Raw genomic sequence first — 60948 nt, forward strand, 5'->3', positions numbered from 1 at the left:
TCTTATCTTTTAGTTCTGGAGCTCAGAAGCCTGACATGGGTCTCACCAGGCTAACTCAAGGTGTCAGCAGGGCTTCATTCCTTACTCTAGGCTCCAGGGGAGATAGCATTTCCTTTCTCATTCAGATGATTGGCAGAATTCAGTCCCTTGTGGTTGAAGGACTGAGGTCCCCCTTTCCTTGCTGACCATCAGCTCAGATCCTACAATCATGGTTCATTGGCATCTTTAAAGCCAGCAAGGGAGGTCAAGTCCCTCCCAACTGTGAATCTCTCTTGCCTTCTTTTCCATAGTCCTATCTCTGTGACTGACTCTTCTTTTCCATAGTCCCATCTCTGTGACTGATGCTTCTGACTTCCTCTTCCACTTTTATGGACCCATGTGATTACATTATGCCCACCTGGATAATCCCAGGGTCATCTCCCTATTTTAAGAGTTAGAAATTTAATTCCATCTGCAAAGTTCTTTATGTCATGTCGGTTAACATATTCACAGAGTCTAAGGATTAAGATGTTGACATGTTTCTTGTTTAGTACTATGTCCTGTGCTTTTTTTCCTACCCTACTTTTCACATTTAAAGTACTATGCACTCTTTAAGGGGGTAAAATGAAAAAAAAAAACATTTATAATCTCATAACTTAGAGAAACCAGTTAACGTGTTCAAGTATCTTCTTCCAGATTTTGTTTATGATTGCATTTATATAAATATACTTACATATTTTTCTTTTAAAGATCTCAACTTACACGGTTTTGAATCACGCTTTTCTTTTCCCCATCACATTATATTATTGACAGTTCCCACAACATAATATTTTTCAAATATACTTTAGATGATACTTAGTATTCTATTTGAGACTTTGAAGAATCCTTTATTTAACTGTTATTCTACGTGGGGGCATTTAGTTTGTTTCCAATTAGTTAAACATCATTGTGATGATAATTTTTGCACATAAATATGGGACTTATTTTTTAACTGTTTTATTTAGGATATATTGTTAAAAGCGAAATTTCTGTCTCAAAGAAGTTCTAAGTGAAATCGTGAAATGTATCTAATTCTGTAGTTTTTTATAGTTCTATGTTTTACAAAAGTAAAATAAATGACAAATTAGTAACTTGGAAACTATTTACAGTAATTTTGACAGGTGAAAAGTTAAGAAATTTAATATTTAAAGAGCTTTTAAAGTCAATATGAAAGAAAAAAAACCTATACTGTTTATCCAAAAGAAAAATAGGTAAAGCACATAAACAGATTGCCTACAGGAGAAATACAAATAGCCAATAAACGTGAAATAATGCTTAAACTGATAATGAAATCAAAAATTATTTTACTACTTTATTCTCATCATGATACGAAAGATGAATGTGAGATAATACAAAGTGATGAAAAGAATGTGGTGGAATCCACAGGCTCATAAATTATTAGTAGTGATTTAAGTTGGCACAGCCTTTTTGGAAAAGAATTGAATAATATTCTTAGAAATGCCCTAAATTCACAGGGAAACACCTCTAACAATAATATAACAAGAATTTAAAACAAAATACAAAAGAATATTACAAAGAATATCTCAGTAGTGTTGTAACAGTGCTGTGAAGTTGAGAGCCTCCTAGTTACTTAAATCACCCTTACTTAGAGCCAACTATGGTATATTCCTCATAGAAGTCAGGGCAGGGAAAAGTCCTGACCCTTCCTTAGGTTAATAATGAGAATTATGTAACGCCCTCTACCTGGAATTGGCCTGAGAGGTTGACAGCACAGACTTGCAGATTGCCAAGTTTGCACAAGACTTCTGACCCCAACTTCAAGGATTCAGGGTCCAACTAAAAAGTAAGAAGAAGAATCTACACAAGACCGCCTTCACTTGTGCCAACAACTACAAGTTCAGGAGTTTCCCAAAGCCACCCTCGGTTTTAATAATTCACTAGAAAGACCCGAAGAACTCACTGAAAGCTATTATGCTGCAGATAGAGTTTGTTACAGGAAAAAATACATTAAAATAGCCCAAGAAAAGAGAGACACAGGGTAGGGTTTAGGAGTGTCCCAAATGTAAAACTTCTATTGTCCTCAGAACGTGTTACTCTCCTGTCACATAATGTGACATATATGCATGCATTGTCAACCTGGGAAGCTCACCTGAGATTCAGTGTCCAGAGGTTTTACTAGGACTTCATTGAGTAGGTATGATTGATTGATTGATATACTACATGGTCTGAGGAGTTTACCATGAAAAATTAACTCCAGGAATATTACAAATATTTAGAGATTACCTCTCAGGGTCCAAGTGCAAAGGCCAGGCCTCTCTTTGGGCAAGGCCAACTTCTCTACTACATACCATGTTATATTTTATTGTCATTTGTTGGTAGGTTAGTGTTTCCTTTTATCTTGTGTAAGATACTAATAGAGCTTCAAAATACATGAAGCAAAACCTGATAGTTCTGAATGGAGAAATAGGAAAATATGAACTTATTTTTAGAGACTTCAACAATCCTATCCAGTAATCAATAGAACAAGGAGACAAAATGAGTGAATGTATAGAGTATTTTAAAAATATTTAACAATTGTAAAACTCCACATAACGACAGCAGAATATACCTTCTTTTCAATACACTTGGAACATTAACCAGAAAGGTCATATTCTGGGCCATTAAACAACTCTCAACAAATTTAAAAGAATCAATATCATACAAAGTTTGTTCTTTGACTACAGTAACTAAACTAGAAACCAATAACACAAAGACATCCAGAAAATCCCCAAATATTTGGAATTTGAACAACACACTTCCTGACTTACCCATGGCTCAATAAGGAAGTCAAAATGGAAATTAGAATTTTTTTTATTAGAAAGATTGGCCCTGAGCTAATGTATCTTGCCAATCTTCTTCTTTTCTCTTGAGGAAGATTGTCGCTGAGCTAAAGTCTGTGCCAATCTTCCTCTATTTTGTATGTGGGGTGCAGCCACAGTACAGCACAATGAGCAATCTGTATGTCCACACCCAGGATCCGAACCTGTGAACCCTGGCTTGCCTAAGTAGAGCATGTAAACCTAACTGCTACACCACCAGGCTGGCCCCTAGAAAACACTTTTTAATTGAAGAAACATGAAACATCAACATATCAAAATTTGTATGACATAGCTATAGCAATGCTTTGAGGGAAGTATACAAGATTATATACTTATAACACAAAAAAATAAAAGTCTCCAATCAATAATATAAGTTTTCTTCTTAGTAGTGTTAGTGGTGAAGGATAAACACGTAGATCAATGGAACAGAATAGAGAATAGAAGTTCAAAAAATAGACTCATGCATATGTCATGTTGTATACTCAATTTATTTTTGACAAAAGTGACAAGAAAATTCAGTGAAAATAAGGAGAGACATTTTAACAAACAGAGCTGGAAAATTTAAACATTCGTATATAAAACAATGAGTCTCAACCTCTATCTTACCCCATAAACAAATATTAACTCTAAATGGATCAGAGTCAAACCATATATCTGATAAGGGTTAATATGCAAAATATATAAGGAACTCATACAACTCCATAGCAAGACAAAAAAAATATGATTAAAAATGGGCAAAGGATCTGAATAGACATTTTTTTTTCCAAAGAAGACATACAGATGACGAACAGGTACATGCAAAGGTTCTCAACATTACTACTCTTCAGGGAAATGCAAATCAAAACCACGTGAGCTATCCCCCTCACACCTGTTAGAATGGCTATTATCAAAACGAAAAGAGATAACAAGTGATGGTGAGGATGTGGAAAAAAGGGAACCCTGGTGCACTGTTGGTGGGAATATAAATTGGTGAGGCCACTATGGAAAAAAGTATGAAGATTCCTCACAAAGTTAAAAATAGAACTACCTTGTGATCCAGCAGATCCACTTCTGAGTATATATCTGAAGGAGATAAAATCACTATTTTGAAGTCATATTTCCATCTCCGTGTTCACATTATCACGTTTTCCACTTTAAACTTACACAATGTTGTTTATCAATTATATCTCAGTGAAGCTAGGAGAAAAATGGATTACAGACTTAACTGTAAAACCAAAAATTATGAAAGTTCCATAAGTAAACATAGGTGATAATCTTTGTGACTTTGGGTCAGGCAAAGCATTATTAGCTAGAACACAAAACTCACAAACCAAACAAGAAATTATTGATAAATTGTATTTCTTAAAAATTAAAAACTTCTGCTTTATTGAAGACATTGTTAATAAAATGAAAAGATAAGCAATACTCTAAGATAAAGTATTTATAAATCACATATTTGACAAATAACTGGTATCCAAAATTTATTAAGAACTCTCACAACTTAATAAGAAAATGATCTGATACAAAAATGGGTCAAAGATTTGAGCAAACATTTTATGAAAGAAGAGATAAAGATGGCAATAAGCACATGAAAAGCTGTTCAACATCATTAGTCATTAGGAAAAGTGCAAATTAAAACCAAAGAGATGTACTGCTACACATCTATTATAATGGTTAAAAAAATGTCAATACCAAGTCCTGGCAAGAATATGTGGCAACCGATCTCTCATATACTATTGGTGCCTATATGTAATGGATCAACCACTTTGGAAAATGCTTCATCAATTTCTTACTGTAAGACCCAGCAATCCCCTGGCCTAGCTTTTTACCCCTGAGAAACTAAAATATATATCCATACAAATGGCTGTACATGTATGTTTATAACAATTTAAATCATAATTGCGCCAAATGGAAACAATCCATCTACTGGGGAATGGATCAATAAATTCTGGTACATTCACAGAATGGAATACTAGTCAATAATATTAGTCAGGAATGAACTACTGATACATTCAACAGTATGAATGAATCTCAAAAGCATTACACTCAGGGAAAGAATTTGTCTACCAAAAGACACTCTAGTCAAATTAATTCAAAATGGCAAAATCCAAAACAAAGCAAAGCAAAAAGAGTTTAAATGTCCGTCAATAGAGAAAGGTTAACAAATTTTGCTATAGTCACATGATGGAATATTACATGGGAATAGAACTGCTGATGTGCACAATAATATAGATGAATGTTGAAAACAGCATGTTCAGTGAAAGCCAGAAACGAAAAAGTATGTATTGTATGATTCCATTTAACTGAAATTCAAGAACCAGCAAAACTAAGTAGGGTGACAGAAGTCAGATACAGGGCGAGTTTGTGCTTGAGAAATGGTTTGAGAAAACTTTCCGGAGTGATGAAATTGGTCTATATCTTGAACTAGGAAGTAGTTATAAGTGTATACATAGGCAAAAATTTATTGAGCTGTACGATTAAGATTTATTCTCTTTACTCAATAAAAATCATATCTTAATTAAAAATATAGAGCACCTTGGTGAAAGTGATGTTTCTAGGGATGGGAAAAACACAGGTGAGCCTGAAGCATCTTGTAGTGCCAGAAAATAAGAAAATGTGTAATAAACAAAAGGATCGGAAAGGGACATGGAAGCCAATCTGAGAGAGTTCCCAACTGCTGAAGCTGGAGCAGTTGGAACAACAAAACTAGTAATGTTGTACTGGGTTATAACCAATATAAAATAAATATACATAAGTCTATGCTGATGTAAATGAATGATTGAATAAAGAAATAAGTGAGGAAGAAAGGACAAATTCTCCTTACAGAAAAATTCCAAATAATATATATAGATATCCCCCACTCTAGAAAGTGCAGTGTAATTAACCCTGTACCCATTAAGTGTGGGTTGGACATAGTGATTCTTCTCCAAAGAACAGAGTACTCAAAGGGAAAAGCAGTAATTTTACAGTAGAGAAGCCTAGAAGACACTACCTTACCCAAGTGGTCAAGGTTAACATGGTAGTTAGAAGTCACATGGATATCACATGCCCCTGATACAATGTAATGAGAAAAATTCATTTACATAATATTCTTTCCCAAAACTCATAAACTTAGTATAACCATGAGAAAAATCCAAGCTGAGAGACATTTTCCAAAAATACTGAACCCATACTCCAAAATTGTTAAAGTCATGAAAAATAAGGAAAGACTGAAAAACAGTTACAACTGGAGGGAACTAAAGAAGCATAACAATGAAATGCAATATGAGTACCTGGATGGGGAAAACAACATTAGTGGAAAATAATTTTTCTCTAGTTATTGAGATGATCATAAGATTTTTCTCATTTGTCCCATTAATTGGTGGATTGTATTGATCGATTTCCTAATGTCAAACCAACTGTATCTTCTTGAAATAAACCCAACTTTGTCATGATATATTATCATTTTCACTTGTGGATTCAATTTGATGCTATTTTGTTTAGTTTTTTTGCATCCATATTACTGTGGGTTATTGGCTTGTGATTTTGCTTTGTTACTAGGTTTGTGTATCAAGTTTATGCTAGTCTCATGAAATAAGTTGTAGAGTGTTTCTGCTATTTCTGTTCTCTGAAAGAGTCTTTATTCCTTAAATGTTTTCTAGAACTAGCTAGTAAAACTATTTGAATCTGGACTCTTTTAATTAAAGATTCTAATTACTGATTCAACTACATGAATAGCCATAGAACTAACCAGATTTTCTGTATCTTTTTGGCCCAATTTTGGTAAGTTGTATTTTCTAGAAATTACTCTATATTATCTAGTTTTAAAATTTGTTGTTATAGTTTATCACAAATTTTTATTATTTAATTATCTATAAGGTCAGCACTTTGTCCACTTTTTTTTTTTTTTTTGAGGAAGATTAGCCCTGAGCTAACAACTGTGCCCATCTTCCTCTGCTTTCTATGTGGCATGCCTACCACAGCATGGCATGCCAAGCAGTGCTATGTCCACACCCGGGATCCGAACCAGTGAACCCGGAGCCACCCAAAAGTGGAACGTGCGCACTTAACTGCTGTGCCACTGGGCGGGCCCCCTTTATCCACTTTTTAAAATTCTTTACATTAGTAATTTGTAGCTTCTGACTCTTTTAGTGTTGTTGTTTTGATCATGCTCTCCAGAAATCGATCAACTTTGTTAGTCTTTTCAGGGAACTAATTTTGGGTTTTATTGATTCTTTTACTGTTTTATTAAATTCTCCTTATCATTATTATTTCCCTCTGTTGACTTTCTTTGTTTAGTTTGCTCATTGCTTTTCAGTCTTTCCATTATTTGATACATTCATTGAAAGCTAATTGTCTTTGTAAATGCCATTCTAGCTGCATACTACAAGATTTGTTATATATAGAATTTTAATTATTACTCAGTTCATAATATGTTCTAATTGACATTGTGGTTTTTGTCTTTACCCTTGGCTTACTTAGAATTATATTTCTTGGTTTCCAAACATGGAAGATTTCAATGTTTTTCTTGTCATTGACTTCTAGCTTAATAACATTGTGTTTGGAGATTATATTCCATTATTTCAACTTTTAAAATTTTGTTGAGGTTTGCTTTATGATGCACTATCATTGACAAATTTTGTCAATATTTTGTCAAATTTTTCAGTAATGTAACTCAAACTTTCTATATTCTTACTGATTTTTTTGTTGTTGCCTACTTCTGTTGTCATTTACTGAGAGAGATTTATTAAACTTATTTGCTATAATTCTGGATTCCTCTATTTCTCATTGTGTTTCTGACAGTTTTTCTTTAGATTGTTATATCATCCCATTTAATTGACACTTTTATTATTACAGATAATCCTTCTTTATCTCTATTTATACTTTCCTGTAAAGTCTACTTTGATATTAATATAGCATGACAATTTTCTTGTAGTGTTTACATGGTACATCTTTTTTTCCATCTTTTTGTTTTAAATATTTCTGTACCTTATTCTTTAGATGTCTCTTATACACAGCACAGAATTTTGTTTTGAGCTTTTCTGTGGTCCAACAATATTTGTATTTTAATTGAATTTAGTCAATTCATATTTAATACAATTTCTGATAAATTTGAGGTTAAACATATTGTCTTAATCCATGTTCATTTTTCTCTACTCTTGAGTCAAGTAATTTTCTTATTGATCATTTATTTATTGATCCAGTTTTTCTCTTTATTAGCTTGGAAACTATACCTTTTATCATGTTTTTTGGTAGTTGCCATAGAAATCATGCCATGACTGCTTGAATTTTAAAAATAAAATATTAGTTCAGTTACCCTCTTACAGGGCAATGCAAGGAACTTAGAACATTTTATCACCATTTTCCTCATCTCTTAACTTTTGTATCACAGTTTTCATGTATTTTACGAAACTATATTTTAAAACCCATGATACTATTATTATTGTGGTTTAACATACTATAATCATTTATATTTTTCCATATCCTTACCATTTTGTTGTTGCTTTTTGTTTATTTCTGCAATTCTGAGATTCTATCTGTCATCTTTGTTTCTTTGCATGAAGAATATTCTATACAATTTACCCTATGCACATTATCCTGTTATACCAATATAGTAAATATTACCAATATCCTATACTATATTATCTCTCCTGAGTATTGAAAATTCTCATCCATTATCTCTTTTACTGTGTTTCTGACCCATTTTTCTCTCTTCGCTTTTGGAGATTTTGACTCACACATCTTACAACTTTTTTACTGTATCCTCTCAATATCTTATTCTCTCTTATTTTACAACTTTGTATTTCTCTGTTCTTAATTCTGTATATATCCTTCTAAACTAACATCCAGTGCACTAATTCTCTCTCCAGCTGTTTTAAATCTCCTGTTAAACCAATAAATTGTGTTATTAATCTAATTCGATTTTTCCATTTGTTTTTTAAATAATTTTCATCTCTTTGCCTAAATTTTCCATTATGTCTTTTATCTCCTTGAACATGGTAAATATAGTTATTTTAAACTGTATGCATCATAATGCCAATACCTGCAACACTTTGAACATTGTTTTTACTGCCAGTTGTTTCTGCTATTTTTTTCTTATATTGCATTGTTCCATTATGGGCATGTTCATTTTTTATTGCATCCTGGACATTTGATAGAGTTCTGTGCTCTTAACCCAGATTTAGCTCTTTGAAGGCTTTCTTGCCCCTAGACATAGCACTGAATTATTCAAGGATGAAACATAACCCAAGCAGAGCTAACCATAATCTTTCCTGTGTTTTTTTTCCGCCTAAGTTTATTAAGGAAGACCTTATTTTTCCAACAGAGTAGTTTATTAGAGTGGAATTTTGTGCCAGGGTTCTTGAAGCTGTCTTGTCACCACATCCAGAGATTCTATCTGAGGAATAAGGCAAGAATAATTAATCAAGGTCAAGAAGTGAAGAGACTAATATAGTCCTGATGTTATCCTGTTAAATGATAGCTTGAGAGCCATATCTGTATCCACCATTCACATTCCCCATTTGCATGGCTCAATAAATTCCCTTCATTAGTTTAGATACTTTTAAATTGGTTTTTTGTCACTTTTAATTAAAAAATTCTCACTAACTTGTTGAATTAATTCAGGCTCAGGAGGAAGTTTGGTGTTTCTAAAAAGAGCTGGAGGAGTCTTACTGAAGGTAAAAGGAGAGAGAAGCCTACTAATATAAAAAATGGTGAAATTCTAAAGCAATGCCAAGCAAAATAGGGTATGAATTAGAGAGATAGATGTACATATATAAACAGTAGTAGAATAGAGAGGTGGCATGTTGGATGTGAAAACTTCCTACTGACATTTTGTCTATTATAATAGCAACTCTGTAAGTGAAAGATAGCACATTCTTATGACTTTTATGTGCTTGCTTGAAATCAGACTGTGTACAAATACTAGTATCTTAATTCAAAATATTTAACCTCTGGATAGGTTCCTTGCTTTAGCAATTTTAGTTTTACTTTTTGCACGTTACTTTATCTAGGTGATGAAATATGTGCATTGCCCACTAAACAAAGAAACTTTCAATCCCAATCCCAGTGGATGTGACAATTCCATTTATCTTCATCTTTGCAAGCAATGGTATAAATATAATTTGCATTGTTCCACAGAAACTGTTTCAGTTTAAAAAAATATGCAATCAGCTGCCTTCCTCTCCAGCTTAAGGTACGTGTGACCAGGGAGACCTTTCCAAAATAAGGTTGTAAAAGTACTTAGATAATAGATAAGGGCTATTCTGTCCAAACTGGAATATATGCAAGGAGGAGATGATAGACATCTTGCCAGAGCCTAATGTTTCTAGATAAACATTTCTGGTCGTGGATGGTTTGAAAACACATATCTGCTTTCCTGTGTTTCTTCTATTCACTATTATTGTTGAATCCAACTCTAAAATTGGAATTTGTGGCAGAGTTGCGACTTGTTCTCCATGAAGGGTTATCAAGGCCATAATATGCAATTTTCCTCTTTCCAGAGCCTTAATTGTGCTAGTATCTCACAATTTACTTTGAATTGTGAGAAATAGTTGGGGGGAAAGAGCAACAAGAAGAGCAAGTTGGGTTGTGAAACATGCAATTGTAATGTCATAACTGCAAAGTTTCTCATCGGAAAATCTCTTTCTCAGCTATGGGAAAAAAATAAAGATTGCTTAGAAAAATCAGAAGGAATGAGACACTTCTCCCCTCATTCTCTCACATTTTTGCAGAGTAGAAGCAGCAAAGAACTCCCATGTCAGGATGAATCACCCGACTGGAATTCACACATAACATAAGATGAGAGGGCTACAAGCTACAAAATGCCAGATGCAAATGTTGCAGTTAGAGCACATTGCCTAAAAGGCAACTTAAAGTCAGTCTCGTCCCACTCACTCTTTCCAAATCCTGGTTTGTGTCTTGTCACCTATATTATAAACAAAGCAGTAGCGTTCATAGAGATAAGTAGAGAGATGTGTGGGGACAAAGCCAGGGAACTGGTTGGGAAAAGAAAAGACAGCATGTGTGCTTGAAGCCAAGAATGAAAAACTTATAATTATGCACACTGAGATGTGGGAAGATTCCTCAGATCTTGTTAAAGAGAGTTAAGTTTAAACATAATTCTACCAACGCCGATACTGAGAGAGTTCCAAAGTCAAATGGCTGATTCAACTACGTGTTTCATCAATGGTTGTATTATCTAGGCTGGAGAGAAAATCTGAAAGTTACATCTGGCAAGAATGTAGCAAATCCCCAGGAGGTCTGTATTAAGGTACCCACTTAACTAGCAGGTGTCTCCATATTTGCATTCAGTAACACTTAACTTTAAGGGTTTTATGCTAAGAGAACATGTAGACAGATTCCATTACATATTATAACTTGCTGGCTGCTTGGTAATTGCTTCATTTTTAGACATATTTTTCTTATTACCAATGTGATCAATGTATAGATTTGAAAATTTAGAAAATGCAAATGCACCCACACAGGAAGATATGAAGGTTACCCCAATAGTATTATTCATTGTTTTCTTTTTAATCAATCTATTTGGGATTTTTTTTAAAAAAACTAACTGGATTCTTTATTGCAATATCCAAACTCAAATTGTTTTAACATAGCTTTAGGAGAGGGATTGCCAAATGGAGTAATGAATGTGAACCAAGCTCTAAAAAGAGAGGGGAAAGAAAGATGAATTTTCAAAAGAAGTTGTCTGTTAAATGGGGAAAATTGGTGAAAAAGATTACAAGAAGTTTGAAAGATTTTTGGCTTTATATAATTATATTATTTAACTCATGAGAGTTGTAACAAATCTAGGTTATCTGAATTTATGTTTGTTTTAACATGTTTAGAACTTTAATTTGAACTCTGTACTTAAAAGCCTCCAATTAGAGCCTACACAGCAAGTGAAAAAAAGGGATTTGAAAGATAACACGAATAGCCAAATGCGAGTAGTTAAATTTGACTGAGTTGTGGCGCACATTGGGTGAATTGGTAGGAGTTTAAGTTGGAAAGGTAGCGAACAGTGTTTAAACCAAGGGGGACCTTGTAAACTATGCTGAAAGTGTGGACATTACATTGAAGCTGATGAAGAGCTGCTGAAGGGATTCAAGCAGAGGAGTGACATGAATGTGTTATTTAAAATCATGCCCTGAGTGTTGAGTAAATAATGCACTAGAAGAATGGACCTAGTCAAGGCAGATTAATTGTAATAGTCCAGATCCCCACTACTCCAGTATACACAGCACACACACCAAAGATGTTGACCTGCATTACAACAGTGGGGCATGCAAGGTAGGATACAGGCTGGAGGGAAATTTCCTAGTAGAAATCACAGGACTTGGTAACTGTTGGAAGATGGAGAGGAAAGAGAGGGAAAAGTCTGAGCAAATGGCCAGGCTCTGGCTTCATATCTGGAAACAAAGATATGAATCTTTCAGAGAAAGCAGCCAAAGGGAAAGACTTTGTGGTAAAAAGATAATGAGTTCAGTTTTGGATAAGATTTTGAGATACCCATGGGACATCTGGGGACAGTAAGTGGTTTTAAATATAGAATTGGATTTCTGGACAGTTATTTAATAATAGCTAAAACTTACTTGATGTTTATTATGTTCCAAGAATTTCTAAGTGCTTTACATATTTTAACTCATTTAATCCTCAAAACAACCAAATTAAACCCATTTTAAGAAGATTAGAAAGTTAAATAGAAAAGTTAAGTGACTTTCCCATAGTTGCATGGCTAGGAAGTAGTTGCGCCATAAGGTAAATCCAATAATTTGGCTCCTGAGTCTGCATTCTTAACCCTAAAGTTGCTGAAGAAAAAGAAAACATTAGAGCCATCAGCATGAGGGCTCCAAGGAGATGAAATTCTAGTAGAGTGTAAAATAGACATTAGTAGAAGAAAAGAAAAAAAAAGAAGAGGAAGAAAGAATTCCCAGGAACATCAACAATTAAGAAAAAAATGAGAATAAGGAAAGATGAGACATGAGGAATCTAAGAAGTGAGGGAGAAAGAACAGTCAGGAAGTTGGGAGGGAAAACAGAGATGCCATATTATAGAAACCAAAGAGGATAATAAGTGGATGATAGTTTGAGAACCAGAGAGCAGTCAAAGAAGACAAGAATTGAAAAGTATTGTGTGTATTTGTATTTGGAAGTGTAGGGTGACGTGGTCAGAGCAGTTTTAGTGTAGCAATATGATGCTTGGCTAGATGTAGTGGGCTGTGGACTGAAGGACAGAGGAAATGTTGACCTATTTTCAAGAAGTTTGATTATGAAGGGAAAGAGAATGCGTAATTATTTCTTTAGCGTATCATGGGATGGAATAAGATGTTATTTACATCATTTTTTAAAGTCTAGTCATAGTGTTAGTATATCTCTATGTTGGAAAGAAAAGACCCAGCAAAGAGGAGAATGTTTAGGATAAAGGAGAGAAAAGATCATTTGTGGAATGAGTTTTCAAAAAGATCAGATGACACAGGCTCCAAAGTGAAATGGAAGATCAGCTCAGGGCCGAGGTAGGAGCCCGTCTTTCTTTGAGATGAAAAGTGAGGGGAATGGATTTGGGGTATAACAGCAGGCAGATAAAGAGTTCCAGCCTGAAATCTCCTCTTTTCCCCAAAAAAGCAGGAGATGAGATTACTTGCTACAAGAAATGCAAGAAGAAAAGGAAGATTTGAAGAGGCTGATTGTGTACCTTTTCTAGGGCTGGCCTAACAAAGTAACACAAACTGGGTGGCTTAAACACCAGAAATTTATCTTCTTCCAGTTCTAGATGCTAGAAGTCAAGGTCAAAGTGGCAGTAGGGTTGTTTTCTTCTGAGGCCTTTCTCATGGCCTTGTAGATGGATACATTCTCCTTCTCCCTGTGTCTCCATGCAGTCTTCCCTCTATGGAGTCCATTTCCAAATTTCCTCTTCTTATAAAGACACCACTTACATTTAATTAGGGCCTATCCTCATGAACTCATTTTAACTTAGTTACCTCTTTAAAGACCTTATCTTAAAATACAGTTGCATTCTGAGGTACTTAGACGGTAAAGACTTCAAGACGTGAATTTTGAGGGGATGGAGTTCAGCCCATGACAGATAAAACTTTGGAATAACTGCTGTCAAGAAGGGAGCGATGACTCAGTAGGTATCTACAGATGATTGAGAGATACAGAATCTAGTTGGGTTTAAGAGTCACAAACTTGTAGTGGGACACGGCAGTCCACAAGTGATCCACTGACTTGGTATGTAGAGCAGGTGTCGTGGGCAGACTAGGTGTTGAAAGGGCTAAGGAATTAAAGAAATTCACCTTATAATCAGGCTAAAAATGAAAGCAACTAAGAAAGATGAGATAGACTAGAATAAGCTCAAGAAATTAAGCTGCTGAGGAATCTGGTATTGTGTATAGTTTTAATGGGAATAGGAGATCTAGAAACCTGTGATGTCTAGAGTTGGTAGAATTTGTGTAATGGCTAGAGAATGGAATAGTTAAGTTTTAGTGGGTACACAGTTCCTGAGAGTAAGAAAGTCAGAGTTCAGGTCATCACACTGTGTTGATGAAATAGAAGTAAAGGCTATCAGAGTTGATGTCAGGAGCTATGAGTCAGGATATTGGCTGTGTCATTCATATGGACATTAAAGGTTTCTAGGATAAAAGTGAAACGAAGAGTGGAAAGTGAGTCAGAATTCCTTGTGAATAGGAAGGAGTGTCAAGATTCGTTGACACCATTTAGTGTGAGTCTCAAAAGGACAGGGCTTTGAGCCCCTATAATTATCAACACCAGTGTGAATCAAGCCATAGTAGCCAAAGCCCTTTGGTGTTGAGTTTGGCCAGCTAGCTGTATCTACATGGGACCACCCCAAAAGCCTGGCTATTTACTGCAGCCCTCTGCATTTAAGATTTGGCTCACATATGACCTGATCTCCAGCTGTGGTATACTGGAATCAGTCTGTACAAGTTCAAATACAGCCACTGTCATTACAGGATACCTGACCTGGGACAAGTAATTTAACCTCCATGGACCTTCATTTCCTTGTCTGTAAAACGGAAATAGTATTAGTTGTTTCTATTTCATTTCAGAGGGTTTTGAAGATTAAATGAAACAACTCATATCAAGCACATAAATCAGGACTGGGTTTGCAATAAGCACACAATGCATTTTAGCTCTTATTATTTAAAAGCCTTCCTCACATTCTCCACCATGCACACGTCCATTTCAGCCTCTTATCACATTATACACCAATTGTGTCTTTGAACCTCTGTCTCTCTTTTAAACTGTGTGTGAACTTTGAAACCTGTATTGCTCACTTGAAAAACCCACTACCTGTTGCACAATAGAGCTTCATAGCAGTTTGTTGAATACATTAATGAACAAATGAGAGATTTTTTTCAGCGCTTGGATGAACAACATAATAATGATGAGGGAAAGTGATTCTTAGCTATCTCTGTCCACCTCTTCAACCAAGAGTCTTATTTTTCTTATTTTAAATGGAGTTTAACTTCTACAGGAGAATAGTAACAAAGATATCCTAGGAACTGTTCACTTTTTAAAATCCTTAGATTTATAAACATTAGAGTCAGCTACAGCTATACATTTTATGACTTTACTGCTTTACCATGAAAAAATACATTCAGAGCCTGTGTCAATCACCTATTGCTGTGGAACAAACACCACAAAATCATGGGACCTACAATAAGCATTTACTTCTTTTGTGTCTGCACTTCTGCTGAGGCTTGGCTGGGGGTCAGCTGGGTCACTCTGCCTCAATGGTATATCCAGGTGGGCTTGGATTCCCACCTCATTATGCTATGGTCTCTGGGCAGCTTCATTAAACCTTCTGGGGCCCAGGTGAAAGGAACAGAAACTATGTGGAAGGATCTCTTTGTCTGGTGCATGGCAGAAATGCAAGCAGGCAAGTCCAATGACACAACCACCTTTCAATCCCCCATTTGCGTCAAACTGGCTGACTTGTAAAGAAGTCATCTGGCCAAGCCTGAAGTCAAGGAGTGGGGAAGCACACTCTACTACTGTGGGAAGGACTGTACACTTACTTGGCAAAGGATGTGGACACAGGGAAGGGAGAAGAATTGGGGCTAATCCTTCAATCTGTCCTAGGAACCTGGTCGTGAATTACTGAGATGCTGGATCGGCAAAGAAATATTAGATAACATTTGCTCTAATACAAGAGAATAAGACAATATATTTTCAAATAATATTTAACAATGTTTAAAGTCATAAAGAACTTTTAAGTCAGAATTAACCTGCATTGGACTTCTCTATCCTCAAAGCCCCATCCAGGGGCCGGGCCGGTGGTGCAGCAGTTAAGTGCGCACGTTCTCTTTGGCGGCCCGGGGTTCGCCGGTTCGGATCCCAGGTGCGGACATGGCACCGCTTGGCAAAAGCCATGCTGTGGTAGATGTTCCACATATAAATTAGAGGAAGATGGGCATGGATGTTAGCTTAGGACCAGTCTTCCTCAACAAAAAGAGGAGGATTGGCAGCAGTTAGCTCAGGGCTAATCCTCCTCGGAAAAAATAAAAAGCCCCATCCAGTGCTGAAGTAGCAAGTTCTAAGGATATCTCTTTAACTACACTGAATCCAACATTTCATTCTTCAAACATCCTAGTGAGTTCAGCGATCAACACAAATGCTTCTTGCAAGGTATACTATTAATGTGCAAGTAACATATATGGTAAATCAACTAAAATTTATTTAGCACATAACATGCTTTCCAAATTAAGGAGATAGAAATTTGAACAAGCTGGATACTCAATGACAAGGAAGTTTTACACAGTAAAGGAAGACAGGCTTGGACCCAAAAAATGCTGGCTGTAATATTTACCACAGCGCGACCTTGGGCATTCACTGCCTGACAAGGCAAGGCATTTAACCTCTTTAAGGCTTCTCATCCTTAAAATAAAGCAGGAGCCATATCAAATGTTTTCTTAGTACAAGTCTGAATTAAAAACACACAGAAATATATTATTTCCAAATAAAATTACTTCAAATGCAATGCCAATGAAGACAAATAAAACTATTATCACTCAGAAATGATAATAATATTTTTTATATAGGATCGTGTGTAAAATTTATATATATCACACTGAATAAGGATTCCAACATATAGTGGGTGCACAAAAAGGGTTGGTTCCTTTTGACAGCCTTTCCCTTTAAATACACAACTGAAAAACTGAAGCAGATGTGCCCTGACCGAAAGCTACATTTTTCTCTCCTAATTATTCAGAGAAAAGGAAATTCCCTTTTTATATATTTATGCCTTTCCAAGTGCAAATTGGCAAAAACATGTTCTCAAAAAACAAAACATGCATTTTTTGCACTTTTAAAGGAGAAAGGCCTACGACTGGACTTCTCTCTGGGGAGACAAATTTTGATGATATCCATCTCCATTTGTCAGAAAAGGGAAGATTCCTCGAGAAGGCCTCGGGTGCTGTAAACAGGCACTGGGGAAGGAGTGGTCGCTGAGAGGCAGAATTGTAGCTCTAACCCAGAGGACATGTTAGAGCAATGACTTTTGGCTTCCTTTGAACTGGGACATCCTAATGACCCTGGGTTGATTGATTTTTCCACAATCTCCTTCAAAGTTACCATAGGGGGCCTGTCTACTGTTTTTAAGCAAGTAAACAAAAATTAGCTGTACTTTGTAAAAGTTCTTAAGATAGCCAACAACTATTTCTCTTATTTTTTAGAGAGAGCTGTGGATCCTCAGTCACAAGAAAGTCAAATAAGAACAAAACTATTTTACTGAATACCTACTCTGTTTCACACATTACATGTTTATTATCAGGTAGGTATGAGCTTTCTTATCTTCAAACAAGAGATATAAATCTCAGACAGGTTAGCAGCTACATGCACAAAGTCGATCACTCAGTAGGTAGGTGTAAGAGCTGAGATTTAAGCCCAGGTCAGTGGATTGTAGAGTTTTTCCACCTGGCCATGCTGTGACTGGTATGTGAAAGACATTCCATAAATGTTTATGAAACAAGTGGCAAGACGAAACAAAGTAAATTAGCACGAAAAGACTAACAGTCTCTCCATCTTATTCCAAACTGTCAAATACAAATAGGCTCTTTCGGAATGTCAGTTTCTTCTTAGTTGCATGGGAATACTTAACTTACACTGTGGCTTGGAGACCTCACTGGTGTAATGTGTGGGAAGCTCTGGCACAGCTCCTGACATGCAGTGGACAGGTAATAAGAATGATGATGTTGATGACAACGATGAGAGTGATGATGGCACAAACACTTTTTTGCATGGAAGTGACTTCGATAATTCTGAATCAGGATCAGACTCAACTTTTTGACAGGTTCTACACAATGAATTGATAAATCAAGACTGGATGGTGGGGCAGGCAAGGTTTCCACTAGATTTTTGTTGAACTACTCAGATCATGGTTTCTATTCTTCACTTCACATGCAGCATGTACATTACAGTCCATAATACTTAGACCAGGCACCTCACCAGCAGATGGAGAGATTCAGCTAATTGGGTCTACTAGCTCTGAAACCATACTGGAACCAGCTGGATCGCCCAAGGCTTCCAGCCTCAGGGCTAGTGAGGCTGGATGCTAAGACGACCTGGATCTCTTGAGAGTATTACAACGCCCTTGTTTCAGGTGTCACCTGGCTATTTAAGAAATTTTTTTTGAATAAAATCTTCATAGGCCTCTGCAAATCTATGCCCCAATTTATTTTAAGTATGTATTTTTTTAAAGAAAAGGGAAAGCGCATATGGCTTGAATCATATTTTATAGTTCTTTTCTTTGAATTTGGAAATATACACATGTTCATACAGTAGTATCTCAACAACTAAAAAATGTATATTAAGCATGATTATATGGAAAGTTGCTCAGCTCAAATGAATCATTGTGCTTAAATGCTGGCTTGAACTAGCCTATGCTGTATTCTGCTACCTGGTGGATAACGCACTCTAAAGTTTATATTTTAGGTTTTTTTAGTTGAAAAAGAAATGAGTGTGTTTTTTTCCAGAAATTCAAGAAATGAAATATTTGATTTCTCTTTTGTCACAGAGAAATTAAATGATGTCTTCTTCTCATTACTCAAAACTAATTCTGTCGCCCATGCTATGACAACTGTGACTGTCCCTACACCAAAGGTGATTTTGTGTCCCTTTCAGAAGTTACTTAAAATAGAATGAATAAGTACCTCCTAGACTGCTTGTTCTGAACATCATCATAGAGATTTCCCTAGAGTTCCATACTGACCTTCCCACTTGCAGTATTAGGTGGAGGCTGATGTGGGTACATAGTAATAGCGATGATCACATCCTTTGGAAGCACTTACATCTCTCTTTCACTTGAGGCTTAAGTCTGTTATCTCAGTTCTGCCACATTGCAATATATCAGAAGTTTACATGAAAATGGAGGAAACTCATGATCTTATTCACATTCTATTATTGGGAATTGCTATTGTTTATTGAGTATCTACTATGTGCCAGGTCCCATACTAAGGGTTTCATGTGTTTCTTCAGTGAAGCCTCACAACAGGGCATGAGGGAAATCTCACTGTCTCCATTTTACAAATGAGTTAGCTTAAGCTCAATGAGGAAACACAATTCATTCAGGACCATCACTTAGCTAAGATTCAAACCTTGGATGATCTGACCATCTAATTCTGCCCATTCCATGGTCTGTCTAAGTCCAGATAACTAGATGTCTGACATTCCGTGGCAAGTGCATCCATTTGGAAAAAGAAAGATTGTCTTCTTTGTCTCCTTTCTCTGTACAACAAAAACTTCACCAAAGATCTCACAATCTGGTCAAACAAGAAATAATAACCAAAATGGTGGTTCTCAGTAGTCTGATGAGCTTCCCACTTACTTAGGACTAATTGAGATAGGGTTGGATGGTGTGTGCCTATGATCTCTGTTGCAAGAGGCATATAGTTGCTGAAAAATATTAGTGACTAGTTTAGTTAACTCATAGCAAGACGAGCTGATTTTAAACTGAATTAAGGAGTCATTCCTTGTTTTTAACCCTTTTCTTCATTTTTCTTCTCCAATAGCTGACTACAGATATAGTCCTGAGAAGTATTTCTCTACTCTATTTCACATTACTTCTGAAATGGACACAAAAACTCTCTTTAGTGTATGAGCTGTCGCAGTCTTCATAGCATAAGTGCCAGAAAGAGGCCATTTAGCACCTTAAATATATCTAGCAGAAAAGAAAAAGGAACTCAGGCTGAGTTTGAGTGACCCCTGTGCTCCGTGCCCTGACTTTTCTGGAGTCTCAACCCTGGAGGCTCCTAACATAGTTCTGAGTTTTAATTTATCCCTCTGTGTACTGATTCACTAGGCTGGAATTCAGCCTTCATTGGAAAGATAAGACAAGCAAATATAAACAAGAAATTAGCAGAGAAATCAACTTGCAAGATACTCTTTTAAATAGTGCTAACTTTTATTTTCCTAACAGGCCTAGAAAACAAGAAGCCAGTGGCCAGCTAACATTTGCTTAAATTGCCTGTGATGATTCTGAGAGCAGGGGTGTGATTCAACAGCTAGTGCTTGATGGGCAGTGATGGTCTGTTTGTCTACATATTTGTTATTTTGGCTTCAAGAAGGTGGACTTCCTGACGAGTTGTGGCATCTCACTGATGTGTCACCAAATTGGAAACTAGGATATGTAAAAGACCTTATCAAAACCAGGGCATTTTCATATCTCTCTTGCATAGTTTTCAAATTAGTGGGCCTGAGAGAATTACGAAGAGAAGCATTCCATTTACATAAAGAACTTTACTGGTTGTAGACATTGCACACTCAAGAATTAAACCAGATGATTACTGTCAACTTCAGAACTCAAAGGGTCAAATTTTAAAGTGCAGAAGGGAAAGCTCTCAATGAGAAGTCTGTTCATATTTGCAAATGCAAATTGGATAAGCATGCCGAGAAGCGAACATCTGCGCTCTGAGTTACCCAGGTATGCAAATACACGTTTAGCTCTTAAACATGGAGTTTCTATAGTTAATCACAGAGTATTTCAGTGAAAATGCATTATTTGACCATGTTAAACAGCTTGACCACCTACAGTTAACTGATCTAGTCCCAAAATGTATATTCCCAAATACAAATATATTATCTTCCTGATGAGAAGGGAGCCACCTATAAGCTAAAGAGCTTGGAAGTGTAGTCACTTCCTTGTTCTCTATCATATAATGCATGATTATGGTGAGGAATTTTCCCTCTTTGAATTTCAATTTTCTGATCTGTACGTGAGTCAAAAGTGGTGCTAAACAGGTCATAAAATATAGATTATAGTTGCAGCATCGCTAGCAACTCCTTTTATGAATAGGGGCAAATCTTTTAACTATTCTCTACTTTACTTTCTTTGTCTGTACAATTGAGGAGGTGATGGAATTGGAACTCAGGGACTCTCAGCCTGGACTCTTTGGACTCTGAGGAGAGAATTCAGAAGATCCTTGAACCTAACACTTGAACTCAGCAACGCTGTGTCAAGGTTGCGGCTGACTGTGTCTGTGAGCATTTCTTCCTGGGGAAAATGGTCCACTGATTTCACTGGGTTCTCAAAGGCACCTGTGTCCCTCAAAATGTGTAGATCCACCTAACTAAGTGCCTTTACAATTTTCTTCCCCCAGGAATAGCATTAATGATTCTGTGAATGCAAAGATATTCAGATATGGTATTTAAAGGTTGCCACCATGAGTTTCCCTTTCAAATATTTTGAAGAGGAGCTAATGATCTTTTTAGGGTTTCTTAATGAAAAATCTCTACAGACCAAAAGGAACTATGGAAAGAGCAACTTGGGGATCTGTGGATCCCTGATAATAGATGCAAAGTTCTGTGTGTATGTGCATTTTCTAGGAGAATGGACAGTCTTCATCATATTCTCTCATTTTCAATGACAAAAAGGTCAAGAACCACTGATTTAGTGGTTGGAATTTGCTTGAAATATTTTCTCTAAAAATAGATAATGAGGTAACATCAAGACAAATTATTTGGACTATGCGACTTGATTGGCTATTTTAACTGTAGGCAGATCTGTACCTCACAACAGAGCCATTGATGGTAAAGTGAGCTGATTAATATAAATGCTTAAGAATACTTCCAGTCTCCTTCTTTCTTTCTTTTTAATCTTCCCATTTTCCTTTTCTTCATTGGTCAAAGCGCTAGAGAGTAGTGCCATTGACTCAAATATTTTGGATATTTTGTATACAACCTCTCCCTCGAAATAATTATTCTTATTTGAAATTACATTGTTGTTGTTGAAAGCAATTTAGCATTATTCATCAAAAGCCTTAAAAATCTCCATACTCTTTGGCCAAATAATTACATTTCTAGGTGTCTATCCTAAAGAATAATTTAAAATATAGATAGAAGAAATGTTATTTTAAAACATTTCTTTGTAATATAACTTATGAAATCAAATATAAAAGCATATCAGAATTTGATATTGATTTAAATACATTACAGTGTATCCAAATAATGCTATATTATACAGCAATTAAAATGAAGCATGTTCAAGGGTTTATATTGTGATAGTGAAAAAAATTAGGATACAAAATTTTATAGTCTGTACAAGAAAATCTAATAATAGTGGTTATTGTCCAGAACTGGAAAAAAGGATACTTTATTGTCTTCCTTATATTTTTCTATTTTTACACATTTTTACAATGATAATATATTACTAGAAATATATTTATTAGTTTTTTCTTGCACTTTTGCAAAGCTAATATATTCCAAAATTACACAATGATAATGTAATATTATGTATATTATTATGTCAATCTGTACATAAATACAGAAATGTGTAGATAAAAATACTCATTTTAGTATCTCTGATGTTCACTGTTTCTATACGTTTAAGTGATTATGAAATGAAGGATACATTTTCAAGTTAGTTTATAATTGGTTGCCCTGCCTAAGTTCGAAGCTGACTTAATGTTACTACTCTTTTCTTTTCTTTGTTTCTTTTGATCCTTTGCAAAATAAAGTTCTGACACTACTTACTTTGCTCATGTGAACCGTGATTATTCCGTGAAATTTTAAGTCTATGGATTCCATGCAATTTTGAGGATGGAAAAACAAACACATTTTCTTAACCTCATCCTGAGATGTCTAGAAAGGCAAAATGTTATGACTTACCAATATCCATTAATATTGTTGGTCCAATTTCTCAGGCTTGTGGGACAGTGGTGGTATGGTAGTTAAAAGAAGGCCACGTCCAACTTGTGGCCTCATCTGAGCCATGTTCAAACTCAAAATTCTTTAAAGTCATTCTTAGCAAATTCCAGCTTTATTGAATTATCAATAGTAACTTACTGGTCTTTGAATGCTGTAGACTCATGCTGTGAAATTTTGAAAGCCATTATTATATGCACAGTGTTTAGGGGGAAATGAAATTCCACCTCTGTGAATGTGCCATAGAGGGCAATTGCAAAGACATGCAGCCTAAAGGAGCGTTCGTTCTGTGGATCCAGTATTTTATTCCTTTGCAGTTGGTACCTCAGATAATAGGATATTCCCTTGTGTTGTCACTGGGGCATTTTTTCATTTCTCATTGGCTATTTCCTGCCATCTTGAGCATTCAGCCTAATACCAATACCAGAATGTCAGACTAAGGATGTCTTCCTATCACTGAACAAAAGTATTCGAGATTTGTTTGGGCTGAGGACAGGAGTGGACAGCTGGGAGGCATTCTGGCTAAGGAGGAAAACAACACACTTCTGAACTGGAATGATTGATTGGGAGATTCACTGATCTTTGTTCACTGTAACTTTCTAGGAGGAAAAAAAAGAAAGAAATACCAACCATTTGCCACAACTAACAAAAATGAAGCCGATGGGCTGCTGCCCCACATTGAATTTACAGGGTAGTGATAATTCCAGTTAACTGTAAACATACTTTTAAAAATCCAATTTCTCTCTTCAAAAGGTTTGTAGGGGTTGACTATCAAAAACTTTCTGATCTATAAGTACCAAATATATGGTTGTAATAAAATTCTTGCACTAGGTTAACTGCACAATTTGCTAATAATATTGGATGACACAGTCCATGAACATCACTGGCAGGCTGGATTTTGGCATGTGTACAAAGGTTTTAGTGAACACAGGCTGCCAATAAAACGTGCCTTGCTTACTCATGACCAGGCAGCCGTGTTTGAGAGAGAGAGATATATACATATATACATACACACATATACCTATATACACACAGTCCAGACGCTTCTCTTGATTTCTTGCAATCTTTCTGATAACTATTTTACAAATGATGAAAACTGTCTCTCTTTTAGCCAGATTTTCTTGGAGTTCCCCTATGTGTCAAATGGAGACAACCAGAAAACTTACCTCGTTTTACTGTGTTGAAAATATGTATTCACAGAACTTGTTAGTTTCTGTGAATGCCTCTGTAATCTCACAGCATAGTCAGGTGGGAGCAAAATCAGATCGGGAACTGCAGTGTGATGCAGGTGTGAATAGTGACCTCAAGGAGCAGCAGAGGAAATGCCCCTTGAACTTTCCTGAGTGAGCTTCCCTCTAAGACTAGTCTATGAAGGATGGCCAGTGCATCTCCGAGAGCGTACAAGAAGTATATAAGATGACTCTTTGCTGGACAAAATTCTTTTTTTCTATTTATTTTTATCTTATACTTTTAAAATGTATATATTTAGGCATGTTTCGTAATATACATGCATATAATTTACAAATAAATACATATTGTGGGCAATGTTTAAAATAATGTTTACTGATGGGGTCTCAGTAAGAAAAATTTAGATAACATTGCCTGTGAATTTTATATTGTTTTATTTTCCTATCTCAATCCATATTTATTGAATATTTATCAACATCAGGAAGTTATTTTCTTAATTTGGAATTGAATGTCTTCAAATGAGAATTCCTTTTCCCTATGTCAAGCTAAGAAACAGCGTTATGGCTGGCACCACCCATGAGCCTCAGATTGTCTTTTCTTAGAAGAAGCACTGTTCATATCTGCTGTGGTCAGGGTCCGTTTCTTCAGGCACGAGAGCTGCTGGGAGAACAGAGCATTGCTCCTGACAGGCACGCTAGCTGTCTGCTTTAGGGAGATCCAACAACAACCAACACATGTTTGCCCAAGGAAGGAAGTGGACCTTGTCATCTCCAGAGTCTTTTGGAAGCAGATCTCTTGAAGGTAAGCAGATAAGCATGGAGCTCAGGCTGAAGGTCATGGAGATCCATCCATGCACAGGACTTCCATGAAGGTCAGGGTAGAAGGCCAATGCCTGTTTCAGGAGTGAGGATCCAGAATACTGAGGCAGGGGCTCTGGTCAAAAATGGAAACCCAGCTGGAAGTGGGACACAGGAAAAAGGTTAGGGTTCTTACCTTTATCCTTCATTCCTACCTGTTGAAGTATGTTGAGAGCTTCCTTGTTCCAGGAAACAAGCTAGATATGGGTACAGTGGAGAGGAAAAGGGAACACAACCCCTCCTATCTCAGAGTTTACCTCTTAGAGGGAAGTCAGGAATTAGTGAAATCTTCATGCTAATAAACTAAGAAAGAAGTCACCTAATTCCATGAGGACATATAATAAAGAAAACTGGCCCATAACTTTGTGTGGGGAAATGGGTGCTGAGGTGTCACCCTATACTACTGTTTTAATATGATGGAACTTTTAGACTAACGTAACAGTCGTTGTAGAAAATTGTGACCCTAAATCATGGAAACATATGTTCTGTGATTACATAATAATCATGTTTTGTGTATATTTGTAAGAAAATAGAAATAAAAATAAGAAAGGCCACAAAAACTATTTATAGGAAACTAACATTGATTATTTACCCAACAAATTGCATATATTTCAGCATTAAAAAAGAGATACATTTCCTCTTCTCAGAAAGCTTACCTTGCAGAGAGATAAACAAGAAGCAAAAAGGGGCTGGCCCGGTGCCTGAGTGGTTAAGTTCATATGCTCCACTTCGGTGGCCCAGGCTTCACCAGTTTGGATCCTAGGCACAGATCTACACACTGCTCATCAGGCCATGCTGTGGTGGTATCTCATATAGAAGAACTAGAAGGACTTATAACTAGGATATGCAACTATGTACTGGGGCTATGGAGAGAAAATTAAAAAAAAGAAGCAAAGAAACAATATGCTTCTCAATGTGGATAAGTGCCTGACTGACAGAGCGATGGGGATGAGTCAACCTGGAGAGTCAAAGGCTACATTGAATTGGGTGATCAGGGAAGGCCTCTCTAAGGAAGTCACATTTGACCTGAGACCTAAGACTTAAGAAGGATTCAGGTGCCAAAGCATTAGAGCAAGAAGTTTCTACACAGAGCAAGAGCAAGAGACTACGACATCCCAAAGGTAAGAATAATCTTGGCTTGAAGAATAGGTATCTAAATGATCTATAGTCCTTCTCTGTATCCTTTGTTCCCCTCACCTTTAGTCTTTCTTTCCTATGTTTGGAGGAAGGGCAAAAGGTCAGAGGTACTGACGTCAATACTGACAGAACACCAACCACCAGCCTGGGGCTCCAGCAATTCCCAGGAAATAGGGTATAACTGGTCTATGAGTGGGGACAAAACCAAACCTGTAAGTGGGAGACCAACTGGTTTTACTTTCAGAGAGTTAGAGAGCCAAGCAAAACATCCCAAGCTGAAAGTTGTTCTGACAATTTGAAAGAGTTATGTCTGGAACAGCATCATGTCTAACCTGGACGGCGCATCTAGTTTGATCGGGTAGAAGCAGCAAAAGTGTTTAGAAATCCTCCCTTTCCACAGAGAACAAATCCAATGAGAGCATTCTGCCAACTTAAGGGCAGAACGAGCTAAGTGGCTTGAAGATGAATGTGCTGATGAAAGTGCTCTGATGAATAAGGGGGACGCATAGAGGGAATTCCGTGTTAGCAGCTTTTGAACCACAGGAAATCAGGCTTTTGATTTTTAAAAGTCCCCAATTTATTCCAGCATTTGCTACCACCACTTGAGTAATTCCAAAGGATGCTGCATCCATCATTACAAGAAATGCTGGGTTTTGATAACTGGAGAAGGATTGCTGATTTTTTTCAAAGTGCAAAGCTGTGAAAATCTAAGGGTTATATTTATCCCTTTCATATCTCTGCTGACAAGCAACATGGGGCATGTAGAAATAGTTTAAAATGTTCGTGTTGAGAAAACATCGACCCTGCGCGATACACTTCATATACGCCATTCAATGGAATGTTGCTTTTCCCCAAATTCCTCGTCTTCCTTCTAACCTTTTACTAATTTCCCATTAATACCTGATGTTTTTTCTTTTCTGTTCTACATTTAATTTGATTCTGCCCTACCGCTAGGGAAAAATAACATCTACATGTTCTAAATGGCCCTGTTCTTGCTTCATGTGTGTTAGCGTGCATTCACATGTGGACTTTGGTGTTAGAGCCTCAGCCACATAATAAGTCTTAGAATTGAGATAACTACTGAGGTTTTCTGACTTTCAATTTACTCTCAAATAAATCGTGAAAAAAATACTCTTTGCAGAACTTTTTGGGGAGTGTAAAAATTATCTATTTAAAAGGACTAACGTGGATCAAAACTCAATGAGTCAAGATATGCTAAAGTGTTGGCTATATTGTTTAATATGACAATTAAAGGAGATGTCTAATCTGAAACTTTACATAAATTTGGGGTTTTATCCTCCCTTACTTTTTTATTTTCTTCAGGATCTAATGTCTACATAATCGTTGAGATTTTGAAGCCTCATAGTGCCAGGAAGGTGGGGAGTTGTTCTCCTAAGATATGTGTTCCAAGAGCTTTGGATTTTGTAGACAAATAAGGCTTCCTAAAGTAAAATGAAATCTGGGATTCCAGGAATATGCAAAAATAGGACATTCTATCACTCTGTGTCATTCTAAAACTTTCGCATCCCAATTGTACAGTTTCATATCCGATCATAATTGTTCTGGAATTGAAGGTGCAATCATGACAGAGATGAATCCCAGAGCTAAATCTGCTGACCTACAGGGCCCCAGTGCTAGAATTCTTCCCTAGGAAGAGAAGAGATTAGCATTCATGTTCAGGCAAAGAAATCTCTTCCAAATGCTCAAAACCTATGTTTAGAACCTCACTGACTCAGTGGGAGAAGATTGTGACACAGTAATTCGGAAGGGGATGTCAAGTACAAAGGGGCCTCTCTTACTTGAAATCAGTCATTACTCTTCTTGTTCACACAGACTTGCTGTTATTATGCATACAAACTAGATAGGTATCTAAATATTTATATATATTTCTGTACATCTACACCCAAAACACTTTACTTTCAAAAATGCATCTGCCACGGGCAAAACTACACAAAAAATCTCGATCAGCTTGGGAGGGAAGATGGCTCTAGCAACAAAGATGAACTTTGCTCCAATTTAATTCTCCTTACATTGAATGAGTATACTCAGCCCTGTGGTAAGTACTAAGGCAGGTAGAGCATGAAATGTAAGAAACAGATCCCAACTTTGGAGGCACAGTGCAGTGAAAAGAATAGGGTATTAGAGTTCTCAGTCGTGTGTGTAAATTCTTGATAGGTTGCTCTGCCGTTTGATAGCTGACTAAGTTGCTACATCTCTCTGTGCCTCAGTTTTCTTATTTTCAAAATGGAAGGATGATAATACCAACACTATTGAAGAAGGCTGGTAAAATAATGGCTATAGTTCCTGTCACCTGTCATGGGCCATGTGACTGGAGCTCCTCCAAAAAGATACTCCTGTCTGTAATTGCCAGAAAACTTACGATACAAGGAGGCCAAGTCCCTTAGAGATTATCAGGGGAAGCTGCAGCTGAGTAAAATGTTTGTAACTCATAGGTTCTGCTGAAGATGGCACTGGTGATGGTACCCTCCCACGGCAATGTCTTGACCATGCATTGGTTCCTCTGTTCCTTTCTGCGTTCAATTTCACCAGCCTTCTCAAATTGGTGAGAGACCAATACCTTTTCAATAGATTTCTTTCTGCTTGAATTAACCAAGGTAAATTTCTGTTATTTGAAATCAGGAACCCTGACTAGCAGTTACATAGCTACATAAATATTGGATGCTTACCATTTTCCAGGCTTTGTTCCAAGTGCTTTACAAGTGTCACCTCAGTTAACCTTTGTGACGACCTTATGAGAAGGCATCATTATTACTTCCTTTGTCAGATGAGGAACTTAGATATCCATAATGTTGAGTAACTTGAAAGGTCACAGAGATAGAAAGTGGTGGAGGAAGCTTCGAACTCAGATATACGATTCCAACATCTGCGCATTTAGTCAGTACTGTGTCCCTCCCATGGCAGTGTCAGATGTGATTATCTCTCAGAAGTGTATAATACAAAGGAGTGGAACCTGCATTTGATACTAGAATTGTCCAACACCAGTTTTTATGACTTTTTCTATAACAAAAGTCAGCTAAGGTGTTTGTGGTCTCATGGGGTCATAGAATAGCGTTCACAAGTTGAATCACAAATCCTTTTGATAAAAACCCGTAAAAAATTACATGTTTGGGAATTATTCTGTAGATAACCATATACATTACAAATCTACTTATTAACTCAAAGAGATCATGCTCACAATGATTCACTTGGTGGGAAAAACAAGCATAGCATTCTATATTCTCTAAAACATTGTAAGAAATGCCAAGATGCTGAATACTAGAAGCTGAATAGTACCTGTTAGCATGAAGTCGATTCTGACTCCCAGTAACAATGTGTACAGCCTGCTCGGTCTTTTTGAGCCATCCTCCCATCTTCTGGTGCTATATCAGATAATGCTCCGCTTAGCGTTTTCATGGCCAATTTTTCAGAAGAAAGTGGCTAGGTCCTTCTTCCTGGTCTGTCTTAGTCTGGAAGCTTTACGGAAACCTGTCCATCATGCATGACCCTACTGGTATTTGAAATACCAGTGGCATAGCTTTCAGCATCACAGCAATAGGCAGCCACAACAGTATGACAACTGAAAGATGGGTGGTATGGTTCCCTGAATGGGATAGGGGCTGAGGCCGTGGTGGTGAGAATGCTGAATCTTAACCACTAGACCACCAGGGCTGGCTTGAATAGCAGTAGTCATTGATAACTAGAAGTTCCCTAACCATTCATATGGATGAGACAGCATTAAGGAATAAGGGTCTCGGGACTGGCCCCGGGGCTGAGTGGTTAAGTTCACATGCTCTGCTTTGGTGGCCCAGGGTTCCACAGGTTCAGATCCTGGGTGCGGGCATGGCACCAATCATCAAGCCATGCTACAGCAGCATCCCACACAGAAGAACTGGAAAGACCTATAACTAGGCTATACAACTGTGTACTGGGGCTTTGGGGAATAAAAAAAAAAACAAGAGGAAGATTAACAACAGATGTTAGCTCAGGGACAATCTTCAAAAAAAAAAAAGGAATAAGGATCTCAATTCTGCTATGAGGAGATGTCATAAAGTGACCTCCAGGTTCTCTTTCAGCGCTAATGTTTCATTGATCTACAGGAATACCATGGTCTCAGTTTCAACCTGGCCTTGCTAATAGCTGCAAGTTTCTCAATTCTAAGGGATGCATCTTGAACCTAACTGTGTGTAGGTGGACCAGGAAATAGTCAAGGGGCCTGAGGAGACAAATTTAATGACAATCTGCATTCTGCAGCACCCACTAATAACCTCCATGTTGAAAAAAGACTCCATTTCGCTCTCTTTGGTATCCTCAGTATCTGTAACAATCTCTTTTACATAGTAGATGATCAACGATTAAATAAGTATCTGATGGATGAATTAATAAGGTATTATTGCCCCCGTTTTTGTCCAGTTTAATCCAAGTATTAAAATCTCTCTCCTTTAGCTCTCTTTCCTTTACCCTCAGGGAATATTGAAAGAATTTATTGAAAGCATTCTATGGATGACACACAGAGACAGGATTGAAGTCATGAAGAACACTTTGCACTCAGCTTAGAGTGAGGAACATAATAACCTAGATCACCAGACTTTACTAATAGTAATAATGCTTTATATTGATATAGTACTTTAAAAACACTTTCTAAAAACTCACTTGATTCTTGTAGTTGCCCATGATTTTAAAGATGAGGAGATGAAGATGTAGCAGGCAAAGCGCCTTATCTAGTTAGGAAGTGACGGATGTCACAGCTTCAAGTCCAATACCATTTTCCGCTGCATTCCTCTGCCTCTCTGAAGTGAGGAAAGTTAACAGAGCCTTCCCCTTAATACTAAAGAGATGTGTTCTGAAGTTGACACTGAACTATACAGTGTTGAAAATGTTCTACAGAAGTCAACAAAAGTGAATTAAGCAAGATTCTGGAAACAAACACCAACATCTGTCTCTAGCTCCTTGAGGAAGCTTTACAGACATGACCTCTACCATGTCCACTAAGATTTTTCAGGTTCAGTCTGGAGAATGGCTTTGGTAATTCAGTGACGTATTTTTTTTTAATTTTTATTGAGTTAATGATAGGTTACAATATTGTGAAATTTCAGTTGTACGTTATTGTTTGTCAGTCGTGTTGTAGGTGCACCCTTCACCCTTTGTGCCCACCCCCCACCCCATCTTTCCCCTGATAGCCACTAATCTGTTCTCTTGTCTACATTTTTAAATTCCTCATATGAGTGGAGTCATACAGAGATTGTCCTTCTCTATCTGGCTTATTTCACTCAACATAATTCCCTCAAGGTCCATCCATGTTGTTGCAAATGGGACGATTTTGTTCTGTTTTATGGCTGAGTAGTATTCCATTGTATATATATACCACGTCTTCTTTATCCATTCATCTGTTGATGGGCACTTAGGTTGCTTCCATGTCTTGGCTATTGTAAATAATGCTGCAATGAACATTGGGGTATGTGGGACTTTTGGAATTGCTGATTTCAAGCTCTTTGGATAGATACCCAGTAGTGGGATAGCTGGGTTGTATGGTAGTTCTATTTTTAATTTTTTTAGGAATCTCCATACTGTTTTCCATAGTGGCCGCACCAGTTTGCATTCCCACCAGCAGTGTATGAGGGTTCCTTTTCTCCACAACCTCTCCAACATTCATTGCTATTAGTTTTAGATATTTTTGTCATTCTAATGTGTGTAAGGTGATATCTTAGTGTAGTTTTGATTTGCATTTCCCTGATGATCAGCGATGATGAACATCTTTTCATGTGCCTATTGGCCATCCGTATATCTTCTTTGGAGAAATGTCTGTTCATGTCTCCAGCCCATTTTTTGATCGGGTTGTTTGATTTTTTGTTGTTGAGTTGTGTGAGTTCTTTATGCAATATGGATATTAAGCCTTTGTCAGATGTATGACTTGCAAATATTTTTTCCCAGTTAGTGGGTTGTTTTTTTGTTTCAATCCTGTTTATTCAGTGACATATTTTAATTACTCATTCAACAATTCAATAGATATTTATTCAATGCTTACTAGATGATAAGCATTCCAGGCCATGGAAGTCTGTCACTATAAGGTCATCTCCCAGTTTAGGAGACAGTGGGCCTTTGGACTAAGTGAAAAATTAGTAAGATCATGATATTATTGAATATATTCATACTGGATGAAGGATCTGAGCCTACTCTAGATTCCTACGATACACTGGGATCTTTTCCTATATGTTAGACATAAAAATAAATGCAATTCATAAAGTCCTGGGATGTGTTCTAATGGTGGTCATGTTCATTGTGAGCTCTCCAAGGGCACGTACAATACCTTTCATCTCTGGTAACACACGGTCATGCTAAATGCTTACTTAGCACCTAGCACACGCTCAACTGATGGTTGTCAAATGAATGACAATGAACATTGCAACTCAGCTCTACAGAAAGAAAAGGAGGCAGGGCTTTGGGAAATATTGAGCACCTCTGTGTGGCCACATTCAGGAGGAACCATGTGTGAGTGTGATGTGGTTCTCTCACTTTGAGAACGTTGTGCTTTCATTGAGAGGTCAGACATTTAACGACTAACCTTACTACGAAGCTGAAGAAAAGGTGCTAGATGTATATATGATACTCAACCTACTGCCAATAGCATATTTAGATGGCAAGAATTATTTCAGGCAACAATATAGACTATATTTTGTGGACATATCATATATGCAGAAAAGCAAAACAAGAATAAGATAGTACACACTTTCAGATTCCAAGTGACAAAGCATTGTACAGATCTAGCCTGAGATTAAGCCTTCATTCATCATCTGTGAACTCACTGGTATTCGTTGAGAGTCCATTATGAGCCAGGGGTGTGCTATATCCTGAGGGTTTAGATGTAAATCAACAAGAACCATGGGGCCTGCTTCTTCTTGCATAAAGTTTAGTGAGAGCAACAAGTATTGAAACAATAATATCACAAATTAACGCATGATTACTAACTCTAATCAGTGCCATAAAAGAAAGGAAAGGATGGAATAGGAGAAAAAGATGAAAACTCACATCGGTTGAGGAGAAAGTTTTTCTGAGGGAGTGCTATTAGGACCAGAGCCTGAAGCGTGAGTTCAACCTCTCCGGGGGAAGAAACATGGAAAGAAATCATTCCTGGTAGAAGCAGCAGAATGCGCAAAGGCCCTGGGTGGAAAAAAGCTAAGCAAATGTAAGGCTCAGAGAGAAGGTCAGGAGGCTGGAGTCTACAGAGAAATGAGGTGAGTGGTCAAGGTTGCTGTAAATATGGGTGGACATAGGGAACTTCAGAGATTAAGTGGACTTGCTTCATTCATTCATTCAATCATGAATGTATTTGATAGCAGTAATTTTTCTAGTGTCAAGTATCTGAAAAACATATAAACTGAGAGATATATTATTTATATCAGTAATCTTTAAAATACTACTGCTAATAAGAAGAAGAACAGAACAAAGAGGTATCTTTCCATTTTGGGGGTTTGTACTGAAATTGAACTGTTTTCCCCTTGCAAAGCTTGGGCATGACCCCGGCTCGCATCCGAGGAGAGTGGGACCGCTGAACTCTCTCATCGTGATGGTCATCGTGTTCTCCAGAGTGGCTGAGCTTCTAATACAGAGGGGAGAAAAAGGCTTCTCCCTTCTGTGTGTGACTGAGCTCTCCATGTACCTCTGTCTCGCTTATAAATATCACAGGCAGCCACCGAGTTACTGCCTGGTTGAATGATCCCCTTTACAAGCCTCTGTCTAGGTTTTTGAGTAAAGGTTTCCCTTATTAATTTTACCAGCCGGCATTCACTTAGCATTTGCTTTGAGGCGTAATTGACAGGCAGGATGACACTGCCTGAGAGAGAGCCATAAATCAGAAATAATTTCCAAAATTGGCTGAGGGGCTGAAGTGTTGAATAGGCAAATACAGGTAAAAATCTCTTTATTAGGGCTGACAGGGACAGCAAATGTCAGCAAAGTGTTTCCTAATGTACCAGGAGAGATTAATTTGGGGGCCCTTCCTGAGCTGATGTTACGTTGTATGTTCTCTAACAAGTGCACCTCGCGGGGCTCCACAGGAGGGGAGTGGCAGGGCTGTAATTGAAGAAGGGGCTGACTCCGAAAGGCGGGGAGCTCTGTTCCTGTAGCATTCTCCTGCTCCTAGAAAATCACTCTTCTGCCTTGGACTCTATTTGCATTTTGCATCTTTAGTGGAAAAGAGCTATAAGTCATCATCCAAAGAACTTTGCAAGATAATGAAGCCAAACGAGGTGTCCAAAAGGAAAGAACTAATCCACTGCATGGTAGCGAAGAAAACTTTTACAAAAAATGGGGATTTGGGAAGGTAGGACTGAATATGTGTATAATCTCCTCCATTATAAAATAATAATATGAACTAAACTCACATCTTGGGGGAAAAGAAAAGTACCATTTTTTCCTTCTAATTTCAGTTTCATGGAGATTCTGGCATAGATCCTCTTCAGCTCAGCTTCTTTGACCTCTCTTAAAAGGACAAAATTTGGTCATTCTGTAAACTGTGTACACAGATGCTTGTGCTGTAATTTCTTTTAAAAAACATTTGCAGTGCTTTTTTTCCTTTTCCAGATATCTATTTAAAGACGTTTTCTAAGTTATAGCTGACAGCAGCAAGATGAAAAAATAGAAAATAGGATGAAAATTATATGCTGGGAAAAATTACATACCAGTACATGCTGGAAAATCTACGCAGTAACAAAATATTAAATTCCATCCTAGAAGTTTCCCCTCCTAACAGTTCATAAAAGAGATCAAGCTAGTGAGTTTAATACGTAGATGAAATTAAGAAGACTTAGTTTTAGAAAACTGAGGAATGAAGATGTTTACTAGCTAGCATCAGGAGTATAATGATATTTTTGAGGACCACTTCATTGGGCAAACAAAAAATCCAGATAAGAAAACGCTGAGCAGATATCAGTTGTGTGTGAGACACTGTACTAGATAACTTACATATTTAATCTTCACAAACTCTGCAAGGCAGTCATTGGTATCAAACTCAGTGCAAGCAACAGAAGCTCTAAATAACAGTGATTTCAATAAGACAAGATGGTATTTGTTTGAAACAAAAATACGTATAGGTGAGCAGCTCAAGATTGACACCCTCTGCTCCTCAAACTCCCACCAGATAAGTAACCTCTCAGCCCATTCTTCTGCTCCCCTGGGGGTGTGGTCCTGTCCTTCATGATCCAAGATGGCGGGTAGAGCTCTAGCATCTTGTTTATTCCGCACATCAAGATGATGAAGAAGGAGGCAAGGACGTGTGTCAGCTCTTTTTTCAGAAAGATTCTGGGAAGCAGTTATGTGACATTTACATCTCATTCATCTGAAATGAACTGCAAGAGAGTCTGGGATTACAGCTTTTATTCTGGGTAGTCATGTGCCCAGCTCAACCAGGGCTTCTCTCACTATAGAGGAAGGCAATGCATACTGGGAGACAATTAGCAGTCTCTGGCATAATATTATTTTCCTCATTTTGCAGGTTAGAAAACAGAGTCTAAGGGAAGTAAAATAACTTTCCTTAAATTAAAAACAGCTAGTAAGCAATTCCAAAGCCTGCATTTTTCTCAATTTGCTATAAGGCATAAAAAGAATAAGAACCAACCCAATTAAATTTTTTACACTGTCAATTAAATTCAGTCCAATCCAACTAATTCTAAAAGCTTATATCTTGTGCTTGCCATAAGTAAGAAACTATTTTAGGCATAGGGTGCTGTGCCGGCTATGAGATGATTTAAGGAACATAAATATGGATGAAAATATAGATACATTATATCCTTTTAGTGTGTCTATTGAGGGCAATGAAATGAAGTGGTGATCAAAATATAGATATAGGCGAAATCAGAGGCTGATTCATGGGGAAGTTGAGGAAGCTTAGACCTCAGGACTTCTCACTTGCTTAAGCCTTCAAAGGCTCAGGAAAGCGGTCCAGCATTATGTTACAAGATCATCTGATTTTATAAAATTGCAAAAGACATTTTAGACATAATGAATGGGTTAAGACTTCTGTCTCTTTCTTCTTTGACTTTGCCTTTTTCAAGTTTCCCTTTAAGTCAAGTAGAACCTTGGAGTGGCCTCCGTTATTTTCAAGACTTACCTTTGGGGATGAGCTGGAAATCTATTTAGTCTGCATTTGTCAGGATATATTTACATGGTAGACTCTTACTTCTATGCATAGTTAATCTACTGTTAGCAATCCTGGTGTAGGAATGCCTTCAGGTACACTCCTACAAATAATCAAAAGTAGTGAATCACATCACTACATTGGGAAAAAAGTCAGTATTGGTGATTTGACATAAAACATTCATACTGAGGAAGCTACAAAAGATACATTACTAGAAGGAAGCAAACTGGTTAACGAGTGATGTCAAAGAGCAGTTCACTCCTTAAGAAAAACTGAAATGCCCTGAAATTTTATAATTCATGTATGAAAAAAGAAAAGCTTTCCCACATTTGACAATAATTCTAAACTTTTACAAGAAATTACCAATAATAACAGTTCTGAAGTTTGAAACATTTTTCCAAAATTCAGTAATTTCAAAACACTAATTTTCACCAACAAGGTTAAAAAGAAAAAGCAAATTATTTTTCAGATTTCTCTATAGAGGTAGATGTTACAAAGCTGTTGTTACATGAAGAGGCACTCAAACAGTATCTAGACAAAAACGTCGAGGAAAAGTATAATAGAGGCACCAGGCTGTTAACTTGAAAATTTATTATGGTGACATTCTGGATTTTGTGTTATTTGTGGCATTTGTTACCTTTTTAAATTTGCAATTTATTGTGACCTCTTTCATTTTAAATAAATATTACACTTTACACCTGATGCTGTATTAACTTTTTTTTTCCTGTAGAGGAATCTCAAAATTGTCAAAGCTTCAAGGTTAATAAAATTGGTCCACTCATAGGTGTAATTAACTACAATACAAGTCAGAATGTGACTTTCAGGGCCCTTGGTAGCTACTCAGTGGGATGAGGATTTGTGAGTTTGGAGGAGCTGGGGCAGTGATGAATTACTCTCCGTGGGGAAAGCATGTTGAAGGGAGTATCCAGAGAAGAGAAAACTGAAGGCTGCAAGACTGAGTTAGAGAAGTGAGAGGGGGCAAGACATGGCATCTGACAAGCTGAAGGGGAAAAAAAAGGTTTGGGAAGAGATCCTAGGATTACATTTCTGTGCCTTGCTCAGTGTAAATGTGTTCTCCATCTTTCCCGTGATTCTTCGGTAAAAAAAAAAGGAAAGAAAAAATTGCAATTCACCAATGCTTTCTTCCAAATGGACTCTTTTTGGTGAATGCAAGGGGAAAACACAGCAGTATTCAAGTTTGGTCTCTTGATAAAACTGAGAAGAGGGTGGTGCTAGATAAAGCAGAAACAAAAACCATGTTATAGAGGGGCTGGCCTGGTGGCTCAGCAGTTAAGTTGGTGCATTCCACTTCGGTAGCCCAGGGTTTGCCGGTTGGGATCCTGGCTGTGGACCCACATGCTGCTTAGCAAACCCTGCTGTGGCAGGCATCATACATATAAAATAGAGGAAGATGGGCATGGGCATTAGTTCAGGGCCAATCTTCCTCAGCAAAAAAAAAAAAAAGAGGAGGATTGTCAGTGGATGTTAGCTCAGAGCTAATCTTCCTTAAAAAAAAAAGAAAAAGAACCATGTTATAGAAACAAAGGAGGGAAATTTGAGAAATGTAGGGTAAATTTTGTAGGGGAGATATTTCTCTCTGACCTAAAGGTTTTTATTTACAGAAATAAGCACTCAAACAAGCCAAAGGAGGCTATAAAAGGGGATTCAAGGTCATGTTTATTTCTATAGGCTGCTTCCTTTTTTAGGAAAAATTAACCTTTAGCATTCAGGCCTGTCAATCTTACCTCTTTGCCTAGGTTTCAGTTAATTTCAAAATGTAAAGGTAAATGAAAAAGACATATGTATTTGGAAAAGAACATGTATGGCATTATTTAGTGATTTTACCAGTTGTTACAAAAATTAGAAAATGTTTTCTTTTTTGAACTACATTGTGATGCTGTGAAAAGGAAAGAAAATGAAAGTTAGAAACATCTAGTCAACACATCTACTAGAATGGCCACAATCCAAAACATTGACAATGCTGGGGAGGATGTGGAGGAACAGAAACGCTTGTTCATTGCTGGTAGGAATGCAAAATGGTCCAGCCATTTTGGAAGACAGTTTGGCAATTTCTTGCAAAACTAAATATACTCTTACCATATGATCCCACAATTATGCTCCTTGATATTTACTCAAATGAATCAAAAACTTATGTCCATACAGAAACCTGCGCAGAGATGCTTAGAGCAACTTTATTCATAATTGCCAAAACTTGGAAGCAAACAAGATGTCCTTATAGTGAATGGATAAATAAAATGTGGTGCATTCAGACAATGGAATATTATTCAGCACTAAAAGCAAATGAGTTAGCAAGCCATGAAAAGACATGGAGGAAGCTTAAATGCATATGATTAAGTGAAAAAAGCCAATCTGAAAAGGCTACATACCGTATGATTCCAAGTATATGACATTCTGTAAAAAGTAAAACTATGGGGACAGTAGAGGGATCAGGGGTTAGGAGTGAATAGGGAGATAACGGAGATTTTTAGGGCAGTGAAAATACTCTGTATGATACTACAATGGTGGATACATGTCATTATATACTTGTAAAACCTGAAGAATAAACATTGCCAGGAGTGAACCCCAAGAGTGAGTCCATGTAAACTACAGACTTTGGATGATAACGATGTGTCAATGTAGTTCATTAATTGTAGCAAATGCACCACTGTGATGGGGGATGTTGAAATAGGAGAGGTTATGTGTGTGTTGGGGGGAGACACAGGGTACATGGAAATTCTCTATACTTTCCATTCAATTTTGCTGTGAACCTAAAACTGCTCTAAAAACTAACGATGCTTAATTAAAAGCAAAAAACAAACATCTAGTCATAGAGTCATTAGCTGGAAGTGTAAGATGAGGCTGGGCTAGAAGTTCTATTTACTGGCTGCTGATGACAGTGGCCGATAACCTTCTTGGAGCATAGATAGTGGTTCTTTCTGAAAAATAGAATTCCAGGTAATTTTGTATTGTCTTATCAATACTTTCCATATTTTTCTAAATTCTCTGTAATAATCATGTGATAATTTTATAGCTTAAAAATATTATTAGAGAAAAAGGCAATGAAAAATACTAATAGCTGTTAAGTCTAGCTGATGGCATTATTGGCTTTATTCATGTTTGTTATGTATATTTTAAACTTTTCTAAACTGAGTATATGTCACTTAAAATTGCAAGACTAAAATAAGAAAAGATATGGGTGAAATAAACACTCCAAAATATTATCAATTATAATAATCTGGAGAGTAGGAATATGAGTGATTCACTGGATTCTCCCACAAAACAAACACATTATCTTTAGAATAAAAAATCTGGAAAAAAAGGTAAAAGTATTTTTGCCTCTAACTTTTTAAAAAATCAGCTTTGTTGAGGGATGATTTATATACAAAAATGTACATCCTTGAAATGTAAAGTTACATAAGTTTCAAAAAATGTTTCTAGCTGTGTATCCACTGCTCCACTCAAGACGTGGAACATATTCATCCCCCTGTAAGTTCCCTTGGGTCCTCCGTTCTCAACCTCCCCCACCACCAAGGGGCGACCACTTGACCTCCATCGTTATAGCTTACTTTTACCTGTTGAACTTCAAATAAACTTAATCATACTCTGTGTATTCTTTTGTGATTGGTCTCCTTCACTTAGCATAGTGCTTATAATTTTTATATATGTTTTTATATATATTATTGTGGAGTAGTATGACATTTTATGAATAGCTAGTTTGCTTATCGATTCTTCTGTGGATGAACATTAAATAGATTCACCTCACCCTCTCCAGTTTTTGCTGTTGTAAATAAAGCTACTGTGAATATCCATATATATGCCTTTTTTGAGAAGATTGGTTTTTAATTTATTATTTTTATTTTTTTATTTGTTTATTATTTTCAGGAAGACTAGCCCTGAGCTAATATCCACCAACAATCCTCCTCCTTTTGCTGAGGAAGATTGGCCCTGAGGTAACATCCGTGCCCATCTTCTTCTACTTTATATGCAGGACACCTGCCCAGCATGGCTTGATAAGTGGTGCATGGGTCCACACCTGGGATCCAAACCGGTGAACCTGGGACCGCCGAAGTGGTCCCACTAGACCACTAGGCTGGCCCCATTGGTTTTTATCTTTCTTAAGTAAATATCTAAGAGTTGGAATCGTTTGTCCATGGAGTAGGTATATATTTATCTTTCCTGGAAACTTCTAAACAGTTTTCAAAAATTTCCAAATGTGCCGTTTTACACGGCCACCACACTGTAGGAGGGCTCGACATGTTCCTCATCTTCACCACTTCTTAGCATTGTCAATCTTTTTAATTTTAGCCATTCTGGTGACATGATATCTCATTATGGTTTTAATTTACATTTCCCTCATGATTAGTGAGGTGAGCACATTTTTTTACATACCTTTCAGCTTCATATATACTTTCTTTTGTAAAGTGTGAAGTGAATATATTCTCCCTGCCTCTGATTTGCCTTTTTTATTTTTTATTTTTTGGCTGAGGAAGCTTGGCCCTGGGCTGTGCCAATCTTCCTCTATTTTGTATGTGGGCCACCACCACAGCATGACCACCAAGGAGTGGTGTAGGTCAGCACCTGGGAACTGAACCCAGGCCACCGAAGCAGAGTGCACCAAACTAACCACTAAGCCACAGGGCTGGCCCTCTGACTTGCCTTTTTATTTTCTTAATAGTATTTTCTGAAGAGCAGACATTTTTTCAGTTTTAATGAAGTCTAATTTGTAATTTTTTCTTCTGTTGTTAATGACTTTGTATCCTATCTAAGAAATTATTGCCTACTTCAAAATCACAAACATACTGTTCTATTTTTTATTTAGATGTTTTAAAGTTGTAACATTTATATTTAGGTCTATGCTCCATATGAAATTAATTTTTGCATTAGATGTGAGGTAGTGGACAAGATTATTTTTCCTATGAATATGCAGTTGTTCCAGCACAGTTTGTCAAATAGACTATCTTCTTCTTCTTTGAGTTATCCTAAAAACTTAGCGGAAAATTTGTTGATTGTGTATGTGTGGATCTATTTCTGGACTCGCTATTTTTTTCTATTACCTATGTCATCTTGATTTTTATTATAGTTTTATAGTAATTCTTGAAATCAAGTAACAAAATTTGTCAATTTTTTCCTAATTTTCAGAATCATTTTAGCTTTGCATTTAAATACAAATTTTAGAATCAGCTTGATAATTTCTATTAAAAACAGCATGCTGAGAGTTCGATTCAGACTGCATTGAATTTATACTTTAAGTTGGGTAAAATTATTCATATTAAGAATAATGAATCTATTGTTTTAGTCATTTCAATTGATTTATCTTTAAATTTATTTATTAGTTTTCAGAATACAAGTCTTGCACATCTTTTGTCAATTTTATTCCTAAATATTTTGGCTTATCTTGACATTGCTGTACATAGCAGCATCTTAAAATTTTATTTTCCTATTATTTGGAAAGTATTGCTATTATATAGGAATGCTGCTAAATTTTATATAGTCACCTGGAATCCTGCAATGCTGCTATATTCTGTCCCTCATTAATTCTAGGTTTTGCATTTTATTGGTAGTTCCCTTAGGATTTTCTGTGTAATAATTTTGTTCCCTGTGAATAATGACAGCTTTCCATTTTTGTTTCAAATCTTTATGCCATTTCTTCCTTTTGTTGCATTGCTTGCACCTTTAGGAAAAATGAAATAAAAGTGATGGAATGGATTTCCTTATGACATTCTAATTAGATGGAAGCATTAAATGTATCACCATTAAGTGAAAATTTTTATGTGGACATCTCTTTATTAGATTCAGAATATTCCTAGTTTTCTGAGAGATTTTATCATGAATGACTGTCGAATTCTGTCAAATGATTTCTTCTTCATCTATTGAGATAATCATGTAATTTCCTTCTTTATTCTATTAATGTGATAAATTTAAATTAGCTTTTGAATGTTGAACCAACCTTGCCATATTGGATACGTCATATTTAAACATTATATATTATCATTTTTATATATTGTATTCTATTTCTTAATATTTCGGAGTTAGGATTATGCTGAACTCATAAACCAAATTAGGATGTTTTCCTCCTTCTTATTTTATGAAATATACTGTGTGACATTGGTATAATTCTTCCTTAAATGTTTGCAAGTACTCACTTTTGAAGTGTTTGAAGTTCTCTTCTCATCTGGGCCTGGAGAGATTTTTGTTTGTTTGTTTTTTGTTATTATTTTAATCTTAACTTTACTGAGGCTTGCCTTGTTTCCCAACATATGGTCTATTCTTGAGAATGTTCCATGTACACTTGAGAAGAATGTGTATTTTGCTGTTTTTGGATGGAGTGTTCTATATATACCTATTAAGTCCATCTGGTCTAGCTTTTCATTTAATTCCACTGTTTCCTTGTTGATTTTCTGTCTGGATGATCTATCCCTTGATGTGAGTGGAGTGTTGAGGTCCCCTACTATTATTGTGTCTTATTTTAGGTTTAATAGTTGCTTTATGTACTTTGGTGCTCCTGTGTTGGGTGCATAGATTATTTATAAGTGTTATTTCTTCTTGATGGAGTGTCCCTTTGATCATTATATACTGCCCCTCTTTGTCTCTCTTTACCTGTCTTATCTTGAAGTCTACTTTGTCTGACATAAGTATTAAAACACCTGCTTTCTTTTGTTTGCCATTAGCTTGAGATATCATCTTCCATCCCTTCACTCTGAGCCTGTGTTTGTCATTGGAGTTGAGATGTGCTTTCTGGAGGCCGCATGTTGTTGGGTCTTGTTCTTTGATCCATCTTGCCACTGTGTGTTTTTATTGAGAATTCAATCCATTTACATTTAGGGTGAATATCGAGATATGAAGACTTAAAACTTCCATTTTATCTCTCATTTTCCAGTTTTCCTGCATTTCTTTTGTTTCTTGTCCTGTGTAGTTTGGCCTACCAATAGAGTTATGTAGTTTTTTATGTTGTGTTTCTTTGTTTTCTCCTTATTTAAAATTTGTGTATCTGTTCTGCTTTTTTGTTTACTGGTTACCCTGAGGTTTGTATTCAAGATCTTATGGGTAAGATAGTCCCTTTTCTTATGGCCTCCAATTTCCTTAGACTAAATCGATTCAGTCCCTCTCCTCTTCCCCTCATAAGTTGTTTTTCTCACATCTTATTCCATCTTGTGTTATGAGTGTGTGGTTAAAATGACAAGATTATCTGTTTTTGGTGTTTTCCTTCCCTTTGTCTTTAATGCTATACTTGAGTATTGGTTATCCTGCTCTGATTCTGTCTACCTATTTAACACCTTACTCCATGCTTTGTAACCCCTTTCTTCCTTTTTATTTTTTTTTTTTCAGGTATGAGGACCTTCTTGAGGGTTTCTTGTAGGGGGTGCCTTGTGGCTACAAACTCCCTTAGCTTATGCTTGTCTGGGAAAGTTTTTAAGGTTTTTGTCTTTCAATGATTTGAACATCATTTCAGTCTCTCCTAGCTTGTGAGGTTTCTGCAGAGAAATCTGCTGAAAGCCTGATGGAGCTCCTTTGTAGGTTATTTTCTTCTGCCTTGCTGACCTTAATGTTCTTTCTTTGTCATTCAGTTTTGCCAGTTTAATTACTATATGCCTTGCAGTAGGTCTTTTTACATTGACATGTTTAGGAGATCTGGCAGCCTCTTCCACGTGGATTTCCTTCCCTAGGTGTGGGAAGTTCTCTGCTATTATTTCTTTGAACAAGCTTTCTACTCCAATCTCCTTTTTGAATACCTATAATTATTATGTTGTATTTCCTAATTGATTCAGGTATTTCTCAGAGATTTCTTCATTTCTTTTTAGTCTTAGTTCTCTCTCCTCCTCTGTCTGGAGCATTTCAACATGTCTACCTTCGATTATGCTGACATGCTCCTCTATGATGTCCACTCGAGTGTTCAGGGAATCCATATTTTGTTTTATTTCTTCCATTGTGTCTTTCATCGCTAATATTTCTGATTGATTCTTCTTTATAGTTTCAGTCCCTTTTGTGAAGTAGTTTGAACTCATTGAATTGTTTCTCTACATTCTCTTTTACCTCGTTGAGTTTTTTGATCATAGCTGTTTTGAATTCCTTGTCATTTAGGTTACATATTTCTGTGTTCTCAGCACTAATTTCTGGGTACTTGTCATTTTCTCTCTCGTCTGGAGATCTAATATAATGTTTGATATTGCTAGATGGAGTGGCTCTGTTTTTTCGCATCCTGATGTTATTAGGTCACAGTTACTACCTATCATCACTGGGTGGGGGTCAAGAGCCATGTATTCTGAGCCCTGTGCCTTCAGCCAAAATCCCAGGGGTTGGAGCGGGGCCTCAGTCGGTGGGGGAGGGGTGCTTTCTCCTTGGAGTTTTCTCCCTCTGCTCTCTTTATCTGCTCTCCTTGGTTGTTGGCTTGATAAGGTCACCCCTCCCCCACCCCCAGTGAAAGCTTTTGCCCTGGTAGAGGGCTTCCCTCTAGGCTGCAAGGGCACTTGGGATTTCTTGATGTTCCCGAGAACAAACATCCCCTCCCTTGTTCCTTTCCTCTCAGAGGCCTCCTGCCGTCCTGATCACAGTCTTTACGGAAGGGAGCCAAGTTATCTCTTACCCTGTTCCACCTCCTCTGAGGGGCCTCCAGCCTCTCTGCTATCCATCGTATGGCTACGTGGGTCTCTTTGACGTTTTTTTGTGTTGTATTTGGATGTCCTCTGTTGGGTTATGAAGGTTTTTCTCCTTGTATATTGGAGGGGAAATGTTTCCGGGAAACTCACTCCCCTATGAGGCTGATGTCACTCTGTTTGTTTGTTTCTTTGTTTTCGGGGGCAGGGGGAATGAGAAGCTTTTAAATTTTACATTTAGCATTTACTACTTTAATAGATATAGAGTGCTATGGACTGAATGTTTGTATCCTCTGAAATTCATATGTTGAAACCCTAACCCCCATTGTGGCTGAGGGATTTGGAGACAGGGCTTCTAAGAAATAATTAAGGTTAAATGAAGTCATAATGGTGGGGCCCGGATCTGACAGTATTAGTGTCCTTATAAGAGGTGCCAGAGTGCTGAGGAAGGGCCATGTGGTCCACAGCAGGAAGACAGACATCTGCAAGCCAAGAAGAGAGCTCTCACCAGAAAATGAAATGAGCCCACACCTTGGTCATGGACTTCTACCCTCTAGAACTGTGAGAAAATAAATTCTATTGTTTAATCCACCCAGTCTGTGGGATTTTGTTATGATAGCCTGAGCTGGCTAATACATAACACTATGCAAATTTTCTATTTCTTTCTGTTGACTATTTGAAAGGTTGTACTTTTCAAGTAAATTGTAAATTTTACCTAGGCTGTTGAATTTATTGGCAAAACTTATTCAGAATATCTCATTATTTTCTTTTTAATTTCTATAGGATCTGTAGCAATTCCTCCTGTTTCATGATATTGATAATTTGCATTTCTTTTTTCTTTGATCTAGCAGCAATTTATCAATTTTATTCATTTTTTTCATAAAGCTACTTATCATTTTGATGATTTTCTTTATTATCTGTTTTCTACTTCATTGATTCTGATTTTTTCATTTTATTTCTTTAGTTTCTACTTTCTTAAGGTATATTTTGTTTCTTTCATTATTTTCTTAAAGTGAAAATTTAGATTATAAATTTTTAACCTTCACCCTTTTCTCTTTTAAGTATTTAAAGATATAAATTTTCTCTAAAAGCCATTTTAGCTACATCCCACAAATTTTGATGTGTTGTATTTTCATTATCATATATTTAGAATCATTTCTAATTTGTTTTGTGATATTTTCTGTCACCCCTGGGTTATTTAGAAGTCTATTGTTTAACTTTCACATATTTTAGGCTTTCGTATCTGTTTTATTGTTTCTAACTTCTAATGTAATTTCATCGATGTCAGAAAATATTTTCTAAGATTTCAACATTTTAAATTTATTGGAATTTACTTTATAGTTCAGCATATGGTGTATCTTATTGAATACTTTCTGTATAATTGAAAAGAATATGTGTTCATAGTTGTTGGTGTAATTGTTCCATAAGCATCAATTAGGTCAAATTATTGATCATGTTGTTCAAATCTTCTATATTTGCAAAGATTTTTATTCACTTATTCTATAAATTACTTATGATAGAGAGGTGTTAAAATCCTCAAACATGATTCTGTATTTATCTAATTTTTCCTTTATGTCTATCAATTTTTGCTTAATTTATTTTAAAACTCTGTGATTAAATGAGTATACATTTGGGATTGTTTTGTCTGTGTAATGACTTGATCTTTTTTCCATCATGAAGTGATCCAATTTATTTCTAGTAGTAATATTCCTTGTGACTAAGTCCCTTCTACTTGATGTTAATATAGCTACATGAGCTTTCTCAAGCTTACTGTTTACCTGGTATATATTTTTCCCATTTTTTACTTTAAATCTATCCATGATTTTATATTTAAAGTGTATCTCTTGTAATATATCCTTGGGTCTTATTTTTATCCATTGTGAAATGTCTAATTTTCACATGGGATGTGTTTCACCCATTTAATTTACTTATATTTATGTTTGGGTTTAAGTCTGACATTTTACTACTGGTTTCCTGTTTGTTCCTTCTATTTTTTGTTGTTGTTGTTGTTTCTTTGTTTCTCTTTTCTTGAATTCTTTTCTGGTTAATACAGAAATTTTCAGTATTCCATTCTACCTCTTCTATTGGCTTTTTAGATGTACGTCTTTGTAGTATTATTTTAGTGGTTGCCCTAAAGATTACAGTATGCATTCTTAATTTATCACATTCTATCTTGAAAGAGCTTTATATAAGTCTGTGTGTAATGAAATCATTTTATAGAGGTATAATTTCAGTTACACTGCCTCCTACCTTTTGTGCTATTTTTATTACACTCTTTACTTTTACATATTAAAACCCCATACATTGTTATAATTTTTTCTTTAGCTTATCTTTTAAAGAGTTTTTGACTTTTAAAAAATTTAAGAAAATAAAGAAAGTAGCCTTTATATTTGCCGTTTCTCCAAGGCCCAGAGGACTGTGAGACCACAGACAATGAGGCTGCATGATGGTGGGACCCCTGTGATTATTAGGAAACTGAGATCCTGACAACTGTGAAACTGCAAGTCTGTGGAATCTTTCTGCCTCTACTCCAAGCCTCTGCTTAGTCATCTAAATTCCCCTGTAAGCAACCTGGCAGAGAGGATTCTCTTTTCATTTTGGGCTCCTCCAGATTCAGTCTGCCACGGCAGCCCACAGATTCATCAAAAAGTCTGGTTTGTTTCTTCTTATCTAAGCAAAGACTGTCCTTGCTGATAAGTTTGCTCCTCAGCCCACCTGCCCCCAACTTCAGCAACTGACCAAAGTGTGAATGCGTCCTATATTTTTCATTTACTTAGAAAGGTTTGTCTTTCCAGAGTTTAGCTCTTTTGGATTTCTTTGCATCCACAGTTCTTTGATGGTATTAAAGAAAGTATGTGTTTTTTATTTTTTTACTGCTGAGCTGATGATTTCTTGTTATTTCCTAGGGAGCTAAAGTCTTTCATTTCTTTCTATATCCCAGGCAAAAGTGGAAGCCTCTAGAACTTTTTCTTTCTTTCTTTCTTTTTTTTTCTTTCTTTCTTTCTTCCTTCCTTCCTTCCCTCCTTCCCTCCTTTCTTTCTTTCTTGTTTCCTTCCTTCCTTCCTTCCTTCCTTCCTTCCTTCCCTCCTTCCCTCCTTTCTTTCTTTCTTTCTTTCTTTCTTTCTTTCTTTCTTTCTTTCTTGTTTCCTTCCTTCCTTCCTTCCTTCCCTTCCTTCTTTCTTCTGTTCTTTCCCTTCTTCCTTCCTTCCTTCTTTCCTCTCTCTCTTTATTTTTCTCTCTCCCTCTTTCTCTCTCTCTTTCTTTCTTTCCTTCTTAATATATGAAATAGATTTCTCTCTCACCCATCTTTCCACCATCCAAGGTCTACCAGTCCTCAAAAGCTCAGTTTAAGTTTCTCCCCTCTGTGAAACTCTTTCCCAAATATACACACACATGTCCAACTCAGAGAACCTTCTCCCTCTTCTGACAGGATCCTATTTGCCAACTCCATTACTCCTTTGGTATTTACATAGACTGCTTTCCGTGGTTATATTTTCTTTAACATACACAGTACATGTACATTAAGAGTTTCTGTTCCACTTCTTTGAATGTGGGAACCATGTTTTTTAAATTTGTTTGTTGTTGTTGTTTTATATTTTTAAATTCATTGCAGCTCAAGAGCAAGCACAGTGACCATGAGTTTGTTTGAAGATAACAGTGAACATAGCGATGACAACAATTCTCTTGTTTAAAATGGTAGGAAATAAGAGATGTGAGGTATTTTTTTCCCACATAATAAATCTTCTTTGGTACAATAAAAGATGTAATGAAGCACTCTCCAAATACACATATACTTACTGTGTATACATTATTATAACATAAACATGAGTATCTATAAACATAAAGTCAGGATGTCTGACTCTGCCAAACATAAATATCCTCAAACGTATTGATAACCTTATGTGCTATGACCATTTATTTTATTCTGTGTTGGGTACAAGTGTTTAATATAGGCTTTAAGAATTTATAGATTATGATAAACAAAAACATAGAATTATAGCGAAAGAACTGAATTCAATTCAGAAGACTTAATCGTCACTATAAGATACACTAAAGAAATTTTCAGCCATGGAAACATTTTTTTTTTTAATTTCAAAACATGATTCAATGTGTCTATCCCTGAGAGCAAATTTCTACTTCTCAGATGCCCCTCCTGGAATCCAGCACAATTGGAATCATTCTTCTTCCACTTCGGAAGTATTATGAAAATATTGTTTATGAGAATGGATATTCATGAATGATGGCCATAAACTGGAACACAATTTACATTTCTAAAATATATAATTACGTAGACATTAATTGAGAAATGTAAAGTATAATTTGGGTAGAGAGATCATATTTTATAGAGAAAAATTATCTACAAATACTATGTAAAAATTATTTAGCACAACAGAAGGGGCAGAATACAGAGAAAACAGCTCAACTGGACCAGTGGGCAAGGGTCATGGCATAGGATTCGAACCCTGGCTAAGTTTTTGACAGTCAGCGTTTATAATCCAGGTTTCTAGTGGTCACTTTTTATGCCATGAATAAAATTTTGAATAAATCACCTTAAGGTGGAGAAGCTTCATAACTCACTTTTATTTCAAAGATTCGCCAGGTTCTACTTTTTGCTCATTTTCCCTGTACTCTAGAGTTTTTCTGGATCTCTTTGGTTCCCTCTAAGAATATCCTACTTCATCATTCTCCCTCTCCCACCTTTCTCTCTTTGGTTCTCTAGGGCCAAAAAGAGCGGAAAAGGGGCTGGCCCCGTGGCCGAGTGGTTAAGTTCGCGCGCTCTGCTGCAGGCGGCCCAGTGTTTCGTTGGTTCGAATCCTGGGCGCGGACATGGCACTGCTCATCAAACCACGATGAGGCAGCGTCCCACATGCCACAACTAGAAGGACCCACAACGAACAATATACAACTATGTACCGGGGGGCTTTGGGGAGAAAAAGGAAAAAATAAAAAAATCTTAAAAAAAAAAAATCTTTAAAAAAAAAAAAAGAGCGGAAAAAAGTAAGACTAATAAAGAACTTAAAGAAGCCAAATTTGTTGGTTAAATCTTGGGCTTAAAAAGTTTTCTTCTAAAATAAGTTGAAGAACTTTAATTCAGGTTTTGAAAATCAAACCCAAGAAATTCACTCACTGCACTGGAAGTATACAAAAGTAATAGTTTTCATATTTGTCTTCCCTATTATATTGTGTAGTATTACATAAGGATATGAGGAATATCTTACTCATAATTACGTCTCCAGCATCTCACCAAGGTCATGGGTAAATACTGGCTCAATTAACTAAAAAGAGGGCAGGAGGGAGTCAAGGATTCTTTAATTCACTGATAAATTAACAAACTTGGACGTTAAATTTGCTTTAGTCTGAATCCTAGAGCAAAAAAAATACATATTTTAATTCAAACCATTTCATGATTTTTTTTAAGCCTATCACTTGTCCTCTCACCAACACTTTCAGATCTTGGTTGAATCTCTCACTGATTTAACTTGGCTCACATGTGAATTATCCTGTACTCTTTAGGTACAAATCTTTAGGTTGAATATTGACTGTCATTTTTGTATACCATTGTCTCCAGGAATTTTCTCCTTAAATGCTGCCAGTCATTGCTTCCCCACATGTTCCCTCCTGTTAGGAAATCCATCTTTATCCATAGACCTTCCTGGAGGAGTGGTGCTACTCATCCAGGTTTATTCTAGGAAACAGAAGCCTCACCAAATGGATTAAAGGATAACAGAAATGTCTAAAAGTAAAGTAGGCTTTAAGGTTGGTTAGTTAGAACTCTCAGTCATGTCACTAAGGACGGTTTCCTCTTACCTTTCTGCTCTGATTTATGTAGAATCAGTTTCATCTGTGATTTCAAGATGGCATTCAACAGTGCTAGGAGAAACATACTTCCTCTTCTACAATGGGAAAGAGAGAGAGAAACCTGGATTTGAGTTGATTCAAGACCAAGAGAGAGGTTAAGAAGTAGGCACAGTGAGTATGGACAAATCTTTTGCATTTTTTTGCTATGAAGGAAGCGGAGACATGAAGTGATAATTGGAAGGAGATGTGGAGTCAAGGGGGAATAAGGGAGTGAGGTGGATATTATAATTACGATGATGACAATGATGAGTATTCCAGAGAGTTGGGCCGAAAATAACTTGTTTGAGCATGTTTTCTTATGTTTATTCACCATTTGTATCCCTTCTTCTGTGAATGATTTGTTCTTTGCCTAATTTTTTGGCTCAGTTGTCTTCATACATTCTTGATTAAGTCTTTTTTTCCTATACATATTGCAAATATTTCCCTCAAATTGTCAATTATTTTTAAATTGGCCTCTTACTATAGAAGAGGTTGAAGGACGAAATCAAATGGTTAATCTCTGAGAAGATTCAAATCTGGTATAGAATCAATAATCTTTTTAAAACATTATGATACTAAAACTTAGCGCAACATGTAATTCAGAAAACCACTGTAATAATGTCTTATGTCTTGCAACACTAAAATATTTGTTAAGAGTATAGTTAGAGCTAGGCAGTGCACTTAAAAGCTGCATACATTATCTTATCTAATCCTCACAGTCCTATGAATTAAATATTATGATCTCAATTTCAAAGATGAAGAAAACGAGCTTCAGAGAGTTTAAGTACATCACCCAAGGTCACACATTAATAAAAAGAAAGAATCCAGATTTGAACCCTGGTCTGACTCCAAACCTCTATTCTAACTCCTGAAGTATAACTCCAAAATCAGTGATCATTAGAATTTAAACTGACGTTGAAGGCCTGTTATCACACCTACCTTAAGGAACAGTATAGTATGGTTGTTAAGTGTAGAGCTGAATTCTGGCGATGCCATTTATTAACAATTTTCTGGGCTTTATTTTTCTTATCTGTAGGATAGGAAGAATATCATCAGTCTCATAGGATAGTTGTTGGGATACATATGCTGATATATATAAAGCAGCGCCTGGCATGCAGTAAATACTCAATAACTATCACTTATTATTATTATTATCGTTACTATTATTATTATTGCTCTGCTCCCCTCATCTCTTTGTCAATGGGTCCAACAAGTGATTACCTAGTACTGAGATGAACATCTCCTGCTAAAGTGAACTCATTACCTCCAATAGAGGTCCATTCTGTCTCTGGAAAGTTCTAATTATTAGAATGTTCTTCCTGATGGTACACCGAAGTTGCCCTTCTCAAAATTATTTTTAACAAGACTTTCTAGGATGGCATACAGTAGACAACCAACCTTTGGAAGATCGTTAGTATGTCTCTGTAGGCTGTTTTCTAGCCAAGAAAAAGATCATGATGGTTATTTTCTCTGTGCTCAAGCTCATCAATGCCCCTTTTAATTTCTGAACAGAACCCTCTTCTACAGGTGTGAGTAGAACAGCCCGCAGGTAAGCAGGATTATACCCCTCCCTGCTCTAGCTCATTCATTATGCAGCCATGTCCACTTTGCTTATTTATGCAGCCGTCGTATACAACTGACAAATATGCTACTTATAAGTCAAATCACGCTGTCCTTGTGCAACTGAGGTTTTGGACCCAAATGTAGAATTTATATTTGACTGACAAACTCAAGTACCTGGAGTAAGTGGCTATTTCCAAGATATTGTGGTATCTTTGTTCTTACGGTACAATCAATTTCTCAAATATAATCAAAGTCAAATGTTTAAATTGGCATTTAATAATGAAAACTATGGAACTATTCTTTAATAGCTTTTTTAAAGAGTTTTAATTAATTCCATTTAATTCTTTAGGATCATCAACTGTTCGCATACTACAATATGAAGCTGCAGCATCCTTTGATTACGTCTACATATGCTGTGTTCCAGGAAACAGCTTGATTACATTTCTTATTTCTTCCTATTAGCTCAATAGATAATCATAAACTGTCCTTCCTCGTCCAACCATTCCTCCAGTGCCTTATACTTGCCATTAATTCATTCCACTTGTTCTTGCTACGTGAGGAGTTGCTCCATTTCTCCTTCTGATTTTCTTCTTTCCCTCCTTCCTTCCTACCTGCATTCCTTCTTTCTTTTTTTCTCTAAGTCTTGGTTTAAAAATGAGGACAGGAGCCTTTTTTGTTATATGAGGCAATAAGCATCTGAGAAAGGAAAATGCAGAGGAGGGTGCTGGAGCATGACATTGTAGATGATTCAACCCAAGCCATCACCCACTGTATGAATAGTAAAAACTCACCCTCCTAGCATCAGTTAATAAATTGTATCTTCTATGTATTAACAAGCCAGTAGTCTGTCATACATCCCTACATTTTATCATCATTATTTTTTAGTATTCGCATCCTACTCCTCTCTTATCAAAAATACTTTTGGATGCTTACAGTAAAAGAATAATGCAACCAGACTGAACCATTATCATGGAATAAATATAAAATCAAGTAATGGAGAAGGCAGTGTTTCAAAGATATCTGTACAACTGCATTAGCAACTCCAATGGCTGTGTTTTCTTCTTTTTCAAATACTTCCATTTATACTACTAGAGTTCCCACTCTGTGATCAGCAAATTTTCCTCTATCTTCTACTCTTCAGAAAATTTTCTCCCTTCCTTGACTTTACTCAGGGGTTCTCTCTGGAGGGTTCACTTTATACTTATGGGACAGCTTGGAAAAAAGCTGATATCTTGTAGTCAACATCAATCCAATTAAATCAGAATTTGTAGAAAGGGGCTGGTCCTGAAGGACACTGCTCCCCTCTGAAGACCCCAAAATTAGAGGATGATTTTTAGTTATTTACAAATTCTTCAGTGTCAGAATTGTGGTCACTAGTCTTCATCCCCAAAACCTCTTTTGACCATAATTTCCCCATGCTCTTATAAAAACTCTCACCTTGACTCTCTACCCTCTCCACTTTTATCTACAGATGTCCTCATCGTGTCCTCTAATTCACTAAAGATTTTCGAATCTGGCTCATATTTTCACTTTCCATCCCTACTCTTATTATCATTCTAAAAAATATGGTGTGGTGAATACAAGAACAGGTTCTAGAACCTGGGTTTGAGTCTGAGCTCTGCCGTTACTAATCTTGCTGCTGTGGGAAGATTTAAACCCTCTTTGCCATAAAATGGAGATGGTACTAGGAGTGATAGCACTCAGTGTTAGGATTAAATGAGTCCCTGTGTTTATTTTTGTGGGTTATTCGCCCCATATTGTGCTTTGCTTGGCTTATTGGCATAAACCTCTTATTGTCATCCTAACTGAATTCTTACCCCTCCTTTAATCAATTATCCTTCAGTTATCTTTCACAAATGTAACTCTAGTCATATGACTTCCTTCCTAAAAACCTCCTCTACTTTTCTATTGCCTATAAGATAGAATATAGCTTCATATGGGCAGCATATGAACCATTCACCAAGCTAGTTTCCAACAAATCTTCCAGTTGTGTCTTCATTCACTTACCACCTTCCCCCTTCCCTTCTTTCTCACTCTGCTCATGGATATCATGGATCTCATAGATAATAGTTGTATATTTTTATTCACTATACCATGATCTAATTTTACAAATATGTGGGCATGTTTCCTTGGATAAGTTTGCAAGCTCTCTAAGTTTTAATATCTCCAGTTATAAAATTGAAATAATAATAATACTTACCTTGAGGGATTCTGTGAGCATAGACATATTTATAGATTCATACATATTTACATACATACATACATACATATTTACAGATCGACATACAGCCAGACGTGTTTACAGAAGACACATAGTCATAATAGGGGCTTTAAAAAATAGCAGTAGCTGATATTAATTTTGTCATTAAAATTGTTGCTGTTATTATTATTATTACTATCATCCTTGTTGTATCTCCCCTGTGAAGCTTGTCCTGTAACCCCTTCTGCTTACTCTCTGGGTCCCCCCAACCCTTCACATCTATGGCTATGATGACAATTTTACCCTTGGTGGTGATTGCTGGCTGATAGAACTTGCTGTCCCACTAATATGTGGTCATTTTGAGGGCACATCCAATCCAGGATCTGTTGCCTGGAAAGACAACATTCCCTTGATCAGACTCAGAGAGCGCTCACTTCCAAGAATTTTATAGACCTCAAAGTCATCAGGAAGAGTGTGAACTACCTGGCACTGGGGAACCTGAGGCTGACAGACTCTGCTGTGGCTCAGCTTTCTGTAAAAACAAGCAAACTGCCTCCTGAAAAGGTCGATGCCCCCTCTCTGTGCAGCCCTCCCTCTGCATGCAACCTTCCTCAATTTTGCCATATCCTGAGCTGTCTTTTTTCTGAGCTCCTCCAAGTCGTGTTCTTTCTTATTAAAAACATCTCTCCCCACTCCTCTTTATCTATCTCTCTCTTTTTTTTTTCTCTTCTCTTTTCCTCCTATACTCCTCCCACCCCTCACTCCTTCTGTCAGTCCTGACCTTTTCTATACTATCATTTCAACACTCAGGTCATCCCATCTTGGCCCCATCCTCCATTGGTGGTCTGGTCACTTCCGTCTTCTCATTCACCATCTCTTGCTAACAATGGTCCAGCAAGGAAGATCTTATTTAGAACCTATTTGTTAGAAAAAGGGGTGAAAAAGAAAGTACAGAATTTTTCCTGGCACATCATAATTATGGCAAATTATTTCTGTTAATGAGCGTGTAGAGGAAAGAGAAGTGATGTTAGGTCAGGAAAGCTAATGTCCATTCAGCCCTGAGAGATGAGGCTTCCCAAGGTGTGCAGCAAAGGCTTTATCAGCTGGTTCCATCAGACACAGGAAAGGGCAATTTCTCTTTCGTAGCATTAACCCTCAACTGGAGTTAGTGCAGGGAAGGCCTCGCTCTTCACAAACACTCCAGGATAAGGTGATAAGAAGATTACAAGTAAAGCCTCTCTTTAGCTATTCCACATCTCCTGTCAGACAGAGCAAGTTAAATTACAGCACAGGCCTCACATGCATTGATCATCCACTCAACTTGTACTACCCAGGGTTTTAAAGATCTGTGCCAGGGATAAGTGAAGTCGTCTCAGCAAAGTTTATTTTAGCAAGAAGGGTTCACTAAGTTCAAAGAGGTGAGGTTCTGGGAGAGAGCCCTAACTCCTGGGTGCTCAGCTCGATTTATGCATAATCTTCATCAGTGAATACTTCCTTATAGCCCCCGAGAGGTGTTGAGAGAACACACAGTTGATGGCATAGCCCTCTTCAATGACTCACATGTGTCTCTGTGAGCCCCTGGCTTCTCCCTACTTAAAAAGCAGGTTCAAAACTCAGAGAACATTGCTAAAGATGGCATTTACCCTATTTAGAGATGCTCTGTGAGTGGTCAAAAATGAACATTTATGTGCCCCATTCTGATTTTAGGTACCCTATTCTGATTTATGAATAAGATATAAAGTTTTTTTTTTGTTTGGACAAGATGCTTTCTTGTAATAAGCTTCAGTTAGCCTTGTTCGGCCTACAAGACATACTATGCAGTTTAACAAAGATATACAATTCTTTGAACGGTTTTGATAGTCAAGTCTTCATAAGAATAAGATAGGCCATTTTGAGGCTACAACAGAAAAAAAGATCAATCATTAGAAACACTTAAAAATTCTGTGCATGACACTCTTCTTTATTAAAAAGACCCATTGTAAATTGGAAAGTTCCGAAGTCTTTGTGGTGAGAGAGAATGAATTATAATGACATCACTGGGTCGTGAACTAGGCCCACTGGCTACTTTCCAGAATGAAATTGACTAGGAGAGATCAGATGAGCCCATTCGTAGCACAAGACATCTGGGAGGCAGCCAGGGAATCGAGGTTCAAGCCCCCTATTTAGGACGACTTCCTCTTCCTCTTCATCATCAAATATAATCGTGATTTCTCAGGCAAGCCCTCTAGCCTAACAAAGCATTTCAATTCATATTCTAAAGAACACCCCAAAAGTTCTTTGTACTCATTCCTCAGTGAAAGACCTCATGAAAAATATTAACATGTCAACATCTGGCTGACACCTTTGCTACATTTTCATCATGTTGCTGATGGGAAGCATTTTGCCTTCAAATAAGCATAATTTGCCCGTCTTTTCCATCTCCTCTTTTTGTCTCTGTCCCGGCGTAATAAATGGTGTCTCAAGCCCAAGAGAAACTCATTTCTGTTAACAGATCATTTGTAAACCTTTAAGGGCAGCTAGTGAGAAAGGGGCATTTTTTCCCTCTGTCTTAACTATCCTGGTTGTCTTTCTAAATGCAAAATGACACCTCATTCAAAGCTTTCTGGTGTCATCTTAATCTCCCTTATTTTACACTTTCTACCTTTTTGATATTGCTACAGACTGCATGGCGGGTTTTTACCTAATACTGTAATACCTATTATCTGAGGCATTTAGGTATATAGGCTCTTGCCAGCTAAGAATAATGCAGATCAATTGGATGTCAGCAGCCCAATAAAGTCAGATAGTATATATTTTTTTTCAGGGTAGAAAAAAGATGTCTGCCCACCTGACCTTACAGCCAGCACATTTCAATATTAATATATTTTATGCATGCATGTGATAACGTTTTACGTTTCTTATGGATCTGCAGGGAAGTCTCACTTTTCTCTGCGGAGGATTATTACCTATTCTGAGGGGGCTATGATTATAGATTCTTACTAAGACAAGAATAATTGACCATAAAAAACCTTTTATATTCCCACAATTATTTTTGCATTGACTAAAAGTGTCAAGAAAATCTGATTTTATTAGCTGGCCCCTAATTTTGACTCCATTTAATTTTTTCTCTAGCTTTTTCCCCCAATATGTTTTTAGTCTGAGATAGTTGGCAATTGGACAAAAGAACAATTTGTTACAGAACCTTTACTGAATGGAAGTTCTATAATCCAAGCATTGCATCAAGTATCAAATAAAATAAAAATGTATGAGATCAGCAAAGGGGCCATGCTCCAAGGTAAGGAACTGATCTAGGGCCTAGGAAAAAAGAAGTTTAAATCAAAATTTGACTGCTCAGCTAAGAAGTAAGTCTGAAGAACAGAAGGTCATGTGCAGCTGTGACCCCACATTCCCCTTCACCCACCAAGAGGTCAGATCCTGTCAGCACTGAGCCTACTTCCAGTAAAGCGCAAGCAGCAGAGTTGTGCTTATTAACAAGTAGTGTGGGCAACTCTAAAGGATGTTTGAGGAGAAGAAGCAGGAAATGCATTGGCTCATTAGGAAGCAGGGGATGCGGTGGACAGGAGAAGTAGTAGTGACATGATACCCATTTGACCCTTACAAACAGAGTCCACCCTCGTTACCACATGTTATTTTCCATGCTTTTGCTCCCCCAAATATTAGAAGCAAGGACGAATCAAGAAGAGAGGGAGGGAAAGTGTTTCAGTTTCACTGCTAATTGGTGGGAGATAGTTGGCAACTCCCTTCTAGGACCAGCATCTTTATTTTGGAGATTCTAAATGCATTGGCTTTTCAGATAATGGAGGATGCAGTAGAAAAGAGAAGTGGAAGTAACATGGTACCCATTTGACTCTTGGAAATAACACCCACTCTGGTTCTCTCATGTATATATATAATGGGACTTTTTTTGTAGTAGGACTAAAGTAAAAATCAGGGCTAAAACTGAAAACATGAATCACAGATACCTCACACTCTCAAGTCACCAATGAGCCAACAACAGTTGGGGCCACACTTTCCCCAGGTAATGTGAATGGAGTCTGCTACCACTAACCAGACATCATTCAACTCACCCTCACACCTCACTCCCAGTCTACCCACAAAGGGCCCCACAGAGAAGAAAGTCCCTCCACTCTTTGAAGAGTGCAGGTTCATGGGGAGAGGCTATTTCCTAGGGAGAAAATTCACAAGTATAACTTGTAGACTGAGGAACAACCTTTGAGAAAGGGGAGCTGACGTCTTACTCTCCAGCTGGGTGTTTTCAGAACCAAGAAGCTTTATCATGTCCCAGTGCTGCCATGAAAGAAAAGAGGAACATAATGAGGGAAATTTTGTGTGGCTTTGACATGCGTCTACTTGTGTTTGGGGGCAAAATACTCATAGAAACTGGGCCCAGTGTTGGTCAAGAGGTGCTCAGAGGTAAGAAGCCTACTAGAAAGTAGATTAAAGTAGCCTATGAGAGTAGGGCCTGCTGGGACGATGATGTAATGTGCCTGGGAAGAAGATTGAGCCCCCCTGACCCAGTGTTCTCTCTGGCCCTCAGAGTGTGCAACGAAGACTCGGTGGTTCTGTCTCCAAGTGAGGAAGCACTGAGATTAAAGAGGGTTCAGGAGACACAGGCTGCCCTCGAGGCTGTTAGGCCAATGGGGAAGAGAACAAGAACTTCTGGAGACACCAAGGGCATACAGGATCTTCACAAAGATATCTGAGAGTTAAACTACACTACTTCCAGGAGAAAGAGTTCTTCATGAGCGATGGTTCCCAGTTGCAAAGAGAATCAATGAAAACAAGGACCCTGTTCCAAACTGACTTTTCTAGCAATTTAGATACATCCTTCCTCTTTTCCCTTCTTCCCTGACACTCTCCTCCCAACACCAGAAGGTCAGGCAAGGACAGGGGAAGCCAAATGTGCCTTCAATTCTTCCTAGCCAGAGTCACATTAGGAAGGGCAGAAGAGCTTAACCCAGAAGAGAGAGAGTGGTGGGAGTGTAAAGGAAATCTCTTGCCTCCCTTTTCCAATGCAAGCACCCAGGATTGGGTTTGTTCTGAGGATAGTTGGGGAAAAGGAAGAGAAGAAATTTGAACCCAATATGAGATTTCAGTTTTAAAACAGGCTAAACTGAATTTTAATATCTGAGAAGGACTGGAAAATTATAGGACTTGCCAAGTTAATTTCAAGAATAAGAAAGGGGGATGTTGACATAGCATAGTTGAAGACCAGGATCGGCAAACATAGTAAAACATGACAAAAAGAACACATTTTATTTCTAACTCAATTTGCTAAAGTTCCTTAATAAACCCGTTACACTGCTAAGAAGTTAAGTATATTATCTGCCAATCTCGCCAAAATAATTGTTTTCTGACTTGTTTAATAGTTTAATGTAAGCAACAGGAAGACCTCAATAGATTGTTAAGGGATTATTTGTCATATAACTAGTTGTTGATGGCTGACTGCTTTGTCAAATTTGGTTACATGACTGGGAAGAAAGTCCCTTGCTTCTGTACAACCTTACTTATTTAGGAGCACTCACTGCCATTTCCTGCAGTCACTTACAATTGTCAGATTTCATTTAAGCAGGACAATTGTAGGCACCATCCATAAGTAAACACACATCACAGATTTCACCCTCAACAGAGATAAGAAATCTTACCCTGCACTATATACTCTGCTAAGTCTCTTTTGGTATCTCAGAGAATAAAATGACAACTGGGCAATTTTATCATATATTTGCTTGAAGGAAAGAAACACATAAGATAGATACTTCAGGTTAATTAGCAGAAGTTTGCTGTGGTGATCAAATTCATTACTTTATTTTCAAGACTCCACAGATTTGGTGGAGTATTAATACACCCACTATGATCTGAGAAAAGGAGGTATCCATCCAAGATTCAATAAACAATAAATTATGCTGGCATCCATCAGTCAACCACTTTTATTTATGATATATTTTCTGCTGTACTCAAATCTGAGCTCGGAATCTGGAGCAGCTTTCATCTCCACTTCTCTGCCAAACACACTCGAAGTGTCTACTTGTCTTGGCCTGTGGGCTCAGGCACCCAGGCCAGTCTTTATTCTGGGCATGAAGGCATATGTGACTTCCCTAGTCTTTGGCTTGTATAATTCGGTGTTTCAGAAGATGATTGTATCTTGATGTACTGTGCCCTGTATCTATACCACTTTGGAATATTTCCTTCTCACATGGTGACCTGGATTCTTGACTCCTTTTGTCCTAAACCATCGTCTGAAGTCTGGACCATAACAAAATGTAGTAAAATAACTATAGTTTTTACTGCAGAGCATAATGACGTCAGTCATCCATGACAGATCCTATAGGAAACGTTCCTAATATCTCAAATATCCTGAAATTAACTCACTCATAGAGTCATCAAATCTTACTTTAGTTGACTTCAATGACTACTATACCAGTGTTCGGAAGCCACCTTATTCATTTCTCTCTCATCCTAGGAAACCATCACTTGGTAAAGCCCGTGGGTAAGGAAAA

General features: G+C 37.0%; 1 long non-coding RNA gene across 1 annotated transcript; it reads right to left on the reverse strand.

The window, feature by feature from the left end:
• Positions 1–24633: 24633 nt before the first annotated feature.
• LOC138924156 (uncharacterized) lies at positions 24634–51721 on the reverse strand. The gene is made up of 3 exons (XR_011438895.1): positions 51628–51721; positions 50659–50744; positions 24634–25091 (listed from the first exon to the last, which is right to left on the reverse strand). It is a non-coding gene; the product is annotated as an uncharacterized lncRNA (long non-coding RNA).
• Positions 51722–60948: the final 9227 nt, after the last annotated feature.

This window comes from Equus caballus, chromosome 1 (genome assembly GCF_041296265.1).
Source record: "Equus caballus isolate H_3958 breed thoroughbred chromosome 1, TB-T2T, whole genome shotgun sequence".
Classification (NCBI taxonomy): Eukaryota; Metazoa; Chordata; class Mammalia; order Perissodactyla; family Equidae; genus Equus; species Equus caballus.